The sequence below is a fragment of the Bos taurus genome, chromosome 21 (genome assembly GCF_002263795.3).
Source record: "Bos taurus isolate L1 Dominette 01449 registration number 42190680 breed Hereford chromosome 21, ARS-UCD2.0, whole genome shotgun sequence".
NCBI classification, from domain to species: domain Eukaryota; kingdom Metazoa; phylum Chordata; class Mammalia; order Artiodactyla; family Bovidae; genus Bos; species Bos taurus.
In genome coordinates, this window is record NC_037348.1 from 34213009 (window position 1) to 34281978 (window position 68970).

Sequence of the window (68970 nt, forward strand, 5' to 3'; positions counted from 1 at the left end):
TCCATTTTCCCCAGGGCCCACTCCCACCCAGGCTGGCAAAATGTATTTATTAAGTAAGAGTACCGTTTAAAGCATATATCATTCTCTAGCTATCTGTCCAATCAAGATAAGGTTCTTAGGGGACAAAAGTCATTTAAATTATTATGAAGAGTAAAATATAAATGAATGGTTCTTCCCCCCGCCCAGATCTGATATACTGTGGCCGGAAGCTAAAAGATGATCAGACCCTTGACTTTTATGGCATTCAACCTGGATCCACAGTCCATGTCCTGCGCAAGTCCTGGCCTGAGCCTGACCAGAAACCGGGTGAGTGTTGGCTCTTAGACAGGCAGAGCTTCTGAAATATCTGCAAGGGAAGGAGGGTCTGTGTGTCCTTGAGGCAAGGGCCTGGGGGGAACATAGGGGAGATCTACTGAGATGATAATAAAGGATATCTTTATCATTTGTTGGATTAGACACATTGATGAACAGTGTAATTTTTATTTTCTTGCTGCCAGTGGCCACTAACAGTGCCTTCTGTTAGTGGGATGGAGAGTATGTATCTATTTAAATTCCTTTAGGGCAACAGTTTGTTTCTCAGCAAACCTTGTATTTTTTGGTTATTTTTGTTGTCATTAGAAAGAAGCTGAAAACTCCTTGCCCTTTAAATGTTATGGTGTGTTCTCATGTGCGCAAATCTTCCCACAAACTGCCTCAGGCGGGTGGTTTGTTCAGTCACCTCACTCCTGCTAATTTATCTTCCCGGAGTTTGAGAATATTCAAGTAGTATGAACGTAGCTCTTGGAGGAAACATACAAAGCCTCTCAGGCCTTTCTGACTTACTGATAAAAGGTGCTGCTTGGAATTCATAATTTAAATTTCACATCTGTGTTTTAAAAGCCTCCCTGAGGATAAAGCTAAGCTGTGTAGGAGATTAGCTTTGTTAAAAATGGGCAGTTTGGCATATTTTAATAATCTTCACAATTGCTGTGACTGGTTATCAGCTTGAAATTCTCCCTCTTTTCAATTCTAAACATAAAGGACAAAAAGATCTTCTTTTGTACCCTGATGGGAAGTGAGAAAGAGAAAGGCAGTCTCTGGTATCCAGGGGCTGGCCTGGGCTTCAGCTAGGCCTTGAATCGTGAACAATTTCACAGGTCACCAGCATTTACAAGGCTGCTCACTCTGGGGCTGTAACGGATCCAGATAAAAACAAGATTTCTTTTCATTTCTGAACAGAGCCATAAACCTGCACATTGACCAACCACAGAAATGACCAAATAACCCTCTATCCTGCCTATTAGGAGTGACTGCTGTTTCTTCACCAATTTCAGCTTTCATCTTGCTCTAGTTTTCCTTCCTTCTAGATAAGAATTATTAAGATACCTAATCATAAAATCACCCCCACTTCTTGACAGCCTCCAATTCACAACAAAACACTGCTTCTTTAAACTTCCCCCACCGAGTCCCCTAACTAAAGCCCACATCCTCTGAGTCCCTTCTAGCGTGCTCTTGTTGAGATGCCCCGTGGTTCTGGTGGTGCGCGTCCCCTCTGTAAGAGCAGTAACACACCTTGCACAGCTGCAGGTGTGCCCCTCTGGTCTTTGGCTGGAGGGGATTGACAGACGGAAAGGAGCATTTGTTGCTTCTTCCAGCCAGATTGTTGCTGTTTGATATCTCATTTAATCAAGTGGCTCAGCAGGTCAGGTAACAGTATTAGCATTTTATACATGAAGAAAAAGAGAGTTAGAAAGATATTCATTCAAGGTCATCTGCTTAGAAAAATGAATGCAAAAGCTGGGATGTGAATCCAGATTTTCCTGGCTCAAGAGTATTCTTTCCACTGGGCTGGCTGCCTCCCACTTCCAAAGGATGAGATTAGCTCAGAGACATTAAGAGACAACCTGTAACTCTTAGCTGATTATGAGCTTAAGATTTCAAGTCCTTTTTATCCCCTGGAAATTTATTTTTGAAACAAACGGACTTTTTATTCGGAGGTGAAAATAAACTTTTAGATTTGCAAAGACATTTTTGTGGTGGCATTTTAGATATTTTATCCTTGAGTGTCCTTTCAAAAGGAAGCACATTTCTTTATCTTCCACCAGATTAGATCCTGTAGGAGGAGAAAAGTGTCAGTTGCTTCCTTCCCACCTGGATCCCTTTGGTGGTTCTCTGCAGAAGGTTGCACATCCCTTTAGGATCTCACGTAGGCCTGCTGTTTGAGCAGGGGTGTGTACCCTGGGCTCCAGCATAGAAACAGCTTAGTGTTCTTCGAAGCACCTCATGCTTGTATTCTCCCAAGCCTTTGCGCTTGTTCTCGTTTAGGCCTATAGCACCTCTTCCCCTGGTCACTGTCTGTTCTACCTTCAATACTCTTCTCAAACGTTCTCTCCGGGGGCTGTGGGCCTCCATGTGCCTAATGCCCTCACTGTGGTCCATGTCTCTGTTGTGGAAGCCCTTAGCATGGTATTTGGTAATTGTGTGTATGTGTCTTTGAGTCTGTCTCATTTCTCCTCCTGTCTTTAAGAGTTCCCTGATGGCAGGGACTCTTACTTTTTACATTCCTGTGCCTTGCACAAAACAAGATTCACTCCAAAAGCGTGGAGTAAATGCTTAGCACAAATTTGTTTAACGAATAAGCCAGGTAACTTACTTCAGGTGAATATTTTTCAAGAGACAACCCTCATGATTAGAACAATAGGTAAGGGTGTGGTTGCCACACAGAACCCCAGGGGTGCCATTCTCTTTTTACTTTGGAAATCATGCCTTTGGAGTTGAGCAGTGCAAGGCCACATAATCACAAGTAGCCTTCTTGGGTGAGGGTCACCACACTTTTAAAAGTGTGATCCAGGGTGGACTTCCTGCCTACTCCCCCTTGTTTTACCGGAATTTCTATGAAATGGGCGGATGTCCTAAATCTATGAAATGGGCGGATGTCCTAAATAGTAAAGTGACCAACTAAAACTAAGAAAACTGCTAGACTTTCCCATTTGTATGAGTCATAACGTCCAAAGATCAAAAAGGAACTTTGAGTTCTAGTGACATGCTTGTTTTTGGACGTGTGATGAAAGTTTGTTCAGAAGCCTAGAGGTACAATGTTGTCTTGGTCCTTCTTGTTATTTGTTTTTTTTTTTTTTTTTAATCAAAATAATATTACAGAGGCCTGAAAGAAAATACCCAGGAGAAACCAGTTACCCTCCCGATCCTGTCACCTTGGCTTGTTCCCGTCCAGCCTTGGCCCACACGCACACTGACATCTCATAAAGTTTTACTAGAGAACACCCATACAACTTTATGTTCTATTTCTTTCTCTTAACATATTGTGTCAACATGGCTCCATATTGTTCAGATGGCTTGCAGCACTTATTTTAAATCACTGCACAAAAGTCTACTGAGTTCATTATACCCTCCTCCTTTCCAAGTGTGAAAAGTCTAGAATTCCTGCAGTGGGATGTTGATCAGAACAGTCTTTTTCCTAAGGTAAGAGTCTCCTCTGCTAGAACTTGAATTTGTTTATCTACCAAAGAGACTTAAAAAGAGAGTGCAGTTTTCATGTGTGTGGTGTAGCTTTTTTTGATCGGATGCCCATTCTTAGTGGGGTGAGGAGGGAAGAGAACCCGTGCCTGGACTCTGGCTGAAGCGATGCTCTGTGTCTGTGGCAGGGGTGAGGCCCTGGTCATAGGGTAACTGAGTGTCTCATCCCCAGAACCTGTGGACAAAGTGGCTGCCCTGAGGGAGTTCCGAGTGCTGCACACTGCCCTGCACAGCAGCTCCTCCTACAGGGAGGCGGTGAGTGTGTGCTGAACCCTCTGTGAGACTCCTGGCAGGCCTGCTGGAGAGGGGTGATGCAGAGAGGGAGCCGGAAGCTGGTTGCCATGGCTCCTCAGAGTTATTGGGGAGGTTTCGCCATGTCTGTGGGTCCCAGTCGAACCCTGTCTTCCCCCAAAGAGGCTCTCAGCTAGGCATTGTTGATTCCCTCTAATGATAGTGATACAGCCTCTCCTGATATTGGCCTCATGGAATGAATATAGTTACAGTCAAAGGATCCGTATGCTGTTTCTGCTGGGCCTTATTCTTTGGCTTGGACTGAACTGCTTGCCCACCGCTCCTTCCCAGGATCCCCTCGCTGGGAAAATGCACTGTTGACTTTCCATAGGAGAGTTGATAAGCAAGATGAAGACAGCTGCAAACTCCCAATATATATAAATGAAAAATGATAGTTGTTTGGAGATTGAAAAGGACTTTTGAAATCTAGAGAAACCTTTGTTATTGGGCTTATAATAAGAGCTTTTGTTGTGAAAGCATTAGAACTAGAAATGGGGGTAAGGACCATAGATTGAAGGCTTATTGTGATCTTGCTTTTATGCTGTTTCCCCTCCAGTAAGCCATGATCTCAGAGAAAAAAAGAGGTTCATCTCTTCCCTGGGGCTATTGTTCCAGTATGGTGGTGTGTGTGCAAGCACTTAGAGGAAGGAAGTACTTCAGCTGTGTGTGGGTATTTCTGAGTGCACCGAGCTAGTGGGAGTGCTCAGCTCCCCCCATTTCTCCTGCAGGTCTTTAAGATGCTCAGCAATAAGGAATCTCTGGATCAGATCATTGTGGCCACCCCAGGCCTCAGCAGTGACCCCATTGCTCTTGGTAAGTGCAAGGCTGAACTGAAGGAAATAGGAACTGTTGAAGAAGGAGAAGCCAGGAGGAGGCAGTTACCTTAAAGAAGCTTTGACACTTCATGTGAAGATTCGCTGGTCTTGTGGCAGGAGGCAGAGTAATCCAGATGTGTTCCATATACCCAACCCTCCAAGAACTGCAGCCCCACAGAGAAATCGTGGCCTAAGTAACACCAGAAGTGAGACTGTGAGGAAGACATGTGAGGGCAGCAGTTAGCCCAAACCACAGCAGTCAGGGAAGCCTTCCTGCGCACCTTGATGGACAAGGGGAGAGCCTAGAGACACGGGGAAAGAGGCTGGGGTGCTGTGCACAGGATGTAGCCTCCGTGCAGGGGCCTGGGGAACAACATGAAGAGCACGTGGGTTGTGCTGCTGGCACGTTGTTGCCCCACTTTCCACGCATACCCCTGTTAAGCTGGTTGCCTCAAGCCCTCTCCACTGGATCTGGCTAGATGTCCTGTTTTCCTTCAGGGGTTCTCCAGGACAAGGACCTCTTCTCTGTCTTTGCTGACCCCAACATGCTTGATACGTAAGTATACCCGTCTTACTAAGGGCACTTTTTCTCTCCTCATGGTCGGGCCAGAAGCCTAATGGTCGCCCTGGATTCTGCTCTTGGAGCCCATCCCCCAAATCTCTCTTCTGAATGTGTCAGGAGGTAGGGAGGAGCCAGGGCTGGAGGAGGGGGTGGGGGTGGGGGGAGGTGAGGACAAAGCCCAAGGGCAGGGGCAGACAGAGGTGGGGTGAAGCAGCGTCCTAAGGGAGGTGGCTTTGCAGGCCAGGCTCAGTTTAGATCTCATTCAGTAGATATTAGGGAGACTGTGAAGGATTTTAAGCTGGGAAAGAAATAGGTGCATACGTCCCAAAATTTTAGAGTTGGAAGGGAAAGTAGAGGTTATGTCCCTTTATCTTCAAGTGAAGAAAACAGCCAAACCCTCGGGAGAGGAGGGACCACTCAAAGACTTCCCAGTGAAGTGGTGTTGGAGTCAAGACAGGAGACTACCCCTGAGCCTCTGGGCTGTGCGTGTCCCATCATGCATTGCCAGAGAGGAGAGTGAAGCATCTGTGAGGGCCCCAGGGTAAGGCAGAGCAGCAGGAAGACATGCCGCCTGGAGGGAGGTGCTGAAGACTGGGAAATTTAAGGACAAGCAGGGGTGACTTGACTGTTAGGAGGGGCGCCCAGAATTCCTGTCAAGCCCAAGGATGCTCTTTCCTTCTTAGTCACCCTTGAGTTTCTTCCTGCTCCATCTCAGGTTGGTGCCTGCTCACCCTGCCCTGGTCAATGCCATTGTCCTGGTCCTGCACTCGGTGGCAGGCAGCACCCCAATGCCAGGGGCCGACTCCTCTTCCCGGGGCATGCCCTCCAGCGCCTACCGGGACATGCCAGGTGAGCCTCTGGACTGCGGGATGCAGGCCCCTGGGGAATGGGCGGTGGCCCAGGGCTTTGCTTTACTCGCAGCTATGTATAGTGCTGGCAGAGGGTGTTCCTTGGGAACTCTGGGTTTGAGTCAGGGAGAGCATCTGTCCTGTAATTTTCCAGGGGAGAGATGAGAACATGAATTTGGAGTAACTAGTGCCGAGACGCTGGAGCAGCACCTGTGCCTTCCTGTTCCTCCTCCTGAAATCTGTCCTTCCTTCTCCAGGTGGCTTCCTGTTTGAAGGGCTCTCTGATGATGAGGACGACTTTCACCCAGTAAGTGACGGGCTGCCCGCCATTTGGGGGAGATGGTGCTGGGGAGGTGCCCTCCTCAGGACCTGGCACGCCCAGCAGGGGGTGGTCAGAGGCCCTGTGGGGGCCCAGGTCCGCCACACTATTGCTGTGACCCTGGCAGCCTGGGGAGTCTCCCCAAGAACTGTTCTTGGAGCAGGGGTGGGGTTCTGAAAACCACTCAGGGCTTCCCCCCTGATCTGGGCACCTCCCTTGTCCAGAGTGCCAGGTCCACGCCCTCAAGCAGCACCCCCAGCTCCCGCCCAGCTTCCCTGGGGTACAGTGGAGCTGCTGGGCCCCGGCCCATCACCCAGAGCGAGCTGGCCACTGCCCTGGCCCTGGCCAGCACTCCGGAGAGCAGCTCTCACACGCCGACTCCTGGTACCCAGGTATGGAGAGAGGGTGGGAAGGTCCAGGCCAAGCCCCCAGGTATGGAGAGAGGGGTGGGAAGTCCAGGCCGAGCCCCCAGGTATGGAGAGAGGGGGTGGGAAGGTCCAGGCCGAGCCCCCAGGTATGGAGAGAGGGGTGGGAAGTCCAGGCCGAGCCCCCAGGTATGGAGAGAGGGGGTGGGAAGGTCCAGGCCAGGCCCCCAGGTATGGAGAGAGGGGTGGGAAGTCCAGGCCAGGCCCCCAGGGAGAAGGGCCCAGTGGTAGAGTGGGTTTACCTTTGCTGATCCTTGTGCTCCATCTGCTTTGATCTGAGCTCTACCTGGAGCCCCAGTGGGTTTCCCACTGCAGCTCAGGCGACCTCCCCTCACCTGCCTTTAGGCTCAGAAGTCTGGGGCTCATCCTAGGCCTGACTGACTCTTCTCAGCAGTTGGAAGAACCTCATGTCGCATAATGGTTCCTTACTTATTCCTGAAAGTGGCCAGGCGTATATCACAGGCTTAAGCATTCCTGGTGATAGTCACTCCAGCCAGCAAAGCCATCTTTCCTCTGCCAGTATGGGTCCTAGGCTCGGTCAGGGGTCCCATTCCATCTCCGTGGAGCAAGAGAGTACAGAACCCTTCCTGCGCACATAGAGAGCTTTAAGGTGGCTCTGTGGCTGTCTCCTGCTGGCCCCTGCTGGGAGGCAGTGGTGAGGCACGCAGGGCACCGTGGGGCGATGTGACGGCAGTGGGTGTGTGCTGGGAGACTGGGGTGGCTCTGAGGGTGGCACTGACCATGGTCTGTCTCTAGGGCCACTCCTCAGGGACCTCCCCAATGTCCTCCAGCGTCCAGTCAGGGACGCCCATCACCAACGATCTCTTCAGCCAAGCCCTGCAGCATGCCCTGCAGGCCTCGGGGCAGCCCAGCCTTCAGGTCAGTCTTCCCCCTTCTGATGTTCACATGGCTTCTTTGGTATTTTGGATGCTGAGCTTTCCTCTGTCCTCCGGAGGCCCGTTCCACTTGGCCTGCTTTGCTGCAGGAACAGCTGGGGCGTGGCAGCGTGACAGGAGAGGGTGCTCCCAGCAAGGGCGGGTGTCCCTGCAGCTTCCACTCCTGCACCCAGTGCCCATGGCCTGGCTCCACTGACCGCCTGGCTTGGGTATTTCAGTGGCTGTTTCAGTTGAGGAGTCATTCGTCCATCCTGTGAGCATTGACTGAGCCTTGAGCCTGTCTGGTCCAAGCTTGGTCCAGCTCCTGGGATAGTGATGAGCCAGTCCTCATTCCCGCCATGGAGGGGCGCCAGACAGTCACTGAACTGAGGAACAACAGGGTGAGAAGCTGGCCCAGGCTTGAGGTCAGGTAAAACTTTTCTGAGAAAGTGGTTTTGTACCTACTGTCAAAGAATTATTTAAGGTTAGCCAGGCAGAGAAGGGGATGTTTGGTTGAGGGGATGTGGTGTCCCGGCAGAGGCAGCTACCTGTGTGAGCGAATGTGGAGGTACACAGGACAGATTGGCAAGAGCAGAGGCAATATCCACGATGAAAGATCCTGAGATGGGGCCAGAGTAAAGCAGAGCAGAAGCCGGAGTGTGAGGGCCTTGAGTGCCTGCGTAAGGAGATGAGGCCTGTCCGGCGGTCACCAGGGAGCGATACCATCCCCCCTGCCTCGTGGAACACAGAAGCTTAGCTAGCAGCTACGTGTGTGACCCAGGGGTTCACATTTTATTGCACGCCTCTGTGCACAAGCTGTTTGCTTTACTCTCTTTTGTTTGCTGCTAAGCCTGGGGCATGAACGTCATTTCTGGAACTGGTCCACGGTCATGAACTGGTCCAGGTCATTAAATGACAGGGACAGGGTCCGGCCCATGTGGTTCTCACTGCCCCATGTGGCTCGGTGGACAGTGAGGGGAGCAGGAGCAGGACCTGGAGACAGTTGGTCTTTTTGGTTCCTTCATCATCTGCAGCCTGATGCTTGTTCATTCTGCTCTTCAGCTCAGAAATCTTTATGTCTCCACCTGGCCTGTAAACGAAACTTGAGGCGGTTTCTGTGGTTTTCTAAAACTCCTCCACATCCTCACCCTTGCTTGCCTGCTTCTTTGAATTTGCATTTCATCATCACTGCCTTCTCCTTCCCACAGTGTGAACACATCCTTTTCCCTAAGGTGCGTACTTCCTCTTTCATGAGTCAGAGATATTGAAAACACTAAATTTCTTTAAATCCATATAGAAGGTCATTCATAGCTGAAAGTCAAAAAATCAAGGAACCATTGTATAAAGAGCAACATATATTTTGAGTTCATAAATGTGAAAATTTCTGCAAAGCAAAGCAAAGCAAACCAACGTACAAAAAGAACAAGCGAAGTCTGAAAGCTGATCACAAACCAGAAAGAAATCTGTAACGCAGACCAGACAAAGGGCAAAACCTCCCTGAATTGAAGTTCTAGTGATTTAGGACCAACAGCTCTGTAGAAAAGCAGGCAAAGGATAGTAACAGACTGTTCACCAAGAAGGAAGTACAGATGGCCTGTAATTCTTTGCAGTCCCATTGCTCGGAATTTATCCCGGAGATGTATGTGCATGCAGAGGGTGACATTTGTACAGAACCAGTCACCACAGCGTTTCTATAACGGCAAAGACTAGAAGCTGCCCTCCTGTGGTACATTTCGGGACATCCACAAGCGTTTTCTATGATACCTTAATATGATAGGAAAAAAGGAGCGATAATAAGAAAAGGGTAAGTATAGGAATGTGTATTTATATTTCCTCAAAGAAAATAAAGTAGGTTATCAGGAATGGGGGAGACGAGTAGATGAGTGTGAGACTTTTCACAGTGTGGTGTTGGTGGTTTAGTCGCTCACTTGTGTCCGACTCTTGCAACCCTACAGGGTGTAGCCCACCAGGCTCCTCTGTCCATGGGATATCCCAGGCAAGAATACTGGAATGAGTTGCCATTTCCTTCTCCAGAGGATCTTCCTGACCCAGGAATCGAACCCGGGTCTCCTGCATTGCAGGCAGCCTCTTGTAGTGCAGGTGGATTCTTTACCAACTGAGCCACCAGGCACTGTGTATCATACTAAAACAACAAAGTAATTTAAAAGTGTGTGTGTGTGTGTGTGTGTATAGATACAGCAGAGAAAGAAAGTAATCTTTTGAAATTTAGACATTGTATACTTTATGCTTTTTCTTTTTGATCTTTATGATACATTTTCCCCTTTTTTTTTTGGAAAAACTTTTAATTTGTTCCTTAAACTCTCAGGCCTCTCCATAGACCTCTTCCACAGTCCACAGACCTTGATGTGCTGTGTTGTATGGAACCTCATGTCAGCAGCTTTCCTGGAGGAACACACCTTCTGCTAGAGGTGAACAAGTCTCTGTAGGATCCTTACTGACCTCTCCTCCCTGTCCTGTCTTTCTGCAGAGCCAGTGGCAGCCCCAGCTGCAGCAGCTAAGGGACATGGGCATCCAGGACGATGAGCTGAGCCTGCGGGCCCTGCAGGCCACCGGGGGGGACATCCAGGCGGCCCTGGAGCTCATCTTTGCCGGAGGAGCCCCGTGAACTCCCTGTTCCACCTGAACCCCCAGCAAACTGCTAAGGTGGCTGCCCATGGGAAGCACTCTTGAAGGTGCCCCGTCTCTACTCGCCCCAATACACCTGATGGTCGACCTTCTGTTTTGTTCATTGTGTGGCCTTTCTGGCTGATGTGAGTGGGTAGAGGTGGTGGTGGGGCAAGCGTGGTGTGTGCGTTCTGGTGCCATGGCATCAGCTGGGCCCCGGGTGGAGAAGCTGAAATCTGTGTCCCGAGATGCCGCGTGATGCCCACACTGGTGTTTTGGCAGAAGTTTCCAGTGATAGCCTCCAGGCCCTTTGGTGCTCTGGGTGTGGCCTCCTCCGAACGTGCCCAGGGACTGCTGCCCAGTCTCCAGGGTGGCTGCTGTGTTACGGCTGTGGCCAGAAGAGCCTTGTGCTCCTGGGATGACCAGTCTGAGGAATGGCCGAGTGGAAGCTCACCCCCTCATCCCCCGCCATTGCTCCCTCTCCCAAAGGCTTGTGAAAGATTCCTTGTCCCTCTCCTGGCCAGTCTCACCATGCACTCTGATGCCCGCTCTGTAATGATGCCGGGATCCAGGCCTCAGAGCCATGCCAGGAGGCAGGGCCCATGTCTCTGTCCTGAAGGCATAAATACAAGAGCAGTTAAATAACAATACTAAACAACAACACCAACACCAACAGGGCCCAGCTTTCGTGTTGCAGAGAGGGCACCAACTCCCAAGCTGCTGCTCCATCTGCCTGAGCTCTCGTTCCCCTTGGCACAGCATTCCCTGGTGCGTCGCAGACATGTCCAAGTTGAGCGAGTGGGTTTCATGTGCTTTGAATACTCTGTCAGGAAAAAACCCTTCCCTTCAGCTGGTGTTTCGGTGGGAAGTTGCTCAGAGGGCTGCTCCTGCCATGTGCCTTTGGCAGAGATTTCATCTGCAGCCTCCATGCTTATGTCATTCATCTTCTGCTTGTCACCTCATGGGACAGAAGATTTACCCCTGATTAGGACTGCCTGCTCTGTCCTTGCTTCCTCAGAACATTTACCTCTTAGCTCCCTTTCTGTCTTAAGGGACCATACAGAGCAAGCCTGCTCCCTCTGCTCTGTGAGCTGGGCTTCAGTTCAGGAGAGATGGGCTTCCCAGCTGGTGCGGTGGTAAAGAATCTGCCCGTCAGTGCACGAGAAGCGGGTTTGATCCCTGGGTTGGGAAGATCTCCTGGAGTAGGAAATGGCAACCCATTCAAGTATTCTTGCCTGGAGAATTTCATGAGCAGAGAGGAGCCTGGTGGCCTACGGTTCATGAGGTCACAAAGAGTCGGACACAATTGAGAGAATGAGCACACACAAGGAATTCACTTGCTCTTGGACATGTCCTCCTGGATTTGGCCCCTCGCAAGTCCTGTTCCTCTTTCCAGATGGCCTCCAGTCTCGGTGACACTTTACAGAGAAGTCCTTGGGAGGCTCCACTGTTCCACATGTGGTCTGAACATTGTTTGTTCCTTCCAGAAAATGGGAAGTCTCCACATCTCCCGAGAGCTAATGTTGAGGGGTGTTTGCATTGGCTGAAAGGACGCAGAGCTCGCCAGGCCTCTTCGTGCCTCACTGGTCTGCCTGGAACCCAACTGCCTCTTTGTGGTCGGGAGCAAAGACCAGGAAGCTCTGTCTCTGAACCTGATGTGTCTGGCTTGTTTGTGATGGAAACAAAGGCCAGTTCCATCCTCACAGACTTGTCTGGTCAAATGGGGCTGACACAGCCCTTCCCGTCTCCATGATACAGCCCGCCTTGAGCTGGTTTCCGTCCTGTGGCAACTTGCCCCCGGCCCCCAGGGACTGTGCTAGGTCTCCTTGACACCCCCGGCCCATTATGCTGTGGAACACGTGGGTCGCCTTGCCCTGTCCCTGGAACTGACTCCCAAATACCAGTTATACTGCTTCCCAGAATTGAACTGTCCCCACAGTTTCCCTTTCCCTTCTTTGTCAGCTCTTTCCTCCAGGGTCTGGGTATGTTGGCTTTGCTTCCTGTAACCATGTTTTAAATAGTAAATTTTGGGTCTGATAAGTGCCCCCACTGAGCCTGGGGCTTTCCAAGGGCTAAGGACTCCTTCCTCACTATTGTCCCCTTTATCCTTTCAACAAACATTCATTCAGTCTCTACTCTGTGCCAGTTAAACATGACAAGGGCCTTGCTCTCACAGAGCCGTGCCGTTGGTAAAACAGACAAGCGTGTTTACACTAAGCCTGATGAGAACAGGCCAGGCCGGTCCTATGGGCTTGGGCTCATAGGAAATGGAGCTCAGTTGGTTGGGTTAGGGTAGGGTGTGTGTGTGTGTGTGAGGGACAGCTGCCTGGAGAAGGTGGCATCTGACGTGAGGCCTGCCGCAGGTGAGGAGGAATTGGGCCAGAAGGTGTACATTCAGAGTGGGCAGGGAGCGGACAGGACACGGCTCCTGGAGCCCTGGGTGTGAGGGTGGACTTCAAGGTAGGCAGAGGCTGGAGCGCTCTCAGCCTTGTAAGGAGTTAGGACTTATCCTAGGGGCAGTGGATGTCACAGGAGAATCTGCATCGGGGGGAGAGCTGGGTTTACATTTTAGAAAGGCTGCTGGTTGCTGTGTTTGAAGAGATGGGGAGTGGGGCGAGCTTGGGCAGGGGAGACCAGTGAGGAAGCTGTGATCCACTTAGAACTGACAGTGTGATGGGCAGTATGGCAGGTGTGGAGAAGCGTGGGTGGGGCAGGAGACTTGAGTCAGCATTGACGGCTCATCTTGGCAAAGGTGAGTATTATGATTAACTCCATTTATCAGATGGGGGCACCAAGGTTGAGAGGTTACCTGTCCCCAGTGCCATGGTGGTGCAGTGGGCAGATCAGCCTTGGAAGCTCAGGTCCACTTACTCCAAAGCTGGCAACCTTCCCACTGCTGCCCATGGCTTCTGAGAGAAGTGGGAGGTGGGGTGGGGGGGGTCTCATCAGGCTGAGGAGCTAAGGCTTCATCCTGAAGGCAGAGAGCAGCCCGTGGATGACTCTAGGCAGGGCAGTGGAGGACCAGACTCGTGTGAGAGAATCTGACAGCTGCGTGGAGGCTGGATTTGTGGGAAGTGAGACTGGGAGTGGGAAGCCAGCTAGGAGGCTCACTGCCTGCAGATGGGACACGGTGGGGGCCTCGACTAGAGTGCAGCAGGGGGCTGGGAGGAGGAGAGGGATGTGAGATGTGAAAGACCAGATCTGGGGGGCAGGCAGGATGTGAGTGGGTAGAGGGTGGTGCGGCAGGAGTGAGGTATTGGGCTTGGGATTTGGCGTACAAGACCAGTTGGGATATACTGAGCTGGAGGGGCCATGAGACACCAGTTGGGGGTGTCTGGGAGACAGCTGGAGGTTTCTAGGCTGGAGATAATGATCAGGAAGTTTTAAATTGAATAGGCCTGTGTCAAGAGAGAAGGGCATTCAGCTTTTCAAGGAAAGGCAGGAAAAGGGACATCCACTAAGGAGTTAGACTTTATAATAAATAGTGACTGTTGGACGTGGGACCCGGAAGGAGATGATGGGCTGCTTCTGGGAAGGCTAGAGCAGGAGTCATCAGAGCTGGACAGAAAGAAGCTGGAAAGAACTGGACAAAAGGGGCATGGTCAGGTGGTATGAAGTACCACTGAGAAGTTTGGTGACCCAGGGGCTGATATTGGACTTGACTGCTTGAGCTATGGTGACCTTGGCACAGAGCCCAGTTGCAGGGGTTGAGGCCTGACTAGGTGGGGGCAGCGGAGGCAGGGAGGACAGAGAACCCTGGAGTACCTGACCAGGGAGAGGGTGGTTGGAGGGAAGATAGGATAGAGAGTGAGTGTTTGCAGTTCAGCAGAGGTGAAGTTGGAATTGATCACAAGAACTTTTCTAGGAAGCGAAGGGGAAAAAAAAGGAAGCGACCCCAAAATAGAATATGCAAATATGCAGAGATGGGTGAGTTTTCTGAACAGATCCCTTCTCCTGATATAACTCAAATTTGGCTGGGCTGGCATGGGGCTGGGCTGGCACAGCTTGCTGGGCACATGGGCCCCAGTTCTGCTCCTTGCCTCAGCCCCATATGGCCTGGGCCCCCGACCAAGCTCTGAGTCCTACCCTGAGGTGGCCTCTCGTAGCCTCTGCCACAGCCTTTGGCAGTGAACGTGTGTTGAGGAAGGGGGGGTTGGGGGGTGGTATTTAGGCCTCCCTCTATCTGCTTATCCAGCCTCTCCAAACCCGCTCTGGCCCTGGGTTGAGGTTGGATCAGCTTGGCTGTGCCCCTGGCTCCCCTGGGGCCGGCCATATTTTGGCTCTTATAGACTGCAGTTGCTGGTAACAGAATTCTGCCTCCTGTATGCCTGAAATGCCTTTTGCGGAGGCCCGGACACTGCCCTACCCACCTTGGCAAAAGCAGCTCACAGCAATGCAGGGCAACAGTATTCATTTATCAAGCACCCTCTCTGTGCCAGTCACTGAGCTAGGCACTCACATATGCCATCTCAGTTGATCCTCACAACAACCCTGAAAAGTAGACCTTATTATCCCCATTTACAGACGAGTGCATCCCGTTAACCAGACGTGACTGTGCCAGGAAACGGGCCGAGCTAGAACTTGGGCAGGATTGTGTCCACGCAATTCCATCAGTGCACGCACCTGGGGCCTCATGCCTGCCTGGCAGGCCGGAAGCCACTCAAAGGGCCTGAAGGGTCTGCTCACTACTTATCCTTCCTGGAAGTGGAAGCCTGAGTCCTGGAGGGAAATCAGGCTTCTAAGTCAGACTGACTGAAGTGTAGGTCTCTTTTCCATGGAGAGCCTAACCTCTTGGAGTCTCAGTTGTGTCCTATTTGACATTTTCCCTCAACACATGTAAGTGGACATTGACAACATGTATACCAGAGATGCCAAGGCACTCAGAGCTGGACTGGTGAATGTTCTAGATGACCGATGGAGTCAAGATCCTGACAATGAGGCACCCCTGACAGGAGGGACAGAAACAGGGACACTCTGAGGTCCTGTGGGAGGAAACCAGAAAACCACTTGCTCTTCTGCATGATGGGCTCTCCTGTCTTCCCTTCGTGGGCCCAGATCCAGACTCAATCTTTCTCAACCAGTCTCTCAGAAAGCCATTGCTGATGGATGGGAATTGGTTCAAGGACCACCCTAAGCTAAAATCAACAAGATTTAGCAACCCAGTGTCTCAGCCCAACAAGGCAGTACCTCTGGAGGGGCTGTAATAGGAGCGGAGAAGTCTTTCCAGTCCTTGACTCCTCTCTCTTCTAGGTGCTGTATCTGATCTACACCCCAGTCTTGGAAGGAGATGGTCACAAACCAGACTGCCTAGGGTGATCTCAGTAGATGTTTGTTAAATGACTGGTTGATGATATCCTAGGGACCAACCAGGATTAGAGAGACCAAGCAAAGCCCCACGTGGGACCGAGTTGGAAATGGAGTTATTTACCCTGAAAAAATAAAAGATTTCAGGGGACATGACCTCTGTGTTGAAATCTCTGCAGGGCTCTATTCCAAGAAGAGTGATTAGATGTGGTCTGTGAGGACAGAGGCCTTAGAGGACAGATATGAGACCACTGGGTAGGAGTCTTCCACTGGGGAAGAAGCCTTTGTTTGTCAGAGCTAAGGAGATGGGCGAGGCTGCCTTGGGGGTAAGCGCATCCTCACTGGATGTGAGCAGATGCCACATGACATCCAGAAGGGCAGTTGTAGGGGCTCCAGGTGGGACTGAACGGCTTCTGAGGGTTACTTCTGACCCCAAGAATTGGGGTATCCAGGAAAGAAAGTGAATGTGGGAAATCACATGTTTGCAAAAATTTCGTTTCCTCACTCAGGTGGCCCTAGCAGGCCCAAGGATCACATCAGAACTGGAAGGGTCCTGGAACGCCTCCTATCCTCCAGAGATTTAAAAGCAGGTTTATTTCAGCCTACAAACAAGAAGCAAATGCAGAAGATAGAATGAGGAGGCTTTGTCTACTCTGGTCTAGATCAGATAGACCAGAAGAGCTGCTGGTTTAACCTCTCTTTCTCATTTTGTAAACAAAGAAATAGAGGCCTGGCCTGCGATAGGGTCTTACTTAATGTGAGTCAGTGGCCAAGCTGGGACTTGATCATTGGCCTCCCAGCCATATCGGGTCAGGAGACTATGTTAGTCTTCATGGGTTCCACATGACTCCCACAAGATCCTGCTCTGCCTCAGGCCTTGGACACCGAGAATGAAGTCTCGGAGATGGAGGGAAGGGAGGGGAAGGGAGGGGAGGGGAGAAGTAGGGTGGAGCAGAGGGAGGAGTTTGTCTCCAGGAAGGCTTGGGAACATGTAGAGTTGCCCCTTAAACAAGTGGGGTTAGTGGTGTTGACCCACTGTGCAGCCGAAAATACATGTATGACTTAAGGTCCGCCCTCTGACTCTGCTCTTCTGCATGTGAGGATTTAACCAACTGGGGATTGGACTGTGTAGCACTTTAGCATTTTTTATTGAAAAAATCCACGTGTGAATGGACCCATGCAGTTCCAACCCATGTTGTTCAAGGGTCAACATTTAGTCTCTGCTAACAGTCCCCTTGGAGAAGGCAATGGCACCCCACTCCAGTACTTTTGCCTGGAAAATCCCATGGATGGAGGAGCCTGGTAGCCTGTAGTCCATGGGGTTGCTAAGAGTCAGACAGGACTGAGCGACTTCACTTTCACTTTTCACTTTCATGCATTGGACAAGGAAATGGCAACCCACTCCAGTGTTCTTGCCTGGAGAATCCCAGGGACGGGGGAGCTTGGTGGACTGCCGTCTATGGGGTCGCACAGAGTCGGAGGCGACTGAAGCAACTTAGCAGCAGCAGCAGCAACAGTCTGCTCTGTTCTGAAATGGCCACCAGGTGGCACTCTCACCACAAGCCCAATGCCATATGGGCAGAGTTTGGGGGCTAGGAATGCTGGGCTGCCCCTGGAAGCCATGGCGGGCACCTATCATGTTTTGAGGTGACCTGAGTGCCCTGACGGGGCTTCCCTGGTGGCTCAGTGGTAAAGAACCTTCCTGCAATGCAGGAGACGTGGGTTTGATCCCTGGGTTGGGAAGATCCCTTGGAGAAGGAAATGTCAAGCCACTCTAGTGTTCTTGCCTGGGAAATCCCAAGGACAGAGGAGCCTAGCAGGCTACAGTCCATAGGGTCACAAAGAGTCGGACATGACTTAGCACAAGTGCCGTGATAGAAGGAGAAAAGTTGTCATCTTCTCTGCCACTCTTATTTATTGCTGAATGTCCCCCCTGTGGTTTTTTAATTTTTGTCTCTCAACTTGGCTGGCCAGACTCTGATTTGAGCAGTTTAAGGTAGGACCAGTCATATAAAAATGCATCAAGAATGATTAGGAACAGGGAACAGAGATGCAAGAATGGAATGCTGCTGGGAAGGGTTGACTCTCAGGACTAAGAAAGGTGGTGGAAATTCTGAGAACTTCTACATTTAGGGTGATTCTGAGCTGGCCTAGAAGGAAGAGGCAGCCCTGGATAGGAGGAGAGGGCTAGGCATTTGAGGGGAACATCCAATCAGAGGGGTAGGGGTGGGCAGACCACTGAGGGAAGCATGAGGTGTGGCATCAGAGTCTACATGAGCCGAGGAGGGCTTCCTCTGCCTTGCCTTGTCCAGCCCTGAGCCCTGACATGGGCTCCCAAGAGCTAGGCCAAGTCAAGTGATGGCTGAGGCTGTTGTGACCATGCCTACAGTCATGAGCCTATACATCATGAGCACACAGTAAGTTGGAATTCCCAGCCGTGGCTTACATGATTATAAATATCTGACTTGTGAATTATTTTAAAACCGGGAGTTTCAACAAAAACTCATTTTTAGTTTCTCTTGAAAACTAGCTGCCCGTTTCACTGAGTGTACTTTCCTGTGGCCTCAGGGCTCAAGCTGAGTAGCAGCTGCCCTGTAGACAGATCACCCTGGTCTCTCAGCCCCTGCAACGGGTGCTGGTGGTGATGGGGGGACGGGAAGGGTTGCTATTACTAGTAGCTGTAGGTCCTGGCTGGGCACCAAGCTCTGAGCCTCTTGAAGGGGCTGTTGTGGGCTTGGGCTCCTTATCCCACCATCCTCATACCTCCCACCGACCTCTTGTTAGGGGTGGGTCATTTCTTTGAGGACCAGGTATAGTCATGGACTCAGGGTTGGGGAGGGGTCAGAGGAAGCTTGGAGTGTGAGGAATGCTCTGAGTAAGGCCCTGAAAGGTCTTGCTCGGAAGGCTTCCAGGGCCTCTTGCGGCTTTGGAGCTCTGAACCTCACGTCTGTGTGTGTCCATTTCTCTGATTCTGCACGGGGTCTTCTTGGATTTGGCACTGGCTCCACAGGGAGAACTGCTTCAAGGTAGTTTCCTCCTAGACAGAAGCCTTCCTCATTTCTTTCTCCCAGCCTCCTCCCCTGACTCCCCCCAGGAGGAGCTGCAGGGAGATGGAAGGCAGGAGGAATGTGCCTCTGCCTCAGACATGTCAGCATCCATATCTGTTGCTTCCTCTGCTGGTCCATTTCCCATCATCACATCCCATCCCATGGCTGTGACCTTCCTTGGTCCAGGCCCAAAAGCCAGCCTTGGGCCCCAGTGAGGAAGGCAGGCTCCTGTCACCTGGACCATTCTGATTTGACTTCCCTTCATTACCATGCCAGACCCTGGCGCTCTGCTTTCCCCACCCTGGGTACCTCTTCCCCTTCATGCCCAGAGTCTAGCTGCACTCTCCCGCTAGAGTTACTGCCCCAAATCACTTGTATGGGCTCAGTTCTCACCTCCCCTGGCTGCCTGTTGCCAACCAGTTGTGGGCTGCCATCTGGTGCTGGCCCTTTGCCCCTAGGTTGGTTGGCCCGGGGTGTCCATTGGTGGTGAAGCAGGTGCTGAGATGAGCATGGAGGAGCCTAGCCAGAGGGCTCCCCCTTTGACAGGAGGTGGGACAGTCTTCAGCACTACCCCCTCACCCCCACCCCAGCCTGGAAAGAAATTCCCTGGCACCTGCCCCAGTTTCCATCTGCTGCCGTATTGCTTGGGAGGCTGAGCCCAGCCCCTGACCTGCCCTCCTCTTGAGCACCCGGTAACCTGGGCCCTGTCCGGGTCCTTCTGAGGACTGTTTGGGTCCAGCCACACACCAGAGGCAGCTGCAGAAGGGTGGACTGCACTGAGAGCATTATGATAGAGAAGGTAGGGGTATGGGTCCCAGAGAGACTGCCTGAGCTGCCATCCCAGCCCTCCTCTAATGAGCTGTGTGACCTTGGGCACACCTCTTCCGCTCTCTGTACCCTGGTTTCCATGTTTGCAAAAGGAGCCCGATAATAATCAGATCAGATCAGATCAGTCGCTCAGTCGTGTCCGACTCTTTGCGACCCCATGAATCGCAGGACGCCAGGCCTGAATTCAAATGAGGCTATGAAACACACACGGAACATGGTAACCTCAGCATGAGCTATTGCTATTGGAGTCAGACTACCTCGGTCACTAGCTTGGCTCCATCAGCTGAGTTTGGGCAGATCCCTCTCCCCCCCTGTGCCTCAGTTTCCTTCTCTAATATAGGGTTGTGTTCTCTCTCTCACTAAGGGAGAGAGCAGAGAATGTAGGACTGGCTGGGAGAATGTACGTGGAAGTGGGTTGTGTTGTGAGTTGCTGTGCATGTGGGCAGTGTTATCATCAATTCTGAATTCTCAGTTCTTAAAGGCAGGGTAGGCAATTTCTTAATTTGCTTATCTTTGCAGAAAGGGCAGACACTGGGGCCATGCAGCTCAGCTGATGGGGCCCTGGGCTGGAAACAGAGTGTCAGTGTTGGAGGTCAGCCTGGGCCAGGACATGCTGCTGGCTTCAGGGCCACAGGCTTGAGTATAGGACCGGGATGGGTGGGCTGTTCAGCTGTCCATGGCCTCCCTCTCTTTGGGGCTGTGTACCTCTGGGCATCATGAATCTGTTGGCCCTTCCCAGTGGGCCAGGAGCCTAGTTCTGCACTATCCCTGGAGGCATCTTGATTTCATCTTTTGGCCTGTTGGGGTGTCTTAGGGGCACTTAGGGAAGAAGGAGAGGATAACTGGAAACAAAATATGGAATGGTAAGGTGGAACTTCCTGGTGATAACCTTTTCCTGGGGCTGTAGGCTGGGCAGAGGGTTGGAGCTGGGGCTGGGCCAGGGCAGCCTGTTCCCTGTCTTTGGTGGTGCCTGTAGTGTGTGAAACAAGTCCAGCTAGGTGTGTGGGTCTTGGGGGCCCCAGGGCACCTCTGCTACTTCCTCCTCAACCTGTCTTCTCTGCAGGCAGTCCACCTGAGGACAGCTGGTCAGTAAGCAGTAGGTGGGGCTTCCCAGGTGGCGCTAGTGGTAAAAGAACCCGCCTGTCAATGCAGGAGACATAAGAGACTCAGGTTTGATCCTTAAGTCAGGAAGATCCCCTGGAGGACAGCATGGCAACCCACTCCAGTATTCTGGCCTGGAGAATCTCCATGGACAGAGGGGCCTGGTGGGCTACAGTCCATAGGGTTGCAAAGAGTCGGACACGACTGAAGCGACGTAGCACAGCGGAGCACAGCACAAGCACTGGGTAAGTGGATTTCCCATCCATGGGTAGATTGGGCTGAAGCAGAGGTGGAGGGTCAGGGTCCTGACTGGCTTGAGGGAGAGGAGACTCCTTTACAAAGGGCAGACGTGTGGCTCGGAAAAGATGAGCTGATGGCAGAGCTGCCTGGGCAGTTCAGATGACTGCAGAGGGATGTGGTCAGACCTGCAGGGGGTCACCGCTGGGTTATCAGACAGCCTGCTCAGCTGAGCCCTGTGCATCCTGTGGACAGAGATCCCTTAAAGCTGACCTGACTTTGTTTCCCCAGCAGTGAGTCCTGGGCATGCAAGATGCTTCCCTCTCTTTCTACTTGGGGAAGGGGGCTTCTTAATTATATCCCCCTCCACTCACATGGAAATGAGTTTGGATTTTCTGAGCATACACCAGCTGGCTGGGGGGGAGGCAGCCCAGAAGGCTGCTGGCTGGGGAAGGGAGGAGAGGGGAGGGGAGGGAGCCAGGCCAAGATGAAAATTCCGTGTTCTCACAGCAGAGCAAGGATGGGGCTCTGAGTGCTCCCCACAGATTATTGACCCTCTGCACAAAACCCTTGCTTAAGGAAAAGCTTCTTGCTTCTGTTTATAGGCTCAGAGGAGCTGTGTCCACACTGGCCAGCCCGTCCTCTAAGAACCACAGCTTTCAAGGTCCAAACACTTAGCTGACCATTAGTGAGGTTGTCTGAGCCCTCAGGAGAGGTCCTCCCTGACTTCTAGGCTAGGCCAATCCCTTTATGGTGTTGGGGGAGCGACTCTAAGGCCCAGAGAGGGGACAGAACCTGGAGCTCATCACAGAAGACCATAAGTCTGTCTTGCTCGCTGCCCACCCGGGTTCTGCCTGCAGGTGGAGTTACCCAGAAAGAGGTGGTGTAGGTTTCCCTGGGGCGTGGTGGGGAGGGGGGCACTTGCATCCCCCCCTTGGCTAGCCTAGAGACGAGGGGCGGGGGAGGGGCGGGGTGGGGTCAGGCGTTTGACTCCGCCTCCTCGCACTGGCTTCAGCTCTCGCTCGGGCGCTGGCTCAGTCTGGCTGCTCTCCGCCGTCGCTCCGCTCCGGGGATGACACCGCCTCCGTCCAGATGCACCGCCCTCGGCGCCCCGCGAGCCCGCGTTTCCAGCTCTCTGGCTCGGTCCAGGTTCCCGCTGTGGCTGCTGCTGCAGCTGGTCTGGACGGCCGCTGCCTCCCAAGGCCACTCGAAGAGCGGACCCCGCATCTCCGCTGTCTGGAAAGGTAGGTGGCGCCGCTTGAGCTGCGGGCGCGGGATCCAGTGCCGCGCGGGGCGGGTGCGGAGTGTGCGGCACCGGAGGGAGTGCGTGCGCGCGGCTCTGTGGGTCCCGGGCTGTCCCCGCCGGTAGCGTGTGGGTCCGGGTGAGTGTGTGAATGTGCGCGCGGCCACACCGGAGCTGGCTGTAACGCTGCGGCGAGCGAGCGGCGGGGGCCGGAGCCCAGCTAAGTCGCTCCAAGTCCGCCCGCAGCCGGGAGCTGCAGCGGCTGGGTGCAGGGGGACGAGAGGGCCCTCTTCTCGGCCCTAGGCACTTCCAGTCCTCCAGCGCCCGGGCCTCTGTGCGGGGGATCCTTTCTCCCGCCGGGCCCCCACCCGGCTCTATCTACCAGAGCTGCGGGCTCTAGCTGCGTGCGGGGGAGCCAGTGGGGCCGGCAAGGGGGTGCGGACCCTTTGCCGCCGCCGCTGCGCTCGGGCTGCGGGAACAAAGACCCCGCTGCCTGCCCCCGCCCCCCGCCCCGGCCCCAAGCGCGGGCCGGGTAAAGGAGTGGGCACCCTGTGGAGAGCCCGGACGAGGTGCGGTGCGGAGGCTTTGGGCACCCGGGCGCTGCCTCTGCAGTGCTGGGACCAGCCGCTCCCCCCTTGTCCGCACGTGGCAGTTGTCACAGGGCTCGGCGCCAGCGTGGGGGGCAGTGCCCGATGGGTGGGGCGCGGCCATTGGGACCCCCAGGTAGAGGATCTGGAGGAGGAGTGCAGCTTTTAGGCCCTCCTGGTTATGTGAACTTGGGGGACCGGAGTCTCCCCCAGTGGCGCCTCAGTTTAGACCACTGTACGTGGGTCGGAAAACCAGCTGGGTGGTTTGAGGGGTTTTCTGCCTCGAGGGGCTGAGCTCCCCTCCTCTGCAATGCACAAAAATGCTTCCCCACCCCCCTACCACTGGGCTCTGTCCCCATGTTCGGCGTCGGCGCGGCCCCCCTGCGGTGGTGGTGGACCGGCAGTGGGGGTTGGGGGGCTGGTAGATTTGGCCCCTCCGGGAGCTCTTTGATGCCTGAGGCGGTTTGCAGGGATTGCCAGAGCCTGAGCATTATCTGGGGCAGGTATTCTTAGCAGAGAGAGAGAGAAAAAAGAAAAACCCACTCCAAAAGCAAGTGGCCTGAACTGCTGCTGCAGTGGATGGAATGTGACTCGCCCAAGGTCACTGTGCATTGTGTGAGCTCACATTGCAGAAAGGGGGCTCTGATCTGGCAGGAACCAGAGCCTGTTCTGAGTTAGGAAGTGGAGAAAGATTTAGGCCGTTTCTTGGCCATGAAGTGGGTACTCTGGGGGCCAGCTCTGCTACCCAGACAAAGATATTCCTGGTGCAAGTGGAGTGGGGCATCTGGACCCCTGACTGTCCACTTAAGGTGGACACCAACATGCCCCTCAGTCATACCAGCTCCATCCTGGGCTCTCTCTTCCTTCTCAGCATCCTTGTCTTTCCTCAGTCTGCTTAGCTGTCTTGGACAGCACGGCATTTGTGCGCTTTGAAGGGGATGATGGCCACGTGTGAGTGTTCTAAAATCTCCCCCTGCCAGAGTGTTCTGAAATCTCCCCTTGTGCCAAACCCCTTGCCTTTGGTTCGCTTTTCCCCATCCCCCAGTCTTCCCAAGATATCCTTTCACACACATACTTAATGCACACCCACCTTTTAGCACTTAATGCTGCCTTCCCTTCTCGTGGGGCACTTAGTTCCCACCCTGAGGCTATTTAAAACTGATTTCTGTCCTCTTACCCACTTTCCAAAGTGCTCTCTCCGCTGCATGCAGTTCACTATTGTAGCCACAATGGCCATGCCCTCTTTTGGGTAATGCACTGTTGACCCCCAACTTGGGTCTGCCAGCCCCTCACCTTTCATGGCCAAGGGCAATCTGTGGTCTTCTTCGCTGGTGCCAGGCACCCCACAGGCCAGACAAACCCTGCCATCCACCTGTCCCCCAGGACCACCAGCTGGTAATGGTATGCCTAGCTGACAGCTGCCTCCTATTTCCCATGGAGTGACACATGGCAGTCGGACAGGAATGGGCTTGGGCAGGGCGAACCCAGGAGTAGGGTGAGAGGAGGACCCTCCCAGCCTTGCTGGAGGCCTAGGTCCCTGTATACCAGTGGGGTGAAGGAATGGGGACGGCGGCCTCCAGGAATGACTAGACCAAGGATAATGGTGGTTCTGGAGCTGCTTTTCTGTGAGGCCTAAACTGGGGTTTTAATTATAAGCCAGGACAAGTGTGAGGACTGGAATGAATATAGAGGGATCTTTCTCTGTCATTTATTTTCTGCCACTTGAACCCCTAAGTCCTAGGGGATGATTAGATAAGGGAGTTCTGGGAAGGTCCCGGCCAGCTCTTGTCAGGGGGGTTGATGCCTCTCCAGTCTGATAAAGGTTGGCCCAGAGCAGCTCTGGACAGAGCAAGGGATGTGCTAGTACTGACCTGCCAGTTGCCCTTGAGCTCTGTACTTGTCTCTGACCCTCAGAGCTTGTCAGGGCTCTGGAGTTTTTCCCCCTAGAGCTGTCACTGAGACAGGGGCCAGTCAAGGGTGTGACTTTGTGGACCTGACCTCCCTGCAGCAGGAGCTGGTGGGGAGTGGTTTGCAGGTGAAGGCAGGAGGTGGGCATGCTTGTATACCCCTCTCCTATTCCATCCCTGGTTGAAGGAGATGGAGAAGACCCAGAAGACCCTGATCTCCAAGGTCAGAGGAGAGCCAGCTTGTCCACAGCAAGAAACAGAGCACAGTCTCCACTTATCCAGCTGGTTCTGCCATCTCCCTTGTCCAGTTAAAAAACAGGATGTTATTGTTGACTCGGCAGCTGCTGGGGGAGCCATTATGGGGCCACTCCCCAGGGTGGGGGGTTGTTGTCACCTCCTTTAGGGGATGAGGTCACAGCTGGGGCTCCCCAAGCATCACCATTTCCAGTGGAAATCCTTGCCCCCTTGGGGACTCAGATGTATTCATCACCTTCAAGGTGAACTCCCCTTGCAGAACAGGGCTGGGGTAGGGGGGACAAGTCCCAGGAGGAAGGGGAGTTTCTAAGCTGGGAGAAATGCTTGGTGATGTCACCGGGAGTTTCCTGCTAGCTCTGTGGTCCCCCTTTCTTGAATAATGAAGATTCTAAGAGTAGGCTGGGATGTAAGAGATCTGGCACTGGCCCAAGATGACCATGATGAGGGAGAAAGAGATGGGAAGTTGGAAGCCTGGTTTTGGACCCAGCTCTGATGATTTTCTGTGTGTCTCTGGGCAAGTGCTTGACTTTTTCTGAGCCTCAGTTTCCTCAAATTTCCAAAGCAGGTATTGTTTAGTCGCTAAATCATGTCTGACTCTTTAGCGACCCTGTGAGCTGTAACCCGCCAGGCTGCTCTGTCCGTGGGATTTCCCAAGCAAGAATACTGGAGTGGGTTGCCGTACCCTCCTCCAGGGGATCTTCCATGACTCAGGGATTGAACCTGCATCTCCTGCATTGCAGGTGGATTCTTTACCGCTGAGCCATCAGGGAAGCCCAAAACAGATGTAGGAAGGAGCTGGTGGTTCAGTGATAAAAGAATCCACCTGCAATGCAGGAGATGAAGGTTCAATCCCTGGGTCATGGAAGATCTCCTGGGGGAGGGCATGGCAACCCACCCAATACTCTTGGCTGGAAAATCCCATGGCAGAGAGCCTGGCGGGCTACAGTCCATAGAGTTGCAAAGAGTTGGATATGACTGAAGCGACTGAGCACATCCTTGTCAGAACACTAATCCCTTGCCTTTCTGGGGCAGGTGGAGGCTGTAGTGGTTTCTTCAAACCCAAGCAGTGAGGAGAAACCAAAACCTGGGAAGTCAGGGGAACTCCTTTAGTTTTCTGTTCTTTCCTATCATTTTCTCTCATAAGTTGATGGCTGATCAGCTGGAGGAAATGGCTCATTTGGTTTGTAACTCCTGGGGTGAGCATAGTAATTCAGTATTTTTGGCATTTATCATTTGCTGGGGCCAACCTTGTGCTGGTCCTGGGCCTAGGGAACCAGGGATGAGAAACTAGATGAGTGCATAGGCTTCTCTGTGTAGATGAGGAGACAAATAGGAAGTCAAGCTGCAGTTACAATGCAGCATGTCAGGGCCTGTCACAGAGGGCAGCTGTGGGGGTCAAGGAGGTACCTAATCCAGTCTGCACAATCAGAGAAGGCTTCCTGGAAGAGGTGATAGCTCAGGATGGTACGTGGAATAGGAGCCAGCTTGAGAGGGGAGGGACAGGAGGAAGTACCCAGGTATGACAGGATTTCAGACCCCAGAACTTGCAACTAGGATGAAGGAGAGGCAAGGAGCTGTGTGGAGGAACATTGAGTCAGCCTGGCCTAGGGGCTCCAGGAGGGTTTCTTGTAGGAGGGGGATGTCTGAGCTAGGCCACTTGGCCTTCCACAGCTAGCCCAGCAGTAGGAAGAAAGGACCATGGTGGGCAGAGAAGACCTCCCTGTGTCGTAGCTCCCTGATGGGAAGCTGGGGCAGGGTCCAGGGACCCCAGAGCTTTCCTGCTGGCTCCTGACCACAGGTGCTTTCCGGGTGAGGAGGCCCAGTCCTCAGCAGAGATGCTTCACAGGCTGAGGGGCTCGCCCAGAGTCAGCCAGGCCCTGCTGGTGTGGGAGGTGCAGATGGCCTTCCTCTGCCCAGCTTCCACTTCCAGGAACCTTCACCTCCTTCTCGGGGGTGGATCACTACCCAGGCTGGGCGCGTGGGAGAAGCAGAGAGAGCAGGACGCCCTTCTTTGAGGAAGGCTGGGTCAGGACCCCTGATGTGCAGGTGGGAAGCCGAGGCTCAGCCTCCGGGGTGGGACCCAGTGGCCCTCAAGGGGCAGTGGTAGAGTGGGTGGCCCCCGAGTTTTCAGCGCAGACCCCAGCTGACGTCCTATCCTCCACCCCCGGTGCCACTGCCGGGCAGTCTAGCTGTCACAAGGGGCTGACAGCACTTCCTCTGCTCTAGTTGACAGCTCTGGTTTCTCCTTTCTTGGTTTCCTTTTTTGGCCAGTCCTGGCTGCCCCGGAAGCCACCTCTCTCCAAGGGTGGGGGAGGAAGGGGGTCCTCCTGGAGCAGGGACTGTGGTCCCCAGATGTCAGAGGACTTGGGCTTCTCCCTTTCCTAGCCAGCCCAGGCTGTGAGGGACTGTTTCATCCATCCCTTTCTTGTTCCCGATGGTCAGTCAGCCTCCAAGCCCTTTATTGCACCCCAACCCCACCTTGGCCACAGATCTTCCCTCAGCATTCCCCACTCCCCATGCTCTCCTGCCTCAAGGCCATTGCCCTGCTGCTTGTTGCCCTGCTGGTCATTCCTCCAAGCTCCCAACTCAACCCCCTCCTTCTTTCTGTTGGTTCGATCTCACTTCCTCCAAGGAGCCTTCTTGGATGACTAACTCATGCAGCCTGATGTCAGAAAACAAACGTCAGAGGTCAACTGGGCTAACCACTCATTCCACAGATGGGGAAACTGAGGCCAGAGAAGCCAGGACTGGCCCAGCATCACCCAGTGAGATGGGCAGAGCCGGGACCAGGTCAGTGTCTTCCTCCCAAGACTGTCCTTGGCCTCAGCTCTTGGCCTCCTTCCACTTGTCTGTCTGTCTTCATGCTATGGCTCCCCAACCCCATTTCCAGTTCAGCTGGACCCAGACTCTCCCTGCCCCAGGGCTATCTGCTCCTGGGAGCCTTAGCAGCTTGACCTCCTCCCTTCAGGACCTTGGATTTGGGCCAGCTCCACGCACTCTTCTGGTCTTTTCCTCGGGGCAGCTGGGCCTCAGGTCCTGGGAGCAGGTTGATCTGTGTCACGGTATGGACTAATCGGGGTTTAACCATCACGGCAGCCGGGGATTAGGCTGAGGCTGCCGCATGTCCGCACCCCTTCTGTCAGTCAGGGGTGGGGCTCTAACCCAGCACCCCTGGGAGCAGCCTGCACGAAGGGGGGCAGCTAGTCCCCGCTCTGTGCCTAGGTCTGTGTTCCGTCTCTTTTCCGGTGAGGGCAGAGGAGAGGTTCTGGGTTTGTCCTTGGAGGGCCTGCTGGTACCTGGAGAGGTGGGCCTGCAGCCTGTGACTAGAGAGGGCACCTGGGGAGGTCAGGAGCCTGGTGCAGCCAAGGACTGGGGACAGGAAGTGAGAGCAGGAAGGGTCAGTGTGGGGTGGTGCAACCAGGGACGACTGCCTGGTGGAGGAGGAAGAGCCAGGCTAGACAGAGAAGCAGGGACGTGGAGTGGAGCAGAATGTGGCATAGATTGCTGCTTGTATCCTTGTCTTCTGGGCCCGGGGCTCTTTGCCAGCCTAGTGAGGGAGTAAGGTACCCTGTCGATGGCCCAGGAGCCTGTTCTAAGGTGTCTCCGAGTCTGACCTTGGGGTTTGGCCTACCCTAGTCCTGCTGCTTTTTAACGTCCTCAGCTGCCCACACTTGCCCGTCCTGACCTTGGATTGGCCCCGGGGACTGGGCTTCACCTTCAGGACCCCACAGTCCAGGTGAAATTCCACCAAACAGTGTGATCTGAGAGAAGATGGTGTGTGCCAGATGGTGTATAGCACAAGGTCAGAGGCAGGACGGAACTGTGAGGCCTGGAGCAGTCTGGGACACTTCCTGAAGCCAGCGGGCGGGAGAGGGGGATTGAGGCTAGATCTTCAAGCCCAGGTAAGACCGTGAGCACAGGGAGAAGGGGAAAGGCGGTCGGGAAGGGAGAGCACAAGCGAAGGGATAGAAGTGGGAGGCGGAGAGGAGCAGAGACGGGTGGGCCTTGACTGCCCAGCAGAGGAGTTGGGCCCTGCCGCAACAGGCAGTTGGGACCCGTGGTGGGTTCTTGAGTTGGGAGGTAGAAGCAGTGTTTTGTTTTGCTTTTTTAACCAGTGCAGTTTGGGCGGGAGCCTGGCTGGTTGGATGGTAAAGAAGGGTCTCTGAGCACACCCTCCCTTCGCTATAGCCTGCCCACACTGCACTGTGCTTCTATTCTGGGCAGAGATCATGGGATGCTTGTGTACTGGTCAGCATGCAGTGCGGCACACACGCCCAGGTCCCTAGTCCCTGCCTCCCTCAGGCCTGCACACCCACGCTCGCTTACACACACTCTCTTTAGGGCATCGTGGAGAGAGGTCAGGCATTCATCGGGCAAGTAGCCTCTGACCCTGTTCCACCCTCTCTGGTCCTCAGTCTCCTCATTTGTATGAGAGAGGCTGACCTAGAAGCTTCCAAGGGCTCACCTATGGAGCCCAGTGTTATAAACACAGATTTCAGACTCAGTCTGCCTGAGTGTCAGCCTCCACACCACCAGTGAGCTGGGTGATCTTGGGCAAGTTACTAAACTTCTCTGTGTCTGGCTGCCCTCATCTGTAGAACGTACAGGGCATAATAAAAGAAACTGCCTTCGAAGAGGGCAGTGATGATTGAATGAGTTAATACATCTGACACTCGAGTACTGCCCGGCACTTAGTAAATTTTGTGAAACAGTTAGGTGGGGGTATCATTGTTGTCTGTGTCATCTCCCCCTTTGGCATTTCTGATTGCTGATGAATGCAGCCCTGGCAGCCTGGCCCCTGCCAGCTCTCCCTAACTGCCCATGCTGGCTGGCTGCCCTTGCTCTCTGACCCCTCCCTCCTTCCCCTCTGGCCCAGGCTAAGGCTGAGCTAAGGAACCTTCTGTTTCTCAAGGCCCCCTGTCCTGCCTGCCTCCTCCCATTTGGGGTGGTTTAGCCATCCTTTGCCCTCTCCCTGATCCCTACTCTGGCCCTGGGCCCAAGGGCAGGCCCAGGGCCTCTGCCTATCCTCTCCTTTGAAAGAGCCACCACCTGACTTCAGCTTCACTCTGGGGCTTTTAGAACCTGTTGAGCTGAAGAACCGGTGGAATCCAGGCAGAATCTGGACAGGACGTGGCTTCCCGCCTTCCCTGGGCTTGGAGCCTCCTCCCCTGTCTGGCTGGGCCTCTGTGCTAGCCTTCCCTGAGCCCCCAAATCTATCTTGGTTCAGCCCTGCCCCCAGCACACACTCAGTGTATTCTCCACACTGCTCCTTACCTTCAAGTCTTTGCCCCAGCTGGTCTCTCCAGCAGGCCAAGCCTTCTGGTCCTTCAAGAACAGTGGTGCAGTGCAGAGAGCACACGGCCCTTGGTGGCGTGGAAGGCCCTTAGTTTTCCTGTCTGTAAAATGGGCATGCAGGTGCTCTCCTGCCTTCTTTGCAGGGTGATTGGGGGGATTTGGTGAGCTAGTTGGTGGAGGCAGATGAGGATGTGGTTTCATTGCTGCCTGCACCTTCAGAAAGCCGTCTCTGACTTATCCAGTACTCACAACCCCACGCTTTCCCCCAAATGCCCCCAAGCTTAACCCCAAGTGTTTTGTTCCAAGAGTCACTGCTGCTGCTGCTGCTGCTAAGTCACGGTGGGTCATAAAGCCTAGACCTTAGCGAGTACCAGCCCCTCCAATCCACTGAGGAGGAAGCCACACTCAGGAAGGCCCAGTCCCTGGTCAGGTCACGGCCACCCAGCCACCTGGCTGCCACAGGGAGCACAGAGAGAACCTGGGCTGAGTCCGTACGTGAGGTATGCTTCCCTGCCACCCACGGCTGACCTTGGTGGGTGGGAAGACCCTCCCCTGTGGCTCAGCACACAACTCACTGTTCCCATGGTTGATAAAGTGAGGCACCCCTCCCATGACCCTGAGTACCGCCTCAGGGGTGCCACCTGCCCCAGCACACCAACTCTGTGGCAGCTGTCTGGAGCCCTGCCTTGCCGAGTGTCGGCAGCACCCCAACAGCACAACCCTTCCTTAGCACAGGCCCATGCCATCCCATAAACTGGGCTTCTGGATACAAGGAGTGGCTTCCCGGGCCCTCTTCCCTGCCACTCTGCGAGAGGCAACGATGATGAGACATTTGTTCCTTTGCCCCTCACCTCTTTCAGTGGAAAGGTTTCTGTCATTCAGAGTCCTACCTGAAAGGATGGTGGGTGGGCGATCCCTCTAGTTACCAGGTCAGTGACTTTTCCCTTGGCCAGCAAGGGAATGTTGGGTAGAGAGCAGGAGATGACACAGGGCGGCCGAGAGAAGGGGATGGACGGCTTTTGAAGATCAGGATGCTCTCACGAAGTCCAGGCTGTGGTCCTGGGCTGGAGCAGGGCGATGAGCTCCGGAAACCTGAGCGGCTGCCTGGCCCTGCTCTGTCCCCCTTGTTCTGTGTCCTGGGCCAGTGGCACCGTCTCTCTGGCCCCCGGGCCCCTCAGCTCAGCCACTGTTCCCTTCCCTTCTCCTTGACCTGTGGGCTTCCACAGGATGGCGAGCCTGAGGGCTAATTCCTGGGCCCTGTGTGGGCCTTCCCTCTTCTTCCTCTGGCGAGGGTATGAGGTGGGTCTGGTGATCCAGGGTGGGGCCCGACTATGGGAGGAGGCTCCTGACAGCTGTGGTTGGGCCTCCAGTCGGAGGGTGGACTGGCTCCTGCCCTGTGCCCTGGCCTCCCTGGCTGCCTGCTGCAGGCACTCCCTGCTGGATACCGCATTCCTACCATTCTCGGAGCCCGCCCCATGCCTTCTCTCAAAGGGCTCCTTGAGGTTAGCATTCAAGGCCTGTCGGGTCAGTAGGTCAGCTTGGAAGGCTGTCCTTGTCCAGACCGACTGTGGGCCCTTCCCCTGTTGCTCCTCCCTTCGCAGATAATGCCACTGCCCCCCGTCCTAGCGACCACTCCCCCTCCCCTGAGCAGCCCTCTTTCACGGGCAGTGAGGATGTGGGGACGGTGAGGACCAGAGGGTGACAGCACCCAGGGCTGATGAGGAAGAATGATGCTCCAGCAGGCAGCCCCGCTTTAGGAAAACCCCCTCCACAGAAGGTCACACTTGTCCCAGACAGTCGGTTGCTGGTATTGTGCTGGGAGGGTGGGGGCCACCAGAGGGGTCAGGTCTGATTGGTTCCCACAGGATCTGAGCCCCAGGGATGGCCTGGCTGGGGGCCTGATGGGGGAGGGCTGCCCCCCTGACACCGGCCATCTTCTTGACCCTCATTTCTATCTGGTGCTGGGCCTAGTGAGGAAGGTGGGGGCTCAGGGGGCCACGGAGTCTAGCTGGGTACAGGGCAGCCTGAGTGTGCCCTTTCTTGGTCCAGAAGGAGCCAGGATTGGCAAAGAATCACATGGGGGTAGGGGGCTTGTGCCTGGCTTGCCTCTGGGGCCATGCCTATCCCGTGTGTCCCTAGCCCTCTCCCCTGCCTGAACCCCTGGTTATTCTGGGAGCTTTTAGCTACCACTTAGTCAGCCACTAATGCGTCAGGCTGGGGAGTGAGGGGGGAGACACGGTGCCAGACGGTGCTCCTTTTAGACTTCCAGGATACGAAGTGGGGAGGGGGGGCGTGGTGCTGGTCAGACAGGGCGACCTGGGGTGGGGGGGACGCTGGAGGAGAGGAGGCTCTTTGGATCCTGGCCCTGCTCATTGGAAAGAGAAGGCAGCCCCGGAGACTGAAGGGCGCGGGTTGGTGTAGCCTTGGTCCCCTGCCTTGCCCTTCCCCATCACCACACTGGGGGCTTCAGCCCCCCTTCCCCATTCTCCTCTCTTTAGTCTCTCTACCCACCACACAGCTTCCCCACCTTTGCTCAGGCTGTTTCCACTGCCTAGAATTCTCTTGCTGCCTGTTTCTGACCCATCTAGCATAGGTCTGTCTGCCTTCTCCATCCTTTTGGATTCCTAAGGAAGCAAGAAGACATATTAAGGGATGCAAAACTGAATCTCTTTAGGAGCAGGCCCCGGCCTTGCTCAACCCCTGCTGGAGTGGAGCCTTGAATGCCACCCCCTCCCCTCTTGGTGCCAAGGGGCCACAGATCCTGGCCTCCAAGACTTGGTGCTGCCTTCACTTCCAGGCAGCCCTCCTGCCCCTGAGCCCCCCAGCCCCCGCTCCTGTGACCTGAACAAAGCTTCCTTTCATGTATTCATCGAGCTGCTGCCGCTCAGACACTTCCCCTGCACAATCAGGCCCTTTGAGGGCCTCAGGCAGTGCGGGAGCCGGGCTGGGTAGGGAAAGAGCCAAGGCCTCGTCCTGGGGCCGAGCTGGTGCCATCTCCCCCATACACATCACCAGGCGCAGAGCTGGGAGGGGCAGGGGCCTCGGGGTCAAGGGAGGCAATGCTCCTGGGCTCCTGTTTCTTCCCTAAGATGAGGTAAGCAGTTCCTGCCTCCCTCTCACTCCCGACCCCGACAGCCACAGCCAGGATTTGAGTGCAGCGGGGCTCACGCTTGCAGATCTGTGCAGGGCTGTCCTGTCATGCTATACCCAGCAGCACCCCCATACACATCCAGCAGCCCCTCAGCCTCCATGCAGCCCTCACCCTCCCTGTGTGTTCTCAGCGATACCTTGTGAGCAGCCCGGGGTCTGTACCAGTTTTGCTTGAGCGCCATGGAGACTTGCTTTGGTGTGGCTGTTTCACACCTCCAACTGGGTTCCAGGGTAGGGCCGGGCCTCCCTGCAGAGCTTGCTCTCCAGGGCCAGGCCACGGCTCTCCCATCAGACTAGACCGCCCAGGCTGTTTCCCATCAGACTAGTCTCTTCCTCACTTGGATGGCCCTGTGACCCCAGACACAGGCTCCCTCGGGGCCCCTCCTGTGCCCCTTCCTCCATGACTAGGGCTGAGCATTGGCTGTGCAGACCCCTCCTCTGAGGCCGTGAGCTGAGGTGACTGTTTGGAGGTGGCCAGTGTGACCTGAGCCTGGGGCTCCTCCCTTTTGGCCTCTGGAAGGCCTCAGATCTCAGGTTCCAGTCCCGTGCCTTCAGGCCCAGACAGGTAGCTTTTTCTGGCCGCCTGGCCGTCTCGGGGAGTAGGTGGGGAGCCGGGGCTACAGACTGTCTCGATTCCGGGTTAGGCTGCAGGGCTGGTGGTGGCTGCTCAGGCTGCGGGAGAAAGGGGAGCCGGAGCCAGGGCGCTGAGTCAGGAAAACCTGGTGTCTCTCCCCAGCCCTCTAACACTCTAATTTTATCCCAGCTGCTGGGGAAGGGGAGCCTGCCAGCCCTGGGTGAGCCCTCACCAGGTGAACCCAAGGGCCATGAGCTCAGCGTTTCTCTGTGGCCCGCAGTGCTGGCGTCTTCGTGAACGTTCCTGTCTACCGACACTCAGTCTGAATGAGCCAGAATCTCCTGCCTCCAATGAGACCTTGAGCTAGAGTGTCCCTGAAGGCCCTTGGTTCTGGCCTCTGTACAGTGAGCTGGGCCACAGCTGAGGTGGAGTCTGAGAATAGCCCGCTTGACCCTGTGACCTGGCCATGCAAGAATGTATCTTAAGGAAAGGGAGTGAGAATGGAGAGGGTGGGCATTGCAGGGTGGATAGGGCGCTCTGTCCCTGCTGAATGCAGAATCAGGAGGAATGGCTCCAATGGCACCGAGAGGGACTGGGGGCAAAGTCAAGGACAGGGCAGTTCTTTTCTGTCTGGGCTGAGGGTGTCCTGCTTGGGTGTCACTGCCTGCTGCCCTTGAGTTTGCTGCAGCTGAATAAACAGTGATCAGGCTGAGGGCACGGGCTGGTCGGAGGTGGGATGATGCTAGTTATGGCTGATTGCTGGGGGCGCCACCACAGGCTGTCCCATTCCTGTAATTTAGCCCTGCAACCAGGACGACCTCAGCGATGTCACCGGAGATGAGACATCTTCTCCCCGGAGGCAGTGGCTGCAGAAGGTTTCTTTTTTGGGCAAAACTGTCCCAATCAGCCCTTCTACTTAAAGGCCCAGGCTATGCTCCGTGAAGGGCCCCCATCCCAGAGTTGCGGGGAAGTAGGGGCTGGTCATCCCCCTGGGAGTGAGCTGGCATCCTTGTGAAACCAGGCCAGGGCAGTCCAGGGCAGAGTCCAGCTTTGGGGCAGAAGCTCTGGTCCCTGGCCTGCTACTGCCCATGTGAGTTTGGGCTGCCCCTCTCTGGACCTTTGTATTTCCATCTCTAAAATGGGAGGAACTGGACATTAAGATTCCTTTCTGGCTCTTGATCCTTACTGACCTGCTCACTCAGGGGATAGGGTAGGTTGGAAAGGGTCAGAGAGGGCCTCCTGAAGGAGGGGAGAGGGTTCTGAGCAAAGTGATTCCTGCGAGCCTGAACTGTCCATGGGGTTCTTAGAGGCCTTACTACCTGAGGGAGGTGGAGGTGACTGCTTGCTCTGTCCTAGGCAGCAGAGAGCCTCAGAGCAGAGTTGGGGGACCTCCTTTCCAAGCCCAGCCCTCTTGGGAGCAGCAGAGTGTGTGTGTGGGGGGGTGGGGTGGGGGGGTCGGTTCTCCCCAGGGGTCCTTAAATTCTGTCCTGACTCTGAGGTCACACATATTGTAGGGTAGGGGCCTTGGCTTTGGGGTGAGGTCAGCTGGTTGCCAGCCCCTACCAGAGGGCTCCTCTCATTTCTTGCTCACAGCTCTGAGTCCAGTGTCTCCATAGCCAGCTCCAAGCCCTCGTAGCTCGGTGGACGCAGTGTGCGTGGAGGGCAGGCCGGGATCTTGCAGCCTCAACATTTTCTGCCTATTGTCTTTTCCTTAGGCCGTGCAGGGCAGGACCATGTGGACTTCGGCTCAACTGAGCCACACACGGTGCTTTTCCACGAGCCAGGCAGCTCCTCCGTGTGGGTGGGCGGACGCAACAGAATCTATGTCTTTGCCTTCTCCAAGGGCAGGAACGCCTCCGTGCGCACGGTGAGCCTGGACCCTCTCCTGCCCGCTTCTCTTTCTTCCTTCCCCATCTTCTTTTGATTGACTGATTGGTTGATTGTTTTGGCTGAGCTGGGTTTTCCTTGCTGCGTGCAGGGTTTCTCTCGTTGAGGCAAGTGGGAGCTGCTCTTTGTGGCGGAACGCGGGCTTCTCCTTGCAGCGGCTTCCCTTGTTTTGGAGCACGGGCTCTAGGGCATGGGCTTGGTAGTTGTGACACACGGGCACACAAAATTAGTTGCTCTGTGGCATGTGGGGTCTTCCCAGACCAGAGATCGAACCTGTGTCCCCTGCATTGGCCTGTGGATTCTTAACCGCTGAACCACCAGGAAGTCCCTTTCCCCATCTTATCTCCTCTCTGGCCTTGGTGAGAGGCCTCAGGGAATCCGGGGGAGCTGGCATGTCTTCCAGAACTGGTCAGCCCCCTATAAGCACATAAGTGCTTACCACCATAAGTGGTGTCTGGGGAAAGGCTCCGTGAAAGTGGTCCTAACTGGCCTGGGTGCTGGAGTGTTGTAGAGACAGGCATGGAACTAACAGGCCTGGCCAGGTGGGGAGCGCTGACTAGGGAGGCCTAGCAGGAAGCCGGCCTCCCAAACCCTGTGACCCTGTCTTGTGAGATTTCTGGGCTGGCCCGTGAGCTCTGGGCTTTGGCTCTGGGTATCAGGCTCAGTAGCCTGTGTGTTCTTGGGTAAATCACTCCCCTTCTTGAAGCCTTAATTGCTCATCTGTCAAACGAGCCCATCCTGAGAATGCATGGAAAGCAGTTGGGGGCATCTTGCCCCTGGCAGGTGGACTCACATCCCCCCTCCCTGTTCCCCCAGGTGAACATTGGCTCCACCAAGGGGTCCTGCCGGGACAAGCAGGTGAGTGTGGAAAAGGGAGTGCAGAGAGCAGGCTGGGCCCCTTGGAAAAGTCCCTAAGAGTCTGAGGAAGGAGGCCTGGCTGTGTCTTGGGAGCTGCAGTCCGGGAGGAGAGAGGCAGCCCTGTCCTAGGGTTCCTGGCCTGAGCAGGAGACACTCCTTCCCTAAACCTGTCCTCTGTTTTTAGGGGGGTGGGAGTCAACTGCACCCACTCGGGCTCTCCTTAGAGATACCTCCTGGGCTTAGATTTCTGAAGCCTTCTTTCCCAAGACTGAGGGTCCTAGTGCTAGGCCTGCCAGGGCCTCCGACCAACTTCTTGCCTTCTGCCTTTCCTGGCAGGACTGTGGGAACTACATCACACTCCTGGAGAAGCAGAACGAAGGGCTGCTGGCCTGTGGCACCAATGCTCGGCGCCCCAGCTGCTGGATCCTGGTGAGGAGGCCCCTCCCTGTGTGCCTGGTCAGCTCACCCTTGTCTGGGTGGGCTTCTGCCCCTCAAGGTGGGAGGAGGAGGGGGAGCGCTCTGAGGCTGGTCTCGTCTTGTACAGAGTTCCTGGGAGGATGGGGACCCTGGCTGAGCAGCTGGCACCCATGGGAGGCAATGACCATGGGACCACGTGGCATTCTGACCCTCTTGGTCTCCCTCAGGTGAACGACTCTGTGGAGTTTCTTGGGGAGAGGAAAGGTTATGCACCCTTCAGCCCGGATGAGAACTCCCTGGTTCTGTTTGATGGTAGGGCCATTTGACGGTAGGGCCGTGGCTGGAGCATGCGGGTGCCCTGAGGGCAGCTGTGCTGGGCTGGGGGAGGGTGGTCAGCTCTGTGCCTGGTCCAGGCCCCATGGAGGGGCTTCCAAGAGCTGCGTGCGCTTATCTGTGGCCCTCCCACTGTGCCCAGGGGACGAGGTGTACTCTACCATCAGGAAGCAGGAGTATAATGGGAAGATCCCTAGGTTCCGCCGCATCAAGGGTGAGATCGAGCTGTACACCAGTGACACCGTCATGCAGAGTGAGTCAGACTCCCACTGCGCTGGGCAGGCGGGCCGACGAGGGTGTGTGAACGCTCAGGGGTCCTCATGCTTCTCTCAGGGGTCCTCATGCTTCTCGGGAGGCTCCCTGAGGGCCACTCCCACTGCGCTGGGCGGGCCGACGAGGCTGTGTGAACGCTCAGGAGTCCTCATGTTTCTGGGGAGTCTCCCTGAGAGCCACTGGGGCCACAGGCCATCAGGAAAATGGGAGCTGGGTGCAGCCCTGAGACAAGAGAGCCAAGGAGGTGGGCCTGGCCAGGAGCAGGGGATAGCAGAGGTGAAGATGTGGGGGCAGAATGGGCCTGACACCCTCTGGAGACAAATCAGAGGAAGCCCCAGACCCAGTGCGGGGTCCCCGGGAGCCACAGCGTGTCCTTCTGCTGAGCTCATGTGGAGCCACACCCACTCCCTCTTCTGCCAATTAGGCAGAGGTGACATAGAGGGCCCCAGGGACTCCTCCCGGTCCCTAGGCATGAAGTCATTGCTCCTGGGCCAATGACATCTTTGTAGGAGAGGGCAAAACAGGTGAGGGGTGGGGGTGCAGAGTCTCGGCCCCCTTGGGGTGTTGGACCTGGCATTCTGAAGTTTATTCCTGCTGTGATTGGACGTGGGTTTGTTTATGCAGACTCGGAGGCTGGGTCCTCTGAGAGGCTCCCGGCCTCAAACCCGTTCATGTCTGTCCCTGGCAGACCCACAGTTCATCAAGGCCACCATCGTGCACCAAGACCAGGCCTATGATGACAAGATCTACTACTTCTTCCGAGAGGACAACCCTGACAAGAATCCCGAGGCCCCGCTCAACGTGTCCCGAGTGGCCCAGCTGTGCAGGGTGAGCCAGAGCAGGGTGGGCAAGCGAGTGTGTCTGTGCCTGAACAGGAGTGAGTGAGTGTGTGAGTCCCTGTGTGTGTGCAAGTGTGCGAGGGAGTCTGTGGGACTGTGGGAGGAAGAGGGTGTGCACAGGCGGGTCGGTGCATCTGTGAATGGGTAGTGGTGGTTGGGATCACGTGCATGTGTGAGGGTGTGCACAGGTGTGTATTCATGGAGAGTGTGTATGGGCATATGCATGGGAACAAGAGTGTGTTGACGTTGTGTGTGTCACCTGTGTGAAGATGCTGAGTTGTGTAGGACTGTGCCATGTGTGTGAGTGTGAATGTGTAAGAGTGGGCAGACGTGTGTCTGAGCTAGTGTGCTCGGTGGGGACCTGACCCCCGCACCCTGCAGGTCCCCACTGTGGGCCCTGTGCCCTGGGTCAGCCAGGCCCGCCACCTGGAGCCCGGCCTGAGTTGTGGGGCGGCCCAGCCTTGCCCCTTGGCAGGTCCTGGCCCCTTGCAGGGCCTCTTTTCCTCCTCAGAAGCCTGGGTGCTGGCCTTCCCGGCATCAGGTCCCCCGGGTGTATGGGGTAGTCCAGGCAGGTGCTGAGGGACCTCCCCCTCCTCTCCTCCCTTCCAGGGGGACCAGGGTGGTGAGAGTTCACTGTCAGTCTCCAAGTGGAACACCTTCCTGAAAGCCATGCTGGTGTGCAGTGACGCCACCACCAATAAGAACTTCAACCGGCTCCAGGACGTCTTCCTGCTCCCCGACCCTAACGGCCAGTGGAAGGACACTAGGGTCTACGGCGTCTTCTCCAACCCCTGGTAAGTGGCCTTGTCCTGGGGCTAGGCTGGTGAGTGTCCAGTGGGGGTCACAGCACTTGGGGCCTGCCAAGGGGATGGCTGATGTGGCAAGCGCAGGGATTCCAGGCTCAAGGGACGAGGCTGTTGCTGGGCCTGGGTTGGGCGGACGCAGCGCTCAGGGGGATGTGTATGCTGGTGCGTTTGTGAGTCTGTATAGATGGCTGTGTGCACACGTGCCGTATGCATGCTCATGGCTACTGGGCCTGTGTGTCCTCCAGCTGTGTACGCAGAGTGGCTGCTGGGCCCTGGGAAAAGGCTCCTGAGGCCTCTCAGGGTGCTGGGTGCTATCACACCTGCTCAGGCATTGCCTGTGCCTGATAATTCACACCTCTTAATCACTCTCATTGATTGAAAACAAGACAGGCCTAAGTGCAGGGTGTGTGTTGGGAGGGTGGGGGAAGGGTAGGGAAACCAAGACCCTGTTCTGGGGCTCCCGTGTGCATGGACCCAGCGGGCTGGGAGGAGGACGGGGTTCTGGCCTCTGTGGCCATTAGCATCCCAAGGATGCGCGTGTTGGGATTTCTCCTGCCCTGGGCTTGACCTCTGAACTCAGTGATTCCGTGACAGAATACAGGTTGTGGTTTTATATTGCAAAAGAGAGAAATTAGGCTGAACTTCCGTCCCTCCCTCTTTCTGTCCTGCCTCTCTCCTTCCTTCAGTGGTATTTGCTAACACTCAGGCACTGGCGTTGGCCTCCAGGAAAGTCCCTGCTGTCACAGAGCTCGAAGGCCAGGTGGCTTGGTCGCAAGGCTATAGTTATACTCCATCTGGTGCGGGGCTGGCCTGAGTGAGTGGAGGTGGGCGGTCCTGGGCCTCCCACTGAGGTGGTCTCTATGTCCCCCCAGGAACTACTCGGCTGTCTGCGTGTACTCCCTCGGTGACATTGACAAGGTCTTCTGCACTTCCTCACTCAAGGGCTACCACTCGAGCCTCCCCAACCCACGGCCTGGCAAGGTGAGCAGTGACACCCGCCATGGCCCAGGCCGCGACCCCATCTCCCAGCCACCCCACTGATCTGGACCTGTTCTCCTCGCCCAGTGCCTCCCAGACCGGCAGCCGATACCCACAGAGACCTTCCAGGTGGCCGACAGTCACCCTGAGGTGGTGCAGAGGGTGGAGCCCATGGGGCCTCTGAAGGCACCACTGTTCCACTCTAAGTACCACTACCAGAAAGTGGTTGTCCACCGCATGCACGCCAGCAATGGGGAGACCTTCCACGTGCTTTACCTAACCACAGGTAAGGGGCTACCCGGGACCCCCTCTCCAGTCTGCTTGGTTAAAATGAGTATAAAGAGTAATGTCATTAACATCTGGTTGGATAGTTATACCTGGAAGGGAGAACTGAGTGGCTAAGAGCTGTCAGGAGTTAATATGTGTAGCTGTGAAAGAGTCAATCAGTGAGGGCTTCCTGGAGGAGGTGGGGCAGAGGGAGGAGGGCATCGAAGGCTGGAAGGTACTCGGATTCAGAGGCAGAAATGTGGTGAGTGTGAGCAAAGCTGGGTGTAGCTTGGTCCAGCACCCTGACTCCTGAGGATGGTAGGAAGAGATGTGGAAAGTCAGGTGGGAGGGCCTGGTCCCAGGTGTCCTATGGGCCTCTGCTAGGCAGAGTGAGGAAATTGGCTCCTCTTGCTGTCTTTGAGATTATGCAAGTAAGAGGAACCATCTGCTGTGGGATGCAAAGCGTTTCGTGAGATGTGAGGAGGGGCCTGCTGACGGCAGCGCCTTTGCAGGGTCTTGCGGAGGACTGCTGGGCCACCTCCTCTTCCCTAGAGGGGCTCCCTCTGGGAGTGGGGTCTGGCTGGCCCCAGAAGCAGAATAGAACGTTCTGAAAGATGAGCCTGCATCCCAGAAGATCATTGGCCATAAAGAAAACAGCCCTGAGGTGGCTTTAGAGCAACTTCCTGGTCCCAGACTGTGGGCGAAGATGCCCTGGGAGCAATAGGCCTTCCTTGGGACTGGGTAGTGGTGCCATCAGAAAAGCAGTGTCTCCCGCAGTGCCTAACACCTCTGGGGTCATGTAGTCTAGGCCTCAGGCAGCCCCCTCAATTGCACATACCGCCCCATGTGACTTCCAGCTGTTGCTTCACCTTGGGGTTTTCTCAGGGTCATGGTGTTCTCATTGGTGTTTTGACTCTTAGGAGTCTTGGGGAGAGTAATTTCCTGTTCACAGGCTTGGCTTCTGAGTTGTGAGATCCACCACCCCTTGACTCCTCCATTCATCCTGGCTCCACCCACTGAGCCCTGTCCTTGCTCTGCTCTAGCAGCGGATGGCCTGACTATTGTGACCCGCCAGCAGGATAGAGCACTGGGGTGTAGGCGGGGTGACATTGTAAGACTGGGAGCAGGAGCCAGGACAAGGCAGGCTGGTCCTGGGCTGAGGCAGCTGTAGGCTCCCTTTCTGCAGACCTGGAAGCCGATGCACTTGAGTGATGAGGGCATTTGTCTCGGTTCTCCCTTAGGGCCATCAGAGAGATACCGTTTTGGAGTTTGCAGCATGAAGGCTTGGGGCTGGATGGGAGATAGGACTTTCTGAGCCTTCTGCAGAGAATGGGAGGCTCTTACAGCTGGAAGAAGCTATGGGAGGTTGTCACCGGGCTGTGGAGGAGGTGAAGGGCAGTGTGGGTGTGAAGGTAGTGCGTGGGCTGGAAGTCTTTCAGGCCAAGGGAGCCAGGGACCACATCCCAGAACCCGCAGAGGGGGGATCGTGGACACTTAGAGGTAATGTCCCCGGCAGGCAGTCATCTGATCATCTGACTGCTTTTTTGGGGCAAGTGATGCCCTGGGAAATTGGGAGGGAGGGAAAGGGAGGTAGGCTATTATAGAAACTGGGACAGCCGGGGAGGTAGGATTGGGAGGACTCAGGGGTCAGGATGCCCGTTAGTCCCCGACAGGAATGAATGGAGAGAGCTCTGGGCTCTGAGGCAGGCAGCCTAGTAGATGACCTTGGGATCCCCTATGTGGAACCTAAGGTCCTTTTCAAGTCTAAGATTTTAGAAAAATAAAAAAATCCCCTAAGACTGCATATGCAGTATGGAATCCTGGAATGGATCCTGAAACAGACAAAGGACATTAGCGGAAAAACCCGTGAAATCCCAATAAAGTCTGTAGTCGACTTAATCATAACAAACCAGTGTCAACTGCTCGGCTGTGACAAACCCCACAGTCATACAAGATGCTAACCTTCAGGGAGACTGGGCGAAGGGTATATGGGAACTCTGGACTGTCTTTGTGACTTTTCAGTACATCTGAAATTATTCCAAAATAAAAGGTTTATTTTAAAGAAAGCACATATGAAAAAGTCCAGGAAACAGAAGAGGTTGGAAGGGTCTGGTTCTGCCTGCTCTGGGTTCCAATCACCAGTTGCGTGACCTTGAGCAAGTTCCTTGGTCTTTGTGACCTCATTTCCCTTCCTTTGAAGTGGGGATGTTGATACCTGCCTCCCAGGGGAGTGGGGGGTTAAGTGAAGTACTGTAACTGATGCGTATAGCTGGAGGCTTGGCAGTGCTTGGGCACGTGGGGCTGCTGTTTCCCTTCTTCGTGCTCCGGCTTCCCCTTGCAGCCTTGGGGAGCCCAGAGGCTCCTGGGATGGCCTCCCTGGCCGTCTTGGAAACTTCCTGTGATATCTTTGGGCCCTTAAGACCCTCCCCAGTCATGCTGTCCTCTCCCCACCCCACCCCAGTCCTCTGACTCTCACCTGAGCCTTGACTTAAATAGCTCTGCCCACCTGTGTCTTTCCTGGTCAGCTCAGCCCAGGGGGAGGCTGCCTGGCTCTGCGGTGGGGCTCCCGCCTGCTGACCCTCTGGTCTTCACCCACAGACAAGGGCACCATCCACAAGGTGCTGGAGCCGGGGGAGTGGGAGCACGGCCTTGTCTTCAACATCCTGGAGATCCAGCCCTTCCGCCGCGCGGCTGCTATCCAGGCCATGTCACTGGACGCTGACCGGGTGAGCCTCCCCACCCTCAACCCGCCCTGTGGGGCCAATGTGACCTGAGGACAGAGCCCTTCTGTGTGTGACTCGCATGTCCTTTTCAGGGTCTCTGGGCCCCTGGGCCTGCCAGGCAGCTGGACCTCAGCCTGGGGGCTTAGAACTCAGTTGGGGTCCCTGACCTGAGTGGTCATTTTTTTCCTTCCAGAGGAAACTGTATGTGAACTCCCAGTGGGAGGTGAGCCAGGTACCCCTGGACCTGTGTGAACTCTACACTGGGGGCTGTCATGGCTGCCTCATGGCCCGCGACCCCTACTGCGGCTGGTACCAGGACCGCTGTGTCTCCATCTACAGCTCCCAAGAGTATGTTGGCTGGGCCCCCTGCTCCTAGGAGAAAGTGGACACAGCAGTGGTGCTTGATGGGCGGCGTCCCTTCTGGCCAGACCCTCCTCCGGGTGGGCACCACTGCTGTTACTGGTCGGGGGTGAGAACAGGGAAGGGGCTGAGCCTGTGGCCTCCTGTTTTCTTAGCCTCTCTCTTCCTTCCAACTCCAGGCCAGTGCTGCAGTCCATCAGTCCAGTCGACCCCCACAAGGGGTGCCCCAACCCGAAGCCAGGTACCTATCTGGCCCAGCTCAGAGGCTGCAGTCCAACGCGGGTGGTACATTCATGCCCCAATTGCCCTGTCCGAGGGAGGCCAGGTCTGGTCCTGGGGGCTCCAGACAGATGGGGCAGGACAGTCCTGTGGAAGGAGCCCCCTTGGTGTGGGGGTTCTACAAGGAGTCGGGTGAGGGAGGCAGGGGAGAGTAAGGAGGAGAAGGGGGGCTAGTTTCCCCGTGTTCATTTAGAAGCCTTGGCCTTGTAGCCCTATCAGTGTGGGAGGACACAGCCTGTCCTGGGAGCCCTCAGCCGCTCCTCACGGCTCCCTCCCCCTCGCTCCCCAGAGCAGGCCCCGCTGCAGAAGGTTTCCCTGGCCCAGAACTCCCGCTACTACCTGAGCTGCCCCATGGAGTCTCGCCATGCCACCTACTCCTGGCGCCACGAGAACAGTGTGGAGCAGAGCTGTGAGCCCGGCCACCAGAGCCCCAACTGCATCCTGTTCATCGAGAACCTCACGGACCTCCATTATGGCCACTACTACTGCGAGGCCCAGGAGGACTCCTACCTCCGCGAAGCTCAGCACTGGGAGCTGCTGCGCGAGGACAGCGCCATGACCTCACAACTGCTGGGCCACGCCTGCACCCTGGCCACCAGCCTCTGGCTGGGTGTCCTGCCCACGCTCATTCTTGGCCTGCTGGTCCATTAGAGCCTCACGGGGCCGGGTGTGCTGCAGGCTTCTGCAGCCCTGAGGCACTAGAAAAGTCTCACACCCAGAACTGGCTGGGCCCAGGAGCTCCTTGTCCACCACTTCTTCCCAGGGGGACTGCGTAAACCTGACGGGGGACACCGGGCCTGCAGATGGCCAGCCGCAGGCGGCTGTTGGGCCCCCGTGGGGCGAGGGTGTTGAGGGCCACAGAATGCAGGCTGTGACTCTAAAGCTGGGGCCTTGATGACCCAAGACTATCTTTTGGAGATTATTTTTCAAAAACTCCTCCTCAAACTGATGAAATGCAGTGATGCTCTTGGCCTAAGAACCTGTGGGCCAGAGAGTGGGGTTTAAAAAGATGAATGGGGGTCCCCATCTCTGGACCTTAGGGCTGAGGCCCGAGTCCTTCTGGACTTGCTAGACCCAGATCGCCCCCTCGTTCTCCCTCCTGCAAGTACTCGGGGAGGCTAGTGTTCCTGCAGGCCCAGGGCTGCCCTCTGTGACCTCCTCGCCAGACCTGGGTCTCTCTAGGCAGCTGCGTTGCATGTTTATTGAAGGATGTTTGCTTTCCGGACGGGAGGACGGAAAAAGCTCTATTTTTATGTTAGGCTTCTTTCATGTATAGCTACTTCTGACTGCATCCGTATGAAATACCAAAACTACATGCGGGGTAGGGTGGGGAGGGAGGGGCTGGGGGAGGGAGGGGTCATGGGGGGTGGTGGGGGGGCCTCGGTCTACGGCTCCTGGGAATGGGATGAGAGTCCAGGGATGGGCATGGGTTTGAAGAGAGAAGCATGAGCTGGCTCTGCCCTGGGAGCCCAGTCTGAAGGGGACATTCGTCCATGCCCCCGGTCGGGGTGGTTGCGGGAGTGGGTGGGATGAGGGAGACGGGGGAGAATGAAGGAGAAAACTGAGCCCTAGGTTCACCGTGTTCATTTCAAAGGAGGAGCCAGGTCCTCAGGGGGAGGTTTCTAGGACTCTGCCCTTGGCATTGGGGGTTGGGGGGCGGGGGGGTCCCCTCCCCTCCCCTCAGCCCCCTTCCCCAAGGGCTGTGCTTCCATGCTCCTAGCCTCCCACCTTCAGCTCAGGACATGTTATAACTTAGGCTAAACTGTGAATTCCTGTAGGGACGGCCTGGGCCAAGCTCTCCAGGTGGGTGGCTCTGCCCCCAGCCCTCTCCATGGATTTCAGCAGAGAGCTGGGCCCTTCTCTGGCTGTGTCTGGCCAGCCTGGGGCAGGGCCTGGGGCTGGTGGCCTTCCAGCTTCGGCCCCTGCATCTCTTCTCAATGCACTTTAATAATGTAACATATTACTAATAAACAAGCTATTTATTTACCTGTGCCTGCTCCTTGCCTTCCACGCCATTCTGGTCAGGGGGTAAGGATGGGGGTTCCTGTTCATGACTCAGCACCTTCTGCCCCTGTAAGCCTCACCCCTTCTCCCAAGAGCCTTGGAGCTGAAGGGCTCCTGGTTAGGGCGAGGCAGGAGTGAGATCTAAATCCACAGCTTTCCAGCACTGCTCTGCCTGTCAGGCAAAGACCTGGAGCCCAGACACTCCTGCACCTGACCTTTCCTCACCTCAGGAGCCAGCGTTTCCCCTTCCCAGCCTCCACCCCCTGACCACTTCCCTGGGGAGGCCTGGCCATGCTAGAAACAGCCTCTGGCCTCTCTGCCTTCAAAGGGCCCATTCTGGGAGATAAAGCTGATCAGATAAGACCCTGTGGGAGCCTTCTTCCCTCCCCCTCCTTGGTTTCCCGCCTCCTGCCCCTCGTGCAGGCTTTTGGAGATTTCTTTTTGGCTGTGCCATGCAGCATGTGGGATCTTCCCCCACCAGGGATCGCACCCGTGTTCCCTGCATTGGGAGCGCAGAGTCTTAGCCACTAGACTGCCAGGGAGGTCCGATCCAGGCCTTTTGGGATTTGCTGGGAGATTTTCCTGAGCAGTAACTCCTGGAGAGGGGACTGTGGCAGACTAGGGACAGTTCCCCTCTCTGAATCTGGTTCTTCCCTCTCCCACACGTGCCTTCCCAGGGTGACCTAGGTGGCACTGGGTGCTGAGGCCAGGAGTTTGGGCGACCCCAGTGAGCTCTGGGCTGGGGGCAGAGACCTGGGATCTCCACCAGCCTTGGTGATCCTGGGCAGACCTGGCCTTTCCCGAGCCTCATTCTCCTCCTATGGAAGAGGACGGGGCTGGACAGGGCCTCTGAGAGGCTTCTTCTTGCACACCGTAAGGGGATCTAAGACTAATTTGGCCTTTGGAAGGAGCTCAGGGTCAATGACTAGGTCAGTCAGTTCTTCCAGGTCATAGCTGGGCTGCAGCAGCATAGACTGACCTTTCCTCAATCCCTGGATGGTGGTGGAGAGGGCAGAAGGAGTGGGTTCTGGGAGTGGCTAGTGGGGAAAGTGGGTCTCAAGCCCTGACCACACCTGGATTGCCAGGCAACCTCTAGGAGGTCCCTGCCCTCTCTCTGGACCCCAGGAAGTGCCCTCTTTCCTGTGGTGAGTCTCTTGGCTCCCCTGTGGGCCTACATCAAGGGACCTGAAGAACAGAACACACTCTTTTGTCTCTATGGAGGCACCCCAGGAGAGGCCAGGTGGGCAGGAAGCCATGTGCATCAAGGCATGGAAGGAGCGCATGTAAATCCCATGTAAATGAGCCGGTGGGGAGGGGCTGGCCGGGCCCTGGGCTGCTGCCCTGTTTTCCCCTGACTGGCCAGCCACACGGTGGGCCTTGGGGGTGGTGGGTGGGAGGACTGTAAGGTTGGGCCCTGGGAGCATGGAGATCCACACAGTATCACGGCAGCAGCACCAGCCTCTTGGGGGCCAGGTCAGGGACAGGAGCCAGGCCTATCCTTCTGCCTTCTGTCTTGTGCATCCTGCCCCAGGGGCACAAAAGAGACAGCAAGACCGAAAAACCAAAGCTCAGCTTTCCCGGAGAAGTTGGCAGGGGATGGGGGACTCCTTATGCCTCCCTCCGCTTCATAATTCTAAGGGCCACTAAAGTTTTCCCTGGGTGACCAGTATCCTGCCATCTCATGGGTCAAGGCTACTGCCTTCTCATCTCTCTGCTGCTTGAAACCCTTTAACGATTCTCAGCATTCAGAGCCCCAAGCGACCTGATCTTCTCCAGCCCCATCTCCCCTTGGTCCTCCACCTTCCTCTGCTGGAGACAGTCTGTGCCTTTTCTTCTCTCTGTGCCTCCCCTAGAATGTCAGGAGGAGGAGGGGCCAGGCAGAGGTTGCAGAATGACCTCACAGGAGTCCTAGACCCCACTCGGCCTCCATATCTCTACTGCTCAGTCCTGAGCTGGGGGGAAGAAGGAGCTTTAGGGGGAGGGCACCCGGAATCAGGCCCCGGGGTCCTGGCAAGGGGAGGCGCAGGCCCTGCCCTCAAGCCCTTGCAGCCTGGTAGGGGAGGCAGATACGGAGCTGGGTGGTGACTGTACATGCGAGGGCCCATTACTTCATGGGAAATAGATGGGGAAACAGTGGAAACAGTGTCAGACTTTATTTTTTTGGGCTCCTAAATCACTGCAGATGGTGACTGCAGCCATGAAATTAAAAGACACTTACTCCTTGGAAGGAAAGTTATGTCCAACCTAGATAGCATATTCAAAAGCAGAGACATTACTTTGCCAACAAAGGTCCATCTAGTCAAGGCTATGGTTTTTCCTGTGGTCATGTATGGATGTGGGATTTGGATTGTGAAGAAGGCTGAGCGCCAAAGAATTGATGCTTTTGAACTGCGGTGCTGGAGAAGACTCTTGAGAGTCCCTTGGACTGCAAGGAGATCCAACCAATCCATTCTGAAGGAGATCAGCCCTGGGATTTCTCTGAAAGGAATGATGCTAAAGCTGAAACTCCAGTACTTTGGCCACCTCATGCAAAGAGTTGACTCATTGGAAAAGACTCTGATGCTGGGAGGGATTGGGGGCAGGAGGAGAAGGGGATGACAGGGGATGAGATGGCTGGATGGCATCACTGACTCGATGGACGTGAGTCTGAGTGAACTCCAGGAGTTGGTGATGGACAGGGAGGCCTGGCATGCTGCGATTCATGGGGTCGCAGAGTCGGACACGACTGAGCGGCTGAACTGACTGAACTGAAGGTGGGAGGAGAACCAACCCATTTTGGGGGAGATGTCAGGGAAAGTGCAGAGAGCACCTTTAATGGTGAGTAGATGGTGGAGAGGTCACTGATGAATGGAAGAGGGAAGAGCATTTGCAAAGACCTGGGGGTGTGCAAGAACTTGGGGTGTTATAGGCTTCGTTGCAGTAATGTGAGCTCCAGGAAGACAGAGGGACATTGTCAGTTGTGGTCACAGCTGCATCTCTAGCACCTAGAAGAGTTCCTGTGATACATTCTTGTTAGTTGAATGAATAAGATGAAAGAGGGGCAAGGTTCTGGAAGTGAGGTTAAATTACTCTATCAGTTCCTGGGGCCAAGGCCCTAGATCTTTATCCAGTCGGTTCTAGGGAGTCTCTGAAGGGTTTTGAGCAGGGGTGGGTGGGTGATGACGGTAATGATGATAAGGATGATGGGGATCTGAGATCCAGTTTTTCACACACTGTATCCCTGCCTCCCTCACTCCAAGCTCACCACTGCCCGACACACACCCCCTGACCCCCCTCCCTCCCAACACACACCCAATCCTCAGGCATTTCCAGCTGCCTCCACAGCCCAATTTTAGCTTCTCACTATCTGGAAAAGCAAGTGGAGAGTCTGGGATGGGTTTTCCCAGCTAGGGTCTGGCCAGGAGGTCTGTGGGTGTGGGCTGGTGGAGTGCGCCTGAAATGGCTAATTCAGGCTCAGGAAACACTCTTCTGTTGATATTATTTAACTCTGGGAGGAAGAGGCCTTGGGGAATAAAACAAAAGCAAAACCCACATTCTCAGGGTCACCAGTGGCCATGAGCCAGCCCACATGAGAGGAAAAAGCACAGGCTCACACCCAGGAGATTCTTGTTGATGTTCTGATATCTTTTTGTAGGATGATGCCCATGCCATGGGGTCACTAAGAGTCAGACACCACTTCACTTTCACTTTTCACTTTCATGCATTGGAGAAGGAAATGGCAACCCACTTCAGTGTTCTTGCCTGGAGAATCCCAGGGACGGGGGAGCCTGGTGGGCTGCCGTCTATGGGGTTGCACAGAGTCGGACACGACTGAAGCGACTTAGCAGTGAAAGGTTGTTGTTGAATCACACGAATACACCAGGATTCTTGGCCCCCGGAGGAGAAGAATTCAATCCGGGGCCAGAGACAAGGCTTGATCGCTCGGAGCTTTTGTGTAATAAAGTTTTATTAAAGTATAAAGGAGATAGAGAAAGCTTCTGACATAGGCATCAGAAGGGGGTAGAAAGAGCACCCGCTTGCTAGTGTTGACAATGAAGTTATATACTCTCTAATGAATCCAAAGAATGTCTGGAGGTTGTAAAGACCTCATCAGACCTACTCCCATAATTTACATTTTAAGATAACAGAATTAGCCAGAAGGTTTAATCCAAAGACTGTCCTTAATCCAGAGACTGTCCTCAGGCAGGATACATTATTGTTATATAATCCTAAGGAATGTGGAGAAAGAAAAAAAGTTTGTCCTTTCTTCCTCCTTGAGAATTCCAGACCCCTCTCTCTTTGGGGACCCCTAGACTCCTTATCAACCTGCCTAGGAAATGACTCTCTCATTCCCCCCTTTTCTTTTAGGAGAATTATGTTGCCTAGGGAAAAGGGGCGTCGTTCTCATTCCATAACTACTTCTGAGCTGACAAGGGGCGTTGTCCCTAAATTGGTGAGGCAACATATTCTCCTAATCCTCATATTGAGGATATCTGATCCAGGGGCCCCAAATAGTAGCTGGAGGAAGCTACAGCAGTAGCAGGAGTTTGAGCAACCATTTGTAACTTAAAAGCTTTCATGCGGCTAGAAACAAATCCAGTTATACAATTACAGATGCAGGGAGCAAACAGTAAAAACAAAACAACCAGAATTAAAATTAAAAGTCACATTATGTCCATAGTTAAAGTACAAAGTGTTGCACCAGTCCATTCTAGGGTTGGTAGATGTCATCAGATGAAGAAGAGGCATCGCATGTGATTGTTGTCGAAGGTATTCACAGACTTGGAGAAAGTCTTTTCCTTGAAGTGGGGATGTCCACCATGGGAAGCCTTTCACTGACGAAGAGGGGAGTGCTCCGCAGACCCAGCAGTTAGACCGATTGTGGAATGCAGCATAAGAGTGAGCCCAGGACAGGAGGACATTGTCTTGAGGATCCAACGGCAGACTCAGGATATTTGGAGTCAGCAGAAGTAGACTCACATAGATTATCAGGCCCATCCGCTGCCCTTTGTTTAACTCTAGAGCTCGGGTCAGGGCCACAAGCTCCGCTAACTGAGCACTGGTTCCCTGGGGGAGAGATTTTGCTTCCAAAACCTGTTCAGCAGTCACCACGGCATAACCTGCTTTACGCTTTCCATCCCGAACAAAAGAACTGCCATCTGTAAATATTTCCATGTCAGGATTGGCTAATGAGGTATCCTTTAGATCCTCCCGAGCTGCATAGTTTAAAGTTAGGAATTGAGAACAATCGTGATCAGGTGTTTCGTTTTTCTTCTCAGGAAGGAAAGTGGCAGGATTTAAATTTCCACAAACTTTAAGCTTAGTTACTGGTCCTTCTAACAACAATGACTGATACTTAAGAAGCCTACTGTCTGTCATCCAAATATTAACCTTAGAATTTAAGATTTCACTCACATCATGAGAAGTCAGTACAGTAAGGTTTCGTCCATTAATTATTTTTAAAGCTTCAGGTGCTAATAAAGCCGCTGCCCCAATTACTCGTAGGCAGTGGGGCCACCCACATGCAACTACATCTAATTCTCTGCTTAGATAAGCAATAGGTTGTTGGTGAGGCCCTCGGGGTTGTGTCAAAACTCCCAATGCCACACCTTTTCTTTCAGTGACAAACAAATTAAATTCTGACCCTGTGGGCAAGCTCAGAGCTGGAGCTTGCAGGAGAGCAGTCTGAAGAACCTTAAAAGCCTTTTGAGTTTCTGGAGACCAAACCAGTTTGTCGGTTTGGGCCTGCTGAGTTTCAGCTATAAGTTTATATAAAGGCCGGGCAAGTTCCCCATAACCCGGAATCCAAATGCGACAGTAACCTGTGATTCCCAAAAATCCTCTCAATTGTCTTAAAGTCATAGGTAGGGGGTGATTTAGTATAGGTTTAATTCTCTCAGGGCCTATGGCCCTAGTCCCTTCTGATATGATTAGGCCCAGATATCTAACCGATTGTTGACAAAGCTGAGCCTTTTCTCTTGATGCCTTGTAACCACAGTCTGCCAGAAAGTTTAAGAAATCTTCTGAGGCTCGCGAACAAGCTTCTTCTGTCTCAGCACAGAGCAAAATATCTACATATTGTAACACCACTGCTTCAGAGCTGTTAAAGTTTTGTAAATCCCGTGACAAACTTTGTCCGAATAAGTGAGGACTGTCACGAAATCCCTGGGGCAAAACTGTCCAGGTTAACTGAGAAGCTGGCTGCGTAGGGTCTTCAAAGGCAAATAGGAATTGACTTTCTTCCGCCAAAGGCACTGAATAGAAGGCATCCTTTAAATCAATTACTGAGAAATATTTGGCCCGTTCAGGAATTTCAGACAATAGAGTATAAGGATTAGGCACCACGGGGTGTAAAGGAACTACAGCCTCATTTATTATTCGTAAATCTTGAACTAGTCTCCATTTGCCATTCGATTTCTTTATACCCAAAATAGGAGTGTTGCAAGGACTGTTACAGGGAATTAATAGTCCCTGTTCCTTTAAATTTTCGATGATGGGTTTTAACCCTTCCTTAACTTCATGTTTCAGTGGATAGTGCTTCTTATGTGGAAATACGTGTGGGTCTTTGAGCTTAACAACTACAGGAATAGCATTTTGTGCTCGACCCACAGATTTTCCATCAGCCCATACTCTAGGATTTACATTTTGTTCAACTAAAGGGAGAGAAAGGGAGGGCTCCATATTCATGAAAACAGAGGCATGGACCTTGCTCAGTATATCCCTTCCCAAAAGGGGTGAGGGAGATTCTGGCACAATCAGAAACTCGTGTGAAAACAGCACAGAATCCCAGTTGCAAGATAAAGAATAACTGAAATAATACCTTTTGGCTCGTCCAGACAGTCCCATTACGGAAGCGGATCGGGAAGAAAGTGGGCCAGGGGCTTCAGTAAGCACAGAATAAGTTGCCCCAGTATCTAAAAGGAAATCGATGGATTGGCCCCCCACAACTATTAATACCCGGGGTTCCTCAGGTGTAATTAGGACGGGAGCTTGTGTGGGGACCCCTGGGCACCTTCAGTCCTGATTGTCTTGAGAGTCCGACCCCGGAGACCTACACCTCTGGGGGCAGTCTCTCTTCCAGTGTGGTCCTTTGCAGACCGGACATGGAGCCGGGGGCGGCTTAGATGCCTGAGGGCAATCCCGCTTGAGGTGCCCCTCCTTTCCACAGCAGTAGCAAGCCCATCCCTTTTCACCTGGGCCCCTCTGAGCATTTTTCTCAGGCTATTTAAGAACGTTTTCATAGCCATGGCGAAGGCTTCCGCCTTTTCCTTTGTCTTTTTTTGCCTTTCTTTCTTTTCCTCATATTCCCTACCATAATAGACTGTCTGAGCCAGTTGTAACAGAGTGTCTAAAGACTGATTTGGTCCATACGCCTGCTTTAATAGCTTACGGCGGATATCTGGAGCCGACTGAGTGAGAAATCTATCCTTTAAGATCACTTTTCCCTCTTCACTTTCGGGATCAATCTCAGTGAATCTGCGAAGGCCTTCTCTCAGTCTATCTAGGAATTTACCAGGAGCTTCTTTCTCCTCCTGTTCTATGTCTGCCAATTTGCCATAGTTTAAAGGCTTGGAACGCGCCTGCCTAAGTCCTTCAAGAATACATCTAACAAAATGACTCTGATCCCATCTTCCTTTAGCTGTGTTGTAGTCCCAGTCTGGTTCTATAGTTGGGACCGCCTGATTCCCAGTGGGGAGGGCCGCTATCTCATTCTCCCTCTTCCCTACTGATTCATTACCAAGCCATTCATCTCCATAAGCAACCGCTTTTCCCAAAACTCGAGTCTTTGACTCAGGAGTCAGCGTTTGTCCCAAGATATACATCACATCCTTCCAAGTGAGATCATAAAGCAAAGTAACACCTTTAAAAGCTCTGATATATTTTTCTGGGTCCTCTAAATAGTCTCCCAGATCCTCCTTGATTCTTTGTATTTCTTGATAAGAAAAAGGCTTATTAACTCTCACAGACTGATTATTTCTCCCGGTGGGTGTTTCATAAAGAGGCAACAGCTTGTGTGGCTGTTCCTCAGTCTCTCTGGCTGCTCTGCGCATATGATCCCAGGGATAGATTGGAGAAACCTGTTTTTCCTCTTCTCTTTGTCTCCTGTCCTCCATCTCATCGCTTACTTCGATGGTCTGAGTTTCTACTGAAACCAGAGTAGTCTGAGGTCGTACTGAGACAGGAGTTGTTTGGACCTCCATGTGGGCAGTTTGAATCCCAGTTTGGAGTCCCTGGTACGGGGGCAAAGGAAGAGGACAGGAGGGAGCTGAAGGTTTCACACCCAAATCTATACCCTTAGGACGTAAGTCTGGCATATTTCGCAGAGAGAAAAAGGGCAACACATATGCTACTTCTACCCATTTCCCTTGTTCCTTACAGAACCGGTCTAATTGTAGAACAGTATTATACTTAAGAGACCCTCCAACTGGCCACCGTTCGCCGTCCTCCAATGGATACCGTGGCCATGCAGTATCACATAGGAAGACCAGGTGTGTCTTCTTTAAGCCCTGGGGATCAAATCTATCCCAGTTTTTCAGGATACAGTTCAAAGGAGTGAGGCTGGAATTGTTAGCTCCCATCTGTAAGAGAGGAAAAAAAGCGACCAGCGCCATTTTTTCTACCGGAGGCGTCCCTCCCTGCTCTAGATGGGGGTGTAGACAGACGTTACACCAAAAGCTTTTCCTTCCTGGTCGGACTTAGTCTGTCCCTTACCGACGCAGGCGCCGTACTCGTCCCTCCAGGTTCTACCACCGGGATGGGGTGGGGATGTACCAGGGGTAGACTTGATAGCATCCCTACTTGACGTCCAGCTCTTCACCCTTAACCTTGCTTGCCTCTGATGTCACCCGGGGTGAATCAGAGTAACCTTCCGGAATGCCTCCCAAGCTAAGACCGCTGTAGGAAACATTCGTCACCTGAGTGCCTGTGCACGACCCTGAGTATTTCCTGACCACAATAAGACCGACGCAAACATAAAACTGAGATGTTCTTTCCAAGCATCACCACACCAGTATAACAGCCTCTTCTGATCCACTAAGAGCTGGCATTACCAAAGAAAAAAAACCCATCGCAGTCCCAATCTGAGTAACCTTTAACCTCAGAGATGTTCTGGGAGCTAGAGCTCCATCTAGCTTCCGAACTTTCGATTCCTAGCGAGGCTAGACACTTTCTTGACTACGAATCCAAGTTTGGGACCTAAGCCACAGTACACAGTAACAGTATAGATCACAAGTCCCTTGAAAGTCTATGATCCGATAGATTAGGTTAGTACTTCTAATTCCCAAGGAGTTATGAAATGGTCAAAGAGACCGAAAAGTTTGACCGAGAAAGGAGAGTTCGGTCCACACGCTTTGCCCATATCTGGTCGGTTCCCGAAGGAGACATTGGGTGCCTCTTGGCATTGGCAGGTCGGTATAATGCCCCGACAGGTTTCTGCCATAAGCTGTATGAGATCACCATGGAACCGCAGAGCAGGGCCCCTTACTTGCTTCATGCAGGGCATGCCATTCATTCACACAAGCACACGGTAGAGTTAGTAAAGCATGGCAGAAAACGTGTTCGCTAAGAGAACAAAGAACTAAAGCTCCAAGCTTCCTTACCTTGTCCTGAAGGATCCCGGACGAGCCCCCAAGATGAAAGGTTGTTGTTGAATCACACGAATACACCGGGATTCTTGGCCCCCGGAGGAGAAGAATTCAATCCGGGGCCAGAGACAAGGCTTGATCGCTCGGAGCTTTTGTGTAATAAAGTTTTATTAAAGTATAAAGGAGATAGAGAAAGCTTCTGACATAGGCATCAGAAGGGGGTAGAAAGAGCACCCGCTTGCTAGTGTTGACAATGAAGTTATATACTCTCTAATGAATCCAAAGAATGTCTGGAGGTTGTAAAGACCTCATCAGACCTACTCCCATAATTTACATTTTAAGATAACAGAATTAGCCAGAAGGTTTAATCCAAAGACTGTCCTTAATCCAGAGACTGTCCTCAGGCAGGATACATTATTGTTATATAATCCTAAGGAATGTGGAGAAAGAAAAAAAGTTTGTCCTTTCTTCCTCCTTGAGAATTCCAGACCCCTCTCTCTTTGGGGACCCCTAGACTCCTTATCAACCTGCCTAGGAAATGACTCTCTCAGCAGCAGCAGCAGCAGCCCATGCCAGAAGTGCTAGACCCACACCTGATTAAAATCCCAGAAGTCAGGGTCAGGCTGGCAGTTTTCTCAGGCTGGGGAAGATGAATGGGCTCAGAAGGACTAGGTCAAGATGAACACATACGTGCTCGGGGTTGGGTTGATAACACAAAGGCAAACACGTGGCCTGCAACTTCATCCAGCTCAGAGGTCCTGCCCAGGTCCACAGCAGACACCTATCAGTCATGGCTTTCCTTTCTCCTGAGCTCAGATGAGCAATTTTCTCTAGAACTGCCTTCTAGAACAAGCCCTTGAAATGTAACTCGACTGAATTGAAATGCGCTGGAAGGATAAAAAGACATACTGGATTTTGAAGATGTAATATGAAAAAAATAATTTATCTGTTAATAAATTATTATGTTGATTACACGCGGCAGTGAAAATGTTTTGGATATATTGGGTTATATAAAATATATTATAAAAGTCTTTCTTCCCTGTTCCTTTTAACTCCTATTTAATTTGGCTATTAGAATATTTGAAATTATCTGTGTGGCTCAAATACATTTCTATTGGGCCACACTGAGGTAGCATACCTGCTTTGTGAGGGCATTTCATCATTTTTGCTCACAGCTAACCCTCCATCCTCTAGAATGGTGTCTGGCACATAATAGACATGCAAATGGTTATCTGTGGATTGAATGAATGAAGCCTTGTCAACATTGCTCTTCAGGGAGCCACCACTGAGTGATCAGATGGAATGTATTTGTTAACCTGCTAGAATCCCCTGTCTGTGTTTTCTGATTTTAGAGCTTCATCATCCTCTCCAGCCTTTCTTGATACCCAGGAGGGGCAGCTGGAGATGAACTTGGGTGAATGCCCTGTTCCACCAAGGGTCCTCTGAAAGGGAACTTCCTGTTCCTTCTGATAAGGAAACAGAGCAGTGTGCAAATGATATGGAAATCCTTCCTGGGTGTTTGCATGTCTGGGTGTACTGGGCATACTTCCGGCCCACTTCCTGGCCCCAGCTTCTGGTCTCTAGGGACAAAAGAGAAAGCTCGGGAGATCTTGAGTCCCAGGTTGAGCCGGGGCCACTTTAGTATTTTCCCAGCGAGCAAAGGCTGTAGCATCCTCAGCTCTCCAATCCATCAGGAGCCTAAAAATAGTCTGCAGTTCCAGCCTCCTCCACAGCCAATCGAGCAAAACTGGGCCCTGTGCCTGCCAGCTCCTCCACAACCCAGACTGTCTGCCCTAGCCGCCAGCCCCCGTCTCCCTGGCCGAGGTCTATCCTGGCCCCTGGGGACCCTGAGCTCAGCGTGCCCACTGTCAGGCCTGATGAGGGTTTGCTTACTGCTCTGCCCTCCTAAGCAGACGGGACCCCGGACCCCTGGACCCTTGGACCTCCCAACTCTGTGCTCTGTTCACTCTCCTGTTCTTGAGGGGATGTTGGCCAGACACAGAGGAGGGGACGGTGTTCCAGGCAGTGCAACCAGCACCTGTAAAACCCAGTGGTGTGAGAGACCATTGCACATGGGAAGGGGTGAGCTGTTTGGAAGGGCTGGTTGAAGGAGATGGGGCTGGAAGGTGGTAGGGCAGGTCTGGCAGCTACCTCCCTCGCAGGCATGGGTACTTCGGGTATCTCTGTCCTGCCCCACAGGGAGGGAGCTGCACCTCTTAGATGTGGCAGCCCATCTGTGTGGGCTGTTGCCCTCTGTCCCTGCCAGGAGGAGTGTTCAGTGCCAGGCACCTGCTCCCCTGTACGGGCCTTCTATACTGATGGTCTATGGGAAGCTCTGGTGCCTTCCAGATCTGAGCTTCTGGGGTCCCTGCCTGCTCCTCAGGGCTGGAAGTAGGCAGGTGGAGCTCCCCACTGAGGCCCAGAGGAAGGAGGGACTCAAGGCCATCTGGAGCACTTGGCAGAGTTGGGACCGGAACCTCTGAGTCCTGATGCCCAGCTGGGACCTAGCCCTCACTCTGAGGCTGGGGCACATCCTGGTCTGCATGTAAAGGATGGGGTTTGTGGGCCCCCACAAAGGGGAGGGCCTTTCCGGCGGCAAGAGTGAGAGCGCAGGTGATGCTGCTGGTCCATGACGGTTTCCCCACTTGGGCTAAGCCGGGTGCCAGGTGCAGGAAGTGGGGGCAGCGCATGCCACAGCCACTTTCCGTTTCTGCGGGAGTGATTTTGGGGGAAATGCTCAGGTCACGGAGCAGTTCTTTCCATGTAGTGCCCAGAGTCTTATTTCTGAAGACTTTTCTTGCCTGACGTCTTCCGTTAGTCCTCAGAGGCAGCTAGCCAGTGTGGGCATAGCCTTCCCCTAGCAGTGAGACGAACCGATGAGGCCAGAGGAAGGGAGCCAGAGCTACCTGGCCCATCAGAAGCTGGCCTAGAACCCAGGATTCTTGCCGTCCCCCCAGCCCCTCGTACCTCTCGCAGCACCCTCCCCCAAGGAAGCAGAGGTGGGTGTGATCTAGAGGCTTCTCTTGGCCAAGGCGAAGTTGTTGAAAAAAATATTTAAGATGTTTGAGGTTTTCTCACCCCCTACGGCCCTCTTCATTTCCTAACAGGTGGGAGCCCCACTCAGCGTTCACAGAGGCCACCAAAAAGTATAAAGACTGTTTTAAGACTTTTGCTCCTGGTTCTGGGGCCTGTCAGAGGTGCTCTCCTCCCCCAGCGACCTGAGGAATCCAGAGCTGCAACTCTCCTGTGCCCTGGATAGCATCCTGGGGACCTTAGACCCATTTCCCATGTGAAGAAACCACAGACCTGGGGGAAGACCCAGACTGGCTCTGTGAGTGAGAAGGTGTGGGGTTGCTGACATCTTAGCCCTGATACATCTTTTCCTGAACTCCACCTGCTGCTTACTCACCTCCCCTGAGACACCCTCACTCCTACCCCAGGTCATGGGTAGAAACACAGGCAGAGTGTCCATGTAATGAGAGAAGAGTCAGGTGCCCTGGCAACCTGGCAAGATGGAACTGCAGGCTTCTTTATCTCTTGTGTATACACATAACAAGCCCATGGGGCCACACACATTACCTGCTCACGTGTACACACTTGCAGACATGTGCATCTGTGCACATGCACACCCATTCATAGAGCCCTCCCCCTTGGGGTCCTGTCCACCTACTCAGATAAGGGGGGGCAGTCATGAGGCTCTCTTTTTGTGTGACTACAGCCTCAGGGTAGACCCACATCTAATTTCTCAGCTGTTCCTGCCTCTCTGGCTCTGGCAACTGGGAGCTTGAAGATCTAGGCTGGGAACCCCCCACTGATATTTGGGGAATTTAGTGGGGATCACTGGGCCAACAAGACCTACAGAGAAAAAGAGAGAGAGGTGAGCAGAGGAGATGGAACAGGAAGATGCCATGTGGAGCTGATGCTTGGCCCAGAGGGTGTTCTGACCCTCCCCTCTTGGTGCTCCTTCCCTGTCGGCCTGCTGAGATGTTCTATGACCCGTCTGGGAACTGGGAACAGAGGAGAACTGCACCACAGGAGGCCCAGGATGAGGTGACTGCAGGCAGGAAGGCTAACTGAATGTGTACCCTACCCATGGAGAGCTAGGGCTGGATGTCCCTGGCGAGTACATGGTGGGGTCATGGGTGCAGAAGGCCTCTGTTCCCATGCTTTCAGGACAATGGGCCAGATAATACCAGGTACTTTGGTTTCCTGGGCGGGCCAGGGCTTTCCTGAAACACCCAGACTTCCTGGTCTCCCAGGGTTGAAGGAATGACATGGGAAGAGAGGGGATTGTGTAGGCAGGAAGCCCCGGGACACACTGAAGGCCTGCTCTGCCCTTGCGTGCGAGCTCAGGGTGGTCCCCAGAGCTGTTTTTGCCTACCCTACCTCAGCACATGACTGGCTGTGTGTTCAGAGCTGCCCACTTACTGAGCACCTAAGTCCAGGCTCTTCATGCAGTAGACTTGTGAAGGGCAGGAGGAGCCAGGGCTGGGCACCTGGGAGGGGGTACCTGTCACCACTGGGGCAGGAGCTAATGGTCCTCCAGGGGGCTGACCCAGCAGGGGCCCAGAGATCTCCTGAAAGGTGTCACTCATCTCCACTCTTTGTCAGCAAAAGGCATTGGTCAGCCAACCCCCTGGCTGGTCTTCAAAGGGCAAGATTATGAGGGCAATGTACAGACTGGATAAGAGTGACTGTACATCATTTGCTTGGGACTATTCTAGAAGTTTTACATGAATCATTTTAGTGTCCTAACCAGCCCTATGAAGTTGATATTATCCGTTTTATTAGTTAAAGGATCTCAAGCACAGAGAGGTTAAGTGGTTTACCAAAACTTCAAAGCGAAAAAAAAAAAAAAAAAGGATTAATCCTGTCCCTACAATAACCAGAGTTTCAGGCTGTTTTATCTGATCTCATTCACTCATTGTGTAGTTATGTATTAGGCTCCTCTGCTGGGCTTGTGGTAACATAGGATATATATAGCAGAGGTGAGCGTATATGTAGGTGGGGGATCACTCTGGCAAAATGAAAGAGGTCAGGCCTGGGTCAGTCCCCAGGGACCAGGGCTCCTCACGCGCCATCTGCTCAGACCCGATGCTTGGACATCAGAAGAAGCTAACATGACCACTCATTCTAAAAGGCTCAGTATGGGGAGGGCCAGCTGCCAGTGCATCCTCTGAGGGACAGAGAGGCTGCGTGGGGGCCCAGCTTCCCTGCTCTGGCTGGAAGGCTGTCACAGGAAGGTGGGGAGGGGATTGGCCTTCTCCTTTTGCTGTTTCCCACCAGGACCATTTCAGGGAACAGCTGCTTTGGGGGCTGGAGGGAGCCCACATCCTGCTTCATCACCATACCGAGAGCATTAGAGCGCAAGAACCTCCATGGAGGCCCAAAGCTGAGTAAGGTTGAATCAGGCTGACTCAGTGGAAACCTCTGCCTACTAATGTCTCCAAGCCGGATACTGCAGCCAGACCAAAGGAAGAGCCTCCCAACTGCTGGTCCATACAATGTGGGAGTGCAAGCCAAGGGAAAGACTTCCGGATAGTGCCCCAGCCTCAGGCTCTGTCGTACCTCATCCTACCCTGGGAGGCAGACTCCTCATGGGGAAACTGAAGGAGGAGATGGACCTGTGTCAGATTCCAGACTGCAGCCAGTTCCCTAGTCCCTTTGTCATGAGGGCACCTGCCCTGAAGCTGGGACGCAAGGAGAGGGCTTCATCCTCCGACAAGGCCCTCTGGGTCTCTTCTCCTCCTGACTACTCCTTGCAGGCTGAGTCTGGGGGCAGGGCTAGGGTGTGAGGGTGTGGTCTTCCCTGGGACAAAGAATGGCTCCTGTGGAATGGTGTTTTCAGAGAGACACAAAGAGATGAGCAAACAAGCCAACCAGATGGGTTTGGCCTTTCAACTTGTCCCTAGGGAGGTTGTTTGCCTTTATTTGTTTATTGAGATAAAATAACCCTTTTGAAGTACACAATCTAGTGTGTGCTAAGTTGCTTCTGTCATGTCCAACTCTTTGTGACCCTTTGTACTGTAACACGCCAGCTTCCTCTGTCCGTGGGATTCTCCAGGCAAGAATACTGAAGTGGGTCACCATTTCCTTCTCCCGGGGATCTTCCTGGCCCAGGGATGGAACCAGAGTCTCCTGCATTGGTAGGCGGATTCTTTACCACTATATCTACATCGCTGTGACCACCATCATTATCTAATTACAGAACATGCTGTCACCCCAAAAGAAGTTCCATATCTATGACCAGTCACTTCCCCTTCCTCCTGCCCCCACTAATTGCCTCTCTGTCTTTATGGATTTACCCGTTCTGAGCATTTCACACAAATGGAACCATACGTGTGGGCTGTGTGGCTGGTTTTCTCTCACTTGGCAGAATGTTTTCAAGATTAATCCATGTTGTAGTATGTATCAGCTCTTCACATTTCTTTATTGTCGAATACGAGTCCATGGTGTGGATACGCCATCTTTTATTTATCCATTCATTAGCTCATGGACGCTTGGGTTGTCTCCATTTTTTGGCTGTTATGAATAATGCTGTATGAACACTGGTGTGCACGTTTTTGTATGAACATATGTTTTTGATACTTTTGGGGATCTACCTACCTGGGAGTGGAACTGTGGAGTCATATGGTGATTCTATATTTAACTTCTGAGAAGCTGCCCAAACTGTTTTCCACAGAAGTTATACCATTTTACATTCCCACCAGCTATGTGTGGTTCCAATTTCTCCACCTCCTCACCAACACTTGTTATTTTCTTTGCCTTTATTCTTTCGGCACATATATTGTTGAGCACCTAGCTGGTGCGAGACCTGTGCTTGGGCTAAGGGGTGCAGGGGGACTGGGCCCTCTGCCAGGGCTGTTCTGGCAGAGCCAGGGGCACACAGACATGGAACAGTGGCAGCTGGTGGTGAGTGAAGGAGTAACAGGGGCCCGACCTGCGAGGGACGAGCAGGGCAGGCTTCAGATGTGACGTTTATGCCGTGGCCCCCAGTCCCTGCCCTCCTGCCCCTGGGAGGCGTGATGGTCGGGTGCCAAGTGCCTTGGTGCTGCTTATCTGAAGATTCCCCTCCTTGCCCGAGCGTCACCCGCTAGAGCCTGTCCCTTTGTGTTGAGCTCTCATCTTTAGCCGCCCCATGTCAGCAGCCCGAGCCAGATGAGGAAACTGAGGCCTGGGGGAAATGATTCGCCTAGAAGACAGTAGCAGAGGGAAGACCAGAGCCCAGATTGCCAAACCCGCAGTCTGACGTGTTCTTCGCTCTTCTGGGATGAGGCTTGGCATAGCATGAGGCTGGGGGGAGGGAAGAGGAGCTGGCAGAAGCCTGAAAGGGGGGCCCAGGGAGCAGGAAGCCAAGCTTCGAAGATTTTTCCCAGGCTAGGGGGAGGAGACGCTGACCAGATTTGTGTGAGTGAGGGGTGAAGAGGGGAGGTCCCTGGGGCCCGCTCTGACCAGTTTCTCCTCTCCCCAGTTTCGGTTGTTTCACTTGCCCCCTGAGACCCTGGGGTTGGCGGGGGGTTGGATGATATTGGGGTAACTCTTAGTCAAGCCCATCTTCTTCTTGGGGGTTGGGGTAGGGAACGTCAGCCTGCCTTCCTGTCCCCACCAGATCCCACGGCCTGAGGGAGGAGGCCTGGCTGGGCCCAACCCCAGTGGGTGCGGGTCAGTTAGGGCGGGGCCTGGCTGACCGAGAATGTGACCATGTTGATGGCCTCTCCCGCTTTCACATTTGGAGCCTCCAGGAACTAGTGACTGTCCCCAAAACAATGCTGGGGGGATGTTTGCTCAATGAACTCATACTTTATAGGGTTAAGTCAAAATGCGCTCACTGCCTTACTCCAAACTCAGTGACTCACCGGTCCCCATGGTAAGTCCCTGGCCGGACCAGGTGTTGAGGGTGAGCGGGGATAGGGTGGAATGCAGTCCCTGTCCTCTTAGACAGCAGGAGAGGCCCTGGTTCCCCCACCAGCACACTCAGGGCACTGGAAAGCCAGTGGCGGTGGTGCTGATGGGGAGCAGACAGCTGGGACCAGCCTGACTGGGGTGCCCAGGGGGTGGGCTGGCAGTCCCAGGCCCAGCCTGAGCCCGGAACAACATTTTGCATCTCCCCATGGTGACCTGACTTGGAGGAGGGCATGGCAACCGACTCTAGTATTCTTGCCTGGAGAATCCCCATAGACAGAGGAGCCTAGTGGGCTACAGTCCTTGGGGTGGCAAAGAGTCAGATACGACTGAGCAACTAAGCACAGAACACATGGTGACCTGAGCTCAGAGTGGAGGGAAGGGGAGCGAGAGGGGAGGGGAACGAGAGGGCAGGTGGGGGGCTTGAGAGACACGTGGTCCCTCCCATCCCTCAGAGCCGGCAGGTCGAGGAGCATGAGGGAAATTCACGCCCCAGATTTATTAAAGACAGTCCCCATGTGGGGCTTTGGCTTGGTCAGGGAACTTTGTGGCTCTGTGGGAGAGGTATCTGTTCCCATGTCTTTGGTTCTCTGGGGTTTCTCCGGGGCTGGGGTACATCCTTCAGGGGCTCTGGGCACTGGCAGAGAGACCTCAGACCTGCTTTGACTTTCCCTCATGCTCCTCAACCTGCCGGGGCTCTGAAGGATGGGAGGGACCACATGTCTCTCAAGCCCCCCACCTGCCCTCTCGTTCCCCTCCCCTACCTCATTTCTCCTCTCTGGGGGCTCAGCTCACTCTGGCTGACACTATCTCTTGACCTTGTCCCCCGGCAGCCCCCAGGCCTGTCCCAGTGGCTGCTGTGAAGAAATGTGAGTGGTGGGGGGAAGTCCAGAAGATACTATCCTCGAAGTGCCTCCTGCTGCCCTGACTGCTCGAGGCCTCACTTCCTTATCACGGAGCTTCCGTGGGGCTTCGGGGACGATTTTCAGCTCTTGAGCAAAGGGCTTCTGAGGGATTGGCTTTTCCTCAGAGCTGCCCTGCTACTGTGGCAATGTGGGATGGGGATTTTGGTGTCGCCAGGGACTCAGTGTGGCTGAAACTCCCCCTGGGCCAGCTTAGCTGCCGAAGCATTAGCCCTTGGGGCTGCCACAGCCAGGCCTGTGGCCCTGTGAGGACAGAGAGCAGGATGGCATCGTGCCTTGGGGGTGAGCCCTCCAGTGGGGCCAGAGCCCTGACAGCAGTGAACCCAGGTGGAGGATTTAAAACCAATGAGATGTAGAGCTGATTCATTTTGCTGTGCGGTAGGAACTAAAGCAACATCGTAAGGCAGCTGTACTCCAATAAAAATTAATAAAAAAGAATGGAAACTAGTGACGTACTACCTTAGGCTGGTCAAAGTTGTTCTTGAACCCTGCCTTTGTGGACAAGTGGAGTCAGCTAAAAAAAGAAGGAGCACAGGGAAACTGCGTGGTCAAAGGCACAGAGGTAGCGAGCAGAATGACCTGCTGGCGGAACTGCAAGCGTTTCCACATGACTGTCGGGAGTGGAGCAGGTGTGTGGACTCTGGAGGGCAGAGGGTGAGCAGAACAGCTCAGAAAGGACCCCAAGGGCTCAGGCGAGGAACTGGAAACTTCCCTGAAGCCAGCAGTGTCAGGGAAGAGCTGGGACCCTCCTGGACTCCTTGCACAGCTGTGCATGGAGGGCCCTGCACGAAGCTGGCGTGGCAGATGGCAGCTGACTCAGATCTGCCTCTCTGAGGGCCAGTGGGAGACTGCTTGCCCACATGAGCCACCTGAGCTGTGGAGTGGCCCAAGGCTGGCTCCTCTGGGCTGGCTCCTCCGATCCCTTCATGAGCTCAGGTCCTACTTCTGAGGGCAGGCAGGTTGCAACAGAGGGGAGGGCATGAATTTGGAATCACCCAGTCCTGGGTCCATGTCCAGGCTGTGAACACCAGGTGGTGAGATGGTGAGAACGCAGCAGTGACACAAAGGTAGCCTAGCTAGTGACCTTTAACCCTGCCATCCCACCTCTGGAACTTTGTCCCCCAGAGACACCTGTAGACACACAGCGTATGCACAAGATCATTCACAACGGTTGTGAGAGCTAAAGATCGGAAACACCCTCTCTACCCATCAATGTGAGACTTGCTCAGACGACAGTATGTCCCCACGACAGAATACTATGCAGGTGTGAAAAAGAATGTGGATGCTTTCTATGTATGAATGTGCAAAAAAGTTCTGGGATTTTTGTCAAGTCAGAAAGCAAATTACAAGTCACTGGAGTGCAGAGAAAAATCATGCCCAGGCCAAAGGGCCCAAAGCAGTATGATGTGTTCATGCTCGTGATGAGAGTTCAGTGTGCCTGGAATGAAGGGGCAGTTTCTGGCGAGTGAGATGGAGACCAGCGTGGGAGGGCCCCTAGGCTCAGAGAAGAAACAGAAAACCACCAGGAGCCAAGGGACAGTTTTCAACAGGTGCTGATCGACTTTTTCTGGTAATAAGATCTGGCAACTGTAAAGCAGTAACTCCCACTGATAATGGGCTTTATACACATCGTCTCCTTTCAACCTCTCAACAACTCCAAGCCCCATGATGGAAGTGCTGTCGTCATCCTTATTTTACAAATGAGGGGATGGAACTCATAGAGTTTAGGGAACTAGCCCAAAGGCACAGCAGCAGAACCAGAGAAATAACCCAGGCAGTCTGGCTCCTGAACCCACACCTGAATTGCTCTGCTATCCTGACTCTCAGAACGGGGGCCTGGAGCGGGGTACCCTGAAGAGTCAGGAGGCTGTTATAACAACCCAGACAAGGGGCAGAGAGAGCCTGGGGGGAAAGTAGTAGCTTTGAGGATGGGGACTCAGGTGTAGATTTGAAAGCTTTCAAGGGGGTGGAAACAAGATCTGATGGTGAGTGGGGTGTGGCTACTGTGGAGGGGGAGGAGTCCAAGACCCATTCATTCATTCACTCACCTTAGCAAGATCAAGTGCCCTGTGGGTGCCAGGCACTGTTCCAAGAACTGGGCTTGCCTTGGCCACCAACACAGATAAAGATCTCTTAAAGTGCTTTCTTTTTAGCTTTAGGTGGAAACAGACAATACACAGTACACATAACAGCTATGTTAATTACAGAGTCTGGTAGAACTGTGGAAAAAATTAAATAATGCTAAGAGTGATTGGTAGTCCTGGTCAAGAAGACTTCTGAAGGTTTAAATGGGGTGGTCAGGGTGAGCCTTATCAGGAAGGTGACATTTGAATGAAGACAGAAAGAGGATGAGGGAGTGAGCCTTGCAGAGACGTGGGGGAGGGGCGTTCTGGCAGAGGAGCAGGAGTGGGAACACCTGGAAAGTTTGTTAGACTCCAGCGGGGCGTGGAGTGGGCAACTGGGCAGAGATCTGGATGGGGGATGGTGGGATGTGCCTCTGGGTGTCTGGATGTCAACAGCATACCTGGCATTTGATGTCTTGAGTTAGGAGGAGATCAGGAGGGAGAAAGTGAAAGGTGGTTGTTGGTTTCAGCATCTGGCGAAAGAGGAAAGGGAAGGTCTGGGGAAGAAGACCAGCTGTGAGTGCCTGAGGGGCATCTGGGAGGCAGGGTCCCGCCAGCACTTACATTATCTGGTCTGGAGCTCCCGAGAGGGGCTGGAGGGGCAGTGTGTTAAGGATGCAGGAGGGAAAGCTGAGGGTGAAAGAGGCCTGTCTCCTCAAGGTGGGCAGGGGAGCAGAGAGAGGAAAAGGCCCAGGACAGAGCCCTGGGTGGGGACCCATTTAAAGGTGGCATTGGGAGGAGCGGGGGGAGTACCAAGAAGGGGCCGGTAGGGGCAGTGATCAAAGAGGCAGGAGGAGGTCTGGGTGTGTGTCTCAGGAGTCAAGACGGCCCATGTTTCAAGAGAGAGAGGAGTGATCAGAAGAATGGAACAATGCTGAGGAGCACAGAGAGATGTGGGCAGAGATGGGGCACAAAATAACAACCGGGACGTTGCCAGTGACCTTGGTGGAGTGTTGAGTGGGAGTGAGGTCTCAGGTTAAGAGGTGGGAGGTGGTTGGTGATGGTGGTTTGCTTTCAAGAGCTGCCAGGCAGAGACTGGAGGTTGGGGTGAGGGAGCTATTGAGAGAGGGTTCCGGTAGGATGGGAAAGACTCGAGCAGTGGGTTTGATGCCAAGAGGCAGCAGCAGGAGGTGGGGGAGGCTGAGATGCAGGCGAGACAGGGCGGAGGCCGACAAGTTCCCGGAGCCTGTCTGGGACAGGTCTGACGTGCCACGCTCCTGCTTCCTTCTGGTTCCCATCCCGAGGAGGGAGGAGAGGAACATGATCTGAGGGGGTTATGGGAGGGGAACATGGACAGAGCCTAGCGAGGAACAAAGGCAGGAGCAGAGGGAAGTGTTGACATCCTTTACAGAAAACGTGATGGCTGTTTCCACCATGGTAAGAACATAAAGTGGAGAAGGCAATGGCACCCCACTCCAGTACTCTTGCCTGGAAAATCCCATGGACGGAGGACCCTGGTGGGCTGCAGTCTAAGAGTTGGGCACAACTGAGCGACTTCACTTTCACTTTTCACTTTCATGCATTGGAGAAGGAAATGGCAACCCACTCCAGTGTTCTTGCCTAGAGAATCTCAGGGGCTGCCATCTATGGGGTCGCACAGAGTCGGACACGACTGAAGCGACTTAGCAGCAGCAGCAAGAACATAAAGGAAACCTCATGGAAGCAGGCGTGGGGGTGCCTTTTGAGAAGATTTCCTGAACATGCAGGTTCAAGCCCTGCTCCCAGCCTGTCCTGACCTCACACCTAAAGCTGGTGAACCTCGGAGGGCTCCCCCAACAGAAGAGCTTCCAATGGGAGCAAGCCTACAGAACCAGTGATGGAAGCGGGGTGGATGGGGTGGGAGGGCAGCCTTAACCAAGAGCTGGAGGCAGGGGAGCTTGTGACATCTGGGAAGCAGGGCCAGAGGCACTGCCGGGGAGAGAGGCTGAGGCCTGACTGCAGAGACCAGCCGACCAGGAGAGAGCATCGAGACCCTGTGGTGCCCAGGAGTCTCTGCTGAGTGTGACCCAACCAGAAATGCCCACTGGCCCTGGGTCTACCTGGTATCCCCCGGCCTGGGGCAGCCTCCAGGGGCTCACTGCCCTCTCCAGTGGTGGTTTAGCCACTCAGTCATGTCCAACCCTTGCGACCCCATGGACTATAGCCCGCCAGGCTCCTCTGTCCATACCAGGCTCCTCTGTCCATGGAATTTTCCATGCATGAATACTGCCTGGAATGGGTTGCCATTTCCTTCTCCAGCAGATCTTCCTGACGCAGGGATTGAACTCAGGTCTCCTGTATTGCAGGCGGATTCTTTACCAACTGAGCCACTGGGGCCCTCTCTAGGGCCCAGGCCAAAAGTGCAGGGAGGCAATGGCTGTCTGGGGGTGTGGTGGGGGCTGACGAGGGTTGAGGGGAAGGGAAGAGCTGCTTTGTCATCTCTTCTCTTTCTGGGCATACCTGGACCTCACCTACTTTTAATCTTCAGAGCTACCCATTGGCTCGGGGGTGGATATTTCCCCTCTGGCCCAAGGTTTCTTAGGAATCCACCTACTTCTTCTTTTCTGAAAATTGAAACTACCTTTAACTTCAGGGAATAGGAACTAACCCTGTTGGTATTAACTAACACTGTTGGTATTAGTGAAGTGACGTGAA

At 54.0% G+C, this 68970-nt stretch overlaps 2 protein-coding genes across 7 annotated transcripts in view; both read left to right on the forward strand.

Moving 5' to 3' along the window:
• UBL7 (ubiquitin like 7) overlaps positions 1 to 10386 on the forward strand; it is a 13368-nt gene extending 2982 nt beyond the window's left edge. For 3 of the 5 annotated variants that reach the window (XM_005221920.5, XM_024981715.2, NM_001015573.1), the window contains exons 3-11: positions 187 to 306; positions 3686 to 3768; positions 4533 to 4617; positions 5118 to 5175; positions 5897 to 6030; positions 6287 to 6336; positions 6573 to 6740; positions 7530 to 7652; positions 10137 to 10386. In XM_005221920.5, the coding sequence (XP_005221977.1) occupies positions 187 to 306; positions 3686 to 3768; positions 4533 to 4617; positions 5118 to 5175; positions 5897 to 6030; positions 6287 to 6336; positions 6573 to 6740; positions 7530 to 7652; positions 10137 to 10274 (959 nt within the window). In that variant the 3' untranslated portion in view covers positions 10275 to 10386. Of the gene's footprint in view, positions 1 to 186; positions 307 to 3685; positions 3769 to 4532; positions 4618 to 5117; positions 5176 to 5896; positions 6031 to 6286; positions 6337 to 6572; positions 6741 to 7529; positions 7653 to 7887; positions 9453 to 10136 lie in introns of all 5 variants that reach the window. The other 2 variants (XR_009492039.1, XR_009492040.1) reach the window with 1 other exon arrangement.
• An 11476-nt stretch (positions 10387 to 21862) lies between these two features.
• SEMA7A (semaphorin 7A) lies at positions 21863 to 45807 on the forward strand. Of its 2 annotated transcripts, none has more exons than NM_001206185.1 (14): positions 21863 to 22034; positions 35517 to 35668; positions 36505 to 36546; positions 36883 to 36975; positions 37191 to 37275; positions 37439 to 37549; positions 38258 to 38397; positions 39018 to 39202; positions 40087 to 40195; positions 40280 to 40478; positions 43058 to 43185; positions 43376 to 43530; positions 43722 to 43783; positions 44111 to 44971. In NM_001206185.1, exons 1-14 carry the CDS (start codon positions 21863 to 21865, stop codon positions 44470 to 44472), a joined length of 1995 nt encoding a protein of 664 aa, NP_001193114.1. In that variant the 3' UTR covers positions 44473 to 44971. The 2 variants fall into 2 exon arrangements, with proteins under 2 accessions (NP_001193114.1, XP_010815390.1); XM_010817088.4 differs by lacking the exon at positions 21863 to 22034 and adding an exon at positions 25645 to 27572 and having other exon boundaries at positions 44111 to 45807.
• The last annotated feature ends 23163 nt before the right edge of the window (positions 45808 to 68970 follow it).

Excerpts from the sequence above, each read along its gene's own strand:
- SEMA7A (NM_001206185.1), top strand. The coding sequence starts at position 21,863 with ATGACACCGCCTCCGTCCAGATGCACCGCCCTCGGCGCCCCGCGAGCC. Across the intron at positions 40,196-40,279 it reads CCAACCCACGGCCTGGCAAG|TGCCTCCCAGACCGGCAGCC; the intron begins GTGAGCAGTGAC and ends CTCCTCGCCCAG. Across the intron at positions 43,784-44,110 it reads GTGCCCCAACCCGAAGCCAG|AGCAGGCCCCGCTGCAGAAG; the intron begins GTACCTATCTGG and ends CTCGCTCCCCAG.